Here is a 72,089-nt window from a genome sequence, read left to right on the forward strand (position 1 = left end):
TATTTAGTTTCGTTTTAATTAGATTTGATTTTATTTTATTTTAATATTGTTTCCTTTTTGAGCTATTTTACTTCAATTGCATATATTTATATTTCAGGAATAAATATTTGATGGATTGAGTCTTGGAGCAAAAGAAAGGAGTCTGGAGTTGATTCGGAGCAAAAATACGAAGAGTCGGGAACAAAAATATAATACCCCCAAGTCAGAAGCTTGGCACGGCCTGTGCCAACATGTGGCACGGCCGTGCCACCCCCCAGAACACCCTTTTGCTGCTTTTGCTTAGGACTTAAGCTACTCTGTTTTAGTTTTACCGAAAAGCCCATGTAGTTGCTTAGATTTTAAGTCAAATGTAAACTATAAATAGAGTAGCCTCCCAACACAAACAATCATCTTTTGTTCTTGGAAATAATAAGTGACAATTGTTTCTTTGAATAAAAGTTCACCTTTATTTTATTGTTATTTACTTTATGCTTTCTCTCTTCTTCTCTATGTCAACGATGAACATGAGTGAGTAGACTTCTCTTGCTCTTGTCTTGGGATTGTTGGATAAGTCTAATGACATAATCCTAATCGAACCAAGCTTTAACCCTAATTTCATGTATCCTTAATTTCTAATCTAAATTCACCATTTTAACATGAATTAACCATTATCAAACAGTGGAAACGAAAGTGGAGGGTTTGATAATTGTTAATCCATCATCTCAAATATCAATTAATAATGCGAAAGCGGAGCTTTGATATTGGAACAAGTGAGTTTAGACAAGAATTGCAAAGGCAGCGAAATAGTCTTTGCAATTCTTGAGACATTGGTAGTTTCAATCCTTATAAGCTTCTTCTAGTAATCAAATCAGCGAAATTGGTTTGATTACTAGAGGTAAACTCTCACTGGACTTGGTCGGAAAGGTGAGGGGCTAAAGGGAAACCGGTCTTTAGAAATTAGGTGTAAACATGAAATTATAAGTTAAGGTTTTGGCTAGTGAAAGACTTGTTATTATGATGAACCAATAATCCCAAGGCTCTCCTTTATTTTATTATTTTCTTTTAATCAAAAATCCAAACTTTTTAACCTTTGAAACTTTCATCTAATCATTATTAAAAGTTAATTGAATTCATAACTCCCTGTCGGAACGATACTCTCTTTTATTACTAATTCGATAAACCGTGCACTTGCGGTTTGTCCTATCAGAATCAACGGTTGAGATTAGATTAGCAATGAATTTGAATCGACGGCTGAGATTGGATACATGCTTAGGAGGGAAAAAACCTAGTGATTAGGGCAAACATGCTAGCTAGACAACTCTAGCTTTTATAATAAAGGCTTAAAACGAAAAGATAATTCGAAAACATCAAAATGGATCCATCAAATGAACTTTTAATTTGAATTGTCGCATCTATAAAAAGACAATATTAGTAATCTTACACTTACATCTGTTACACGAAACTCAAGTCGAAGAGTTCTATATTGAACTCGCAATCTGTTAACAAACTTGTCCAAATCAGATGTAGGATTTGGATCTAATGGAGCTGAAAAAGATCAAAGGTTCAAAGAAATTAGTGCAAGTTGAAAAATATATACGAAACAAAAAAGAAAAGATCAAGAAAGAAGATGAAACATGGTTAGATTTTTTTGTGTTATTTGTACCCTTCAAGCAGTGCAATGCTAAGAGTTAATGGATCACTTTCCATCGGTAAGTCTAAACTGTCTTGATCTAAAAATGATGTTAGGAGAGGATAATGGGAATGCAATCGTTAAGAGTTTCTGTACATAAAAATGATGGTAGGAGATGATAATGGTAGGAGGTGGTAATCGTTAAGAGTTATGGTGATTTGATTAACATTAACTATGTTTTCATGACCATTATGACATATCTGTATGAGAGAGGAAATGAGTAGTTTGAAAATAGAGTTTGAATCAACGGCTGAGATTAGATTAACAATGAATTTGAATCAACGGCTGAGATTACATACATGCTTAGGAGGGAAAAAAGCTAGTGATTAGGACAAACATGCAACTCTAGCTTTTATAATAAAGGATGATTGAGATTCTTTAGCTGTTAATTAATGATAATAACTTTGTGATGGCAATCAAGAAACAAATATAAGGATCCCACCGATTTAGTCTCAACCAATGAAAATAGGACACGTCATTTAAATTTAAAAAAACTGTAAAATTAAAAAATAAATTTTTTTTGTTGTCTCTCTAGATCATGTTCAACCATTTTTTCAAGCGGTTTCCATTACCAATACATGCAATTGAAAGTGCACCTCCATTAAATTTAAATGATGTGTCTTATTTTTATTGGTTGAGACTAAATATGAAGTGTTGGGTGAGAGACCATGCAAAAATTTCTCTTTATTAAATAACATTATGTCATTTGTTTGCAGCATTCAACTTTTGAAAATAATTATGGGCTAGTAAGCACGAATTTGACCATTGTAACTAGTACTTCGGTTCTTTCAATTGTTTTTTGTTTGTTATTGAAATTAATTATGCACCGCATCTTAAAAAATTATGATCACATTAAATAATTTTTTTTAAAGATGATTAGATTAAATACTAAAAGCAATAATGCACGGCACATGATAATTTATTTTTTCCCTTAAAAAATGATAATTTATTTTTATGAGAACTAGCGGAAAGACGAATTAATCACACAATTGTTTTTGTGCATGAGTGCTTTAGTAAACTAATTAACATTTACCAATGACTAAATATTGGTAATAAGTCTTGTCAGATAATGAAAGTCTTTTGACATCCTCATTACCCACATGAAAAATTTAAGAATTACCACATATTTAAGATCACAAGTTATAAATTAATCACACAATTGTTTTTGTGCATGAGTGCTTTAGTAAACTAATTAACATTTACCAATGACTAAATATTGGTAATAAGTCTTGTCAGATAATGAAAGCCTTTTGACATCCTCATTACCCACATGAAAAATTTAAGAATTACCACATATTTAACATCACAAGTTATAAATTAAAAGACCCAAGACAAGATACCAAAGCACCATTAAAACACAATCTTTTGACTGCTAAGAATTAACTGCAAACCTCAATGCAATGATCAAATATGGTAAAAAGTCCTATCAGACAATGGGTGCCTTTTGACATACTCATTATCCACATGGATAAAACTTAAGAAGTCCTGTAAGATAACGGGTGCCTTTTGACATCCTCATTATCCACATGGAAAACTTAATAATTACCGCATATTTACCATCGCATGTATGTAATTATCCGGCCAAGCTATGCCTTTCTTTTGGCCGACTAAAACAGCCCGCATGAATAATTCCATACTACATCTTTTTTGTAATTCCAATTGAATCAAATCTACGCAATAGAGGTTACTTTTGCAACTTGTTGTTTCAACCAACTCAACCAAAATTACTAGACAATTTAATAAATAAATTTAAACGGGAGAGGTCTTAAATTCACAAGGCAGATGGGAAATGTCTTAAATTTACAAGGCACTACCGACATAATGTAGACCGAATTAGTTCTTTATGCTGCTAAGTAACCATATTTAAGGTCACTCGACAACCCTTAAGTGTGAAGACAAATTCACAAAATCTTCAAAGAAGATGCAAGTCACAGACCACACCAATGTGTGTATGACAATACATTTACAGATATTGCATAAAAGCGACAACAAACATAGCATGAAAATTATCCAAATTGCATGATTAACAAATATGTTATTGTAGAAACTTAATAACAATAAACTCTAAATCATGCTATAAGAAAAATATTCAATTTCAAATCAAAAGAAAATTAAATATTATATATACCAAAATATTCATGCCACAATTGATTCACATATGCCAAATGATTCTTTAAATAAAAATAACGAATAGTTCTAGACTCAATAATGAATAACTCTAGACTCAATTATTTCCTAAATAAGGAAACAAACTTTATATGTTTATAAATAAACAAACAAAACTATAATTGATGTTTTAATGATTTAAAGAATCAAAACCTTATTTTCTGTACTACCAAATGAGGACAACGATATTTTGAGATTCTTATTAAGAGGCAACATATATATCATAAATATATTTTAACCTTTATTTACCTACTTCTCAAAATAAATTTTATGTACAAAACCTTCGTGAATCATCAAGACTAATTTCAAATTAAGATTAAACTACAAGAGATGATAATGATATTTAAAAATCATGTCAAATCAAATCCATAAATAATATATGATAACCAAATATATATTAACCGTTCGTTTGTCATATTATTTAATTTCAAATAAAAGTCAGACACACAAATGCAAAAGAACCGAGAATCATAAGCATAAGCATGGCAATTTTGATTTGACAAAAAAAAAAATATCTGCATAATTGTCAGCCAATTTATATTGCCAAATTGTTTTGCCCATTATCTATTCTTGCGAGGAAAAAAAAAGCAAGATATTGACTTGTTGATAAAGAAGACAAAGCAATCTAAATACAATGGTTGATCAAACTTCTTTATAAGTTAATCCCTTGCAAATATTCTTAATTATACTTTATAAGTTAATCCCTTGCAAATATTCTTATTTATACGAAGAAAGAAAAAAAACTGTATGTGAATTCAAAATGATCACGATAACATCCACAAGCCAAATCATAATTATCTACTTCATATTTTGAAACTCAAATAAACAAATCCATGATTAAAGGGAATAATGCCAATTACGTAGGGATTTGTTTCAGAATGAAACCAAAAGAGGCAAAACAGGGTTAAATGAAGATATAATTTTATCAGAATCCAAAAAACCAAAAAACGGTGCAATCTGAATCCATGAATAAAGGCATCGATAAATTAAAAAAAGTAACTCATCGACCAAGGATGATTGCAAACAAATAGGCATCCATGGATATAAGGACACTATCCATGTTTCCTTTAAATTTGACACCGACTTACAAATATGCATATCATGCTCGTAAACTAATAGGTCAAAATAGGCTTCGCAAACTAATAGGTGCAGATATGTATCATGCTCGTAACAACAACAAAAATTGAACCGAAACATGATCAATATATTTCAATCGAATATATTTGAAACATAAAATCCTGATAGATTTTATGTTGGAAATTTAGGTCTTGGTAAAAATAGATTTCATAAAACATATTCAACAGTTATGAATCAATAGCAGAAGCAAACAAAACATTGAACATGATTATATCGGATGTACAACATGTTTGATTTATCAGGATATTAATAATTAGGGTATTAGGAATACCTGTATAAAGCAGCTTTCGCCCTCACAACAACAACGATCAACAAAAGAAGATGTGATGATCTGAAACACACAACATAGGGTTAGCGACGACTGATGGGGGAGAAGAGAATGTTTGCCGCGTACGGTATATTGGGGACCATAGCCTCTTTTATATTGGATGGTCATTAGGGTTTCCCATTATTCAGTTAATGGGCCACATCCACTCATTGAGTCCATATCAACTAATTAAATATTTAATTAATTATCCAATTAGAAATCTAATAGTCTTATTACTTAATTGGATCACTAATCAATTACGACTCACAATTGATAAATAGCTAATATAATTATTATTACGATATTTGCCTACATAATGATATCGGAATATAATAAAACAATAAAATATTCCAACATAAACTACTTAGTATACTTCTAGCTTAATTAAGAATGTCTTCACATGTTGATCACACAAAGTAATCCAGAATTAAAATACCATTAGCATCGATATCAAACATATAAATGTATCCATTTCTATTCATTAACATTGTAACACCCACACTAAACGTATCTAGAAAGTTTAGCATGTGCGTTAAGTTTAGTACTGGATACATTAAAGTTTACAACAATAAAACTTCGAATTAATTTCTTATACAACAAATGCGTTCGTACAATGATATACAACTCAACTTTTCTAAAGTATAATAAATGTGTCCTTGAATATCCATATCATCCTACAGCGGGTTACAACAATAAAACTTCGAATTAATTTCTTATACTACAAATGCGTTCGTACAATGATATACAACTCAACTTTTCTAAAGTATAATAAATGCGTCCTTGAATATCCATATCATCCTGCAGCGGGTACGAACGAACTCTTGCTGCAACATCCATTCGACTACTAGCTTGCTAAACCATCCTGATATCTGAAACAAATAAGGATTGGGATGAGACATAATGTCTCAGTGAGTTCTACCTAATCCTAGGCTATAGGTAACCTCAGGGGAAACCTACGGTCACCACGTGTCTACAATACAACCTGCCGGTTGATTATACGTGTGTGTGGACTTGCATACTTAGATGGTCGTGCATACTAGGGCCGTCTTAGTCTCAATCTTAACTTGTTATAGACTGCACTTCTTATATGTGTCATGGCGGTCAAGGGAATTCTAAAACCGCATTGCCAAGAATACGCTCTACGTATCGAGGCCTAAGCATACTAAAATCATGACACGATTCTAAACCGGACGATTAGGGGAAACCTAATATCGTCATCGGCATAACTTTCTTTACTTGCTTCTACTTACATGAATACATTGTGTCTAACAACATATCATATCTTACCACAAATAGTGATTCTTGCTATCTTACTAGTTCTTGACGATCTACGTAAAGGCTCTATGACATAACATAAAAATGTCTAATTAATATGCATAGTCAGATTCATTCATTAGGTTAGCTTTGATCAAACAATCAATATCTGAGTTCATTTTACGGATTAGTCCCGGGTGGAGTAACCCGGAAGTTAATCCTTTACTACCGGTGAAAAACCTAGCTAAGGCACACCGTACTCCTTCAGTGGCATGAGGGTCCCTTACGGCTTATCCCATTCCCCTTGGAGAACCTCTTGCATCCAACCTTGGAAGGAATACAAAAGACACAACACCTACTCTTGCCTACTCAGTGACATGCGGCTCCATTACGGCTTAACCGTTCCCATCATGAGAACCCCTTGTATCCAACCTAACGTGGATAGCAAGAGACATGACACTTACTTCTTTGAAGTCTTAGTCTTATGCATGCATGAAAGTTAAACATAAACATGCTATCTCTTTTACCTCGGATCCTTAAACGATCCAACTAGAGGTAAACTTAATGTTTGCTTATCTTACTTTGTGAATAGATGTATAATCATCCACATCTTAGCATAAATAAATCTATGCTTAACTATCTAGTTCTCGATAACTATACCGAGGCTCTAGTTTCTTCCCTTTCTTAATATATCACTACCCGGACATATTGCATATCATATCACTCTTACGTTTCATTTATGAACAAACATTGTTATTGATTTTCCATGCCTTTCCCTTGTTTAAAACCTTGTTTGGAATTGTGCTTTAGGCACTTGGAATTGAGGTGTTCTTATTTCATTAAAAGAATGCAAGAAACGGGCCTTGAACGGCATTTCTGGACCACCGGAACATTTCGGAACATTTTCAAAAAGTGCTGTCTAAAGCTGGGAACTTTTCAGAATGTTTTCAAAAAAGTGCTGTCAAAATCTGTTCTGAGGCTGTTCGCTTAAGCGAACACTAAGCGAACCTGTTCGCTTAAGCGAACCCTAAGCGAACCTGTAAGCGAACAACTCTGGTGGTTCTGCCATTCCTTCGTTTAAGCGAACGTACGTTCGCTTAAGCGAACATTCATCAGTCCAGACCTGCAAAATTCGTATTTTTGACACAAAATGCTCAATTCAAGTGTTCTAATGCATTCTAATCATCCAAAACATCATAAAAACAACTTATATCATATGCATGGCATCAATTAAAAATATTTGATCGTAAATGGTACAAAGGGGTACTAAAACCCTAATTTTCATAAACTAACATAACTTACCAAAATTCATGTTTTCTCACAAGAATTGCACAACCCAAAGGTAGGATAAGCTATCTAAGAACTCACCTAACATAATCATTAAGATTCCTCAAGCCTCAAGCTTCCCAAAGACCAAACCCTAGCTTATGAATCCAAGCTTTAATCCATTCTCTTGGTTGTTTCTTGCTCTAGAAGTTGCCATGATACATACTTTTTTTTTGAAGAGGCTAAAATGCCATGATCCATACTTGATCACTAGTTCCATGTATTTGGAAGCTTTGATGGAGAAATATTGGGGGAAAGGGGCGATGGTTTAGGGAGAAGGGAGAGCAAACTCTTTTCTCTAACCTAGAGAGAGAAAAAGAAGATGGAAAATGAGCTATTTTGGGGCCAAACCCATATAAATATCCTTTTTGCGTGCAATTACCAATATGCCCTTGCCTTAAGCGTGTTAAATACGACACTGATACTTATCTCGTAATAAGCTGACAACACGTAATAAAATTTCTCCCTTATACTTACTTTCCGTGAACTTTCGTCCTCTGGCACGATTGACTGGTAATATTCTGATACTGACAGGCGGGATATTACATTCTACCCCCCTTAAAGAAATTTCATCCTCGAAATTTAGAGACCATCTATCAATCACTGCGACTAAAATCTGCCTTCTTTGGTTTCAATTACATAAAGTTTGATCATACTCACTCCAAAGAATTCGAAGCATACTTTTCTCAAAATCACAGAACTATCTTAAAACATCGTGATTGAAACTAACCTTTGCTACATGAGGATTGATTGTCTCGGATCCATAACTTATCCAATTAGTATTAACCACTCATAAGTAACCTTGCATTAACTAAAACACTCAGGATTTGCCTTTAAACTGGGGTCCCACTGGAATCCAGGTTTGCCCTGCAGTGCTCACTTGCATCTAAAACATCTTATCATGCATACGTCTACTTTCTTACCGCACCTTGCGACTTTTGCCTCTTACTTATGTTACTTATCTTGATAATTCTACAAATCTCTTATCTCTTCACAATCTTCTTGCACCCGAATCCATGGGTAACTCACATAACTTGACTTGGAGAAGCAAAATCAATTACGCCGATTCACCTGACAATCTATTAACCGGTTTTGTGGTTCACTTGTTCTTAAAACTTTCTACTAAGTCCATTTGCATACTTCAAGTACCACTTCTTGTTAGTTAATAACGATACTCGTTCTGGCATCTTGCTTCAAGAATTTCTAAACATTGGTACATAGGTTCTTAGAATGAACAATTACTTAATTAAAAGAAAATCTCATTTTGAAACCGAGTCTGTAATAGTACCGCAGAACCACGGGACGAGTCTCTATATATATATCGAAAAAAGTTTTACAACTCGTCCCAAACTTGCCTATAACAAGTTGGTCCTGGAATCTGCACGTCTTAAGTGAGCTTACTCGCTTACGACATGCCTCGTCAGTTTCAACAATGTATAATATCATTTTTTTAAAACAACATCGTTCCTAAGTTCCTTAATACCATTCTTAACTTTAAAAGTTACAAATCATGGCTTGACACCATTCTAGCAAGTATTGTTATCATTTAACAAGTATGGTATATGAGGGTATGTACTTCATCGCGAATAACTCATGAACCGTACTCCATTAACATAGCACATACTCTTCCTGATTAATCAACAACTCATCTACGTAATCGACATCACCAATTAGGCAACCCAAATACTTCATCTGTGGTGACTCTAGTCTTTCTCGTCTTACTTAAGTAAAGATACATCCTTTATACTTTTACCTTATACATCACTGAATGTATAAGCATCAATACTTACTTGTCATATCGAGAACTTCTCGCTCGCCTCATAGTACTTCTCACTAAATCTGCATTACTATATCCAACATTCTTCACGAAGATTCTAACTATCGAATTTCATGTTCCATGGTTACTGTTAACAACTTTACCGACTAACTTCCGTTGCGCTACTCTGATTCCCACCGGTTGGCTTCAACCAATACTCTAATCCATTGAGACGAGTGAAACTTCACACTCCTTCTATCATTTCATTAATATCTTCTCTAACTCTTCTCAAGACTTTCTATGTTGCAATCAACTCTGCAACCTTGCTCTACCCTTTGCTTGTGAGATTAAATCTTAAGGTAGACTTACCTCACAATGCCACACGTACTCTTGTTCCCGAGCAAACTTAACTCATATAGCACATCTTTGCTACAACATACTTACTATTTCCATGAATCGTTCTTACGACTTCCCATGGTAAACTCATCTTGCACTCGAGCATATCTTCCTTAACCATCTATCATTGTATCTTCGCATTCCCGCATACTATGTTTTGCCTAATCATTCCTATGCTTGCTCATTTATTTTACTTTTAAAGAAAACTTCATAAATTAGCACACGGGTCATTGACGTTGATGATTTTCCACTATAAATATATAAAAAATATATTGAACCTAGGCCGCAGTCGTTACTCTAAAATCACAGAACAAGTCAGTAACACATATGTGCCATCAAATATTGGTTCTGATGAATTTAGCCCACTCTACGCGAGTCGTAACAGACCGGTACCTACAAAATTTTCATTTTAATTTCAAAAATATCAACTTCAATTACCCATATTGTTACACCCCAATTTTGGACCTAAAAATACTTGTTCAATTCCGCTTTTCTTGCATTATAAGTCATTTGAACTGTCTCTGATCAATTGCATCTCTCTCTGTGTTTTATTTCATTGTTATTTGCAAAATTCACATCAAAGGGCATTTCAATCATTTCCTATGTTAAAATTTCTTTCAGTCTTTTTAAAATTGTTTGAGTCTTTTCAACTGGTTTGAATAAGCCCTTATTTCAATTCTATGTCAAAATCCATTTTAAAAAAAAATTGCATTTGAAGTCATTTTGAGTCAGTTTAGCCCCTAGGAGCGTTTTAGTCTTTTCATGTGTTAAAACCCTGTTCAAATTCTAAATATTGTCTCTGAGTCTTTTAATTTTGCTTGAATAAGCTCTTGCTTTAGTTCCCTGTTAAAAATCCATTTTAAAATTGCGTCTGAGTCATTTTGAGTCGTTTTAGTCCCCAGGGGCATTTTGGTCATTTCACACGAAATTTCGGCAGAGAGAGGTTACTTTAAAGTACCTCATTTAAGTAATTGGTTCGTTTTAGTCCGTTTTGTCATTTTTTTAATCGTTTCACTTTACGTTGTTTTCAAATTACATTTTTTACCAATCTTATTTTAATTACATTTTTAGTCCTTTTTCGTCATTTTTGCATTTTAGTCCGTTTATTTCAGTTAATTGCAAATTGGTCCACAAGAGTTTGTTACAAGTCCAATGCCACGTGTCATTAATCCATTGGTCCAGTCATCATACACATCATCTATAAAAGCCCAGTCATCAGTCAAAGTCAAGACACTACTCATTTTTTTTACACATCATCACAAACACTTTCATCTTTTCTCTCTCCATCAAAACAAATCAAAATCACAAAAATCTCATGAATATTCAAGAACATTCTTGAACATTCATCACCAAACCACCACTCTAACCACCACAACAAACTTTTCCGGCCACCCTAACTAACCACAACAACCACAAAAATCATCAAATCAACAATATTATCACAAAAGAATCATCCTAAGACCCATATATAGCAATTTTCGGTACTGTTCATCACTATTCACGTCACTGTTCATCACTATTCACCGCCGGAAAAATCATTTTCGGACTCATCTCCCTCCACAAGTGCAAGGCCGATTTCGGCCACCACAAGAAGAGGAGGAGGCGCGCGGCAACCACAAGGGGGGGGGGAAAAAACTCGCGGTCGGAGCTTAACCGGAGAGGGAAGAACGCTTGCGAACCGGATTCGACTTGAGGTAAGGATTTAGAAGCTTTTTACCATCTTTTTTGTCACTTTTTCTTTCAAAATTTCTCAAACTTCAAACTTAGATCTACGCTTCACCGTCGATTTTCTTGAAAAACTAAGCCCGGATTCGTGATTAGAACGAAAAAGGATTGTTAAAAAGCTAAAAAAAAATTGGATCGGGCAAAAAAAAAATTCCGAAGCGGTGGTGCCGCCACCTCGCGGTGGTCGGCCACCGCGCCGGACCGGTGGAGGTTGATCGGAGAAGAAGGCTGCATTTGCAGACCTTCTCTCACTAAAAATTTGTAGAGAGAGGAAGAAGAAGGAATTATGAAGGAAATAAACCGGAATTGGCTTTTATAGGTGTAAACGAACCGGTTCGGTTCGCTTGAACCGGACCGGTTCACTTGGTTTTCTTCTTTTTGTTCCTCAACCGTTAGATCTAGCTGGACCAATCCAACGCCCCTAACGCGTTTGGATGATCCAGGATCCATTTACCTTGGGCCTGGACTTTTGTTACTACTTTCTCCTTATTTTCTTGCTGTTTACTACACTATTTCTCGCTAAATACACCTTTGCATGCCTAAAATCTCTTTGAAAAATTCCAAGAAAATTCCTATAATTTTTCTAGTATATTTTGATCAATTTTGATATATTGCATGTCAAGATTGATCAAGAAATACTAGAAAATTATTTTGCCTTGGTTTAATGCTTTTTTTGTACTTTTTATTGAAAAATCTTGATGAAAAGCTTGTAAAATTTGGTGAATTCTTGTTGCAATTTTTGTTGAACGATTTAGGATTGTTTCTTGTTAATTTTGTATGCTGAAAATTGTTAGAGAAAATACATGGAGAAATTGTTTGAATTTTGTGTTGTTTTGTCCAATTTTGTGAAGTTTTTTTTGCATGTTTTAATTCCAATTGTTTGATTCATAATAATTGTGGTTTGTTGAATAATTTTGGAGTATTGTTTGGTGATTGATTTGGTGTTTTGGTGCTGGTTTGTGATATGTGATAATTGACTCCTTATATGGCAAGTTACTTGATTCTTTAACATGTGAATTAGTGCAAAATAGGCTTAATAAAATACCATAGTTTCTTGACTTGTCATTTTCTCATAACTCTCACATTGGGGCTGAACCTAGACCCTTTAAAAAATGCCAAAATGGAGAGTTATGAGTCTCTTGCATTTGCCTTGGAATTTTGGTGTTTTATTAAGTGCATTTTCGCTACTTTTTCTTGCATTTTTACCATGTTTTATGCTTTATTTCCTTGCCAATTTTTCTACTATCCTATGCCTATTATTACTAACCATTTGTTCATTGTTTCATACATCATGAGCATTCCATACTTCATCTCCTCCTTCACTTTAATTTCTTGCACTTTAATCTTTACCAAAAGTTAGAATGTAAAAAAAACTTAGGATTTTTTGTACTTTACCTTTATGCAATTTTAATTCCTTGCAAGGCCATAGAATGTAAACTAGGGCATGATGTAAAGGACAATGGACTCTAACGATGTACACCGACACAAGCACCGACACATGCACACACCTCACTTTAGATATATGGCTAGGATATGCATGTTTAGATGTATGTTTAGGATTGTATGTTTAGATGAATGCTTAGAATTTACGCTTAGAAAAATCATTTTCAAAAAAAATATGAACAATATCACTCAAATGTTTTTCTTAATAAACCTTGGGATCAAAATCCCATTGATTTCCCTTTTATTTTCTTAATCAAACTTTAATGAATTTTAACCATACTTAGACCACATTTTGCAAAGTAACTAATTCCACCTCACCTTTTTTCCAATCTTATGCCCTTGAGGCCTCTCTCCCTCATTCTTCAAAATTCCAATTTTCAAACTTAAAATCAACCAACAAAAACAAAAACATTTTTGGAAGAGAACTACGGTGGATTTGATCCCTTAAACGGGTACGTAGGCAAGGAACAAAATTCCTTCAATTCAAATAAAATAAAAATCCAAAGACATTCTTCTCCCTCCAATTCTTCACTTAGTATACTCTTAGGCTTAATATCATCTTTCAAAATAGCATAAAGCGCGCGCGTAGAAAGTAAAGACGGTTCCTATAGGATACTATAGTCATTATGGGTGCCTAACACCTTCCCGTAGCGATAACAACTCCTGAACCTCGATTCTCAAGGGTTTTGCTTACTTTTTCCCTTCCCAAGAAAAATAAGATATCACCGGTTAAAAAGGTTCAAACGTAATCAATGTTTGACACCCGAAAACCAAGATAAAACACATATGCGTATATCTTTCTAAACTCAGGTAAACTTTATGATTCAACATCCTAACGAGCCTTAGCTATTCAATCAAGCAAAACATAGGTTCGAGGGATACTCATAACTTCGCAAAATCCAAGAACCTTGTGATTTCATATAACTCTTCACCACTTTAACTTCTTACTTCAGGCCTTCACATCTCTGACTTCCATTATAAATACCGGAACCTCTAAACTCTTGGTCCAAGCTCCTTCTTATCTCTTGTCACATTAACTTCCTAAGTTACCTTAAATCGAATCGATTTCGTTAATGGTTGCTCATGCCTTTTTCCTTTGGAAACCTTAGGATGTGATATGCATTTGTCACTTGATGTCATAAAAGGTTTTTGTCGCATAAAAGATTGTGAAGACAACTCTCCAATAGTCACTGCAAATCTTGGAGACGAACTAACAGTTTTCGGAAAAAAAAAAAAAAATTCGCCCCAGGTTCGCAATTGGCGAGTTTCTTCAGCTCAATTTTCCAAAAAAAAATTATTCTTTGCATGAAAATTCTTATTTCTCAAGTAATCCAATGCATATCATTCATTCCCAACATCATAAAATATTCTATAATATATGTATGGCAACCATCAACCTTTTTCGATACAATTCTCATCACGTCAGAAAGTAATGCCTTAGTCCTGATAACATAAAGCTTTAACTTAAATCCTTAACTTCTTCTGCTACAAGTAGTTTACTTCATTACGTTGCCGCTTAACGCAACTTCCCGAACACTAGGACCTTGTCCACTCTGAACATACAAGTCCATAACTTTAATCACATAACGCTATTCTTGAGAGCCTACTGATTCTGTCAACCTACGTCGACCACTTTCTATCTTATAGCCTTGCACCTGTGTTCCAGAACACCATTCCTTTCTATACATTACACCCATTCCAACTACGACTCTTACCGAAGCTTCATATCATACTCAGATATTTCCAAAATCTTTACTTACGGGTATACGAAGTATTACTAACATCTTACCCAACGCTGTCGGAACGTCCCTTCTTAACATTGCCTTACATTCCCGGAGGATTCATACTTCTACTTGCTTAGTTTGCCGGCCACCTACTGGCACGAGCAACTTCTTACTAATACTCATTCTGAGTTCTTACTTCTGAATTCACACCTTTCAGTGCATCTTCATCACATACTTCGTTCCTCCTAGGTCCTATTCAGCTCTCAGGCATCCGTTCTAATCGTCGAATGCTAGATTGAGTTGATCAGACTCAACTAACAACAACAACTAGAACATTTACCAGGAACCCAATGGCCCCACTACCTTAGTTGTAACTTAATGACCCAAGGCACGATCTGAATCGACCTGTTCTGATACCAAATGTAACACCCACACTAAATGTATCTAGAAAGTTTAGCATGTGCGTTAAGTTTAGTACTGGATACATTAAAATTTAAAACAATAAAACTTCGAATTAATTTCTTATACAACAAATGCGTTCGTACAATGATATACAACTCAACTTTTCTAAAGTATAATAAATGCGTCCTTGAATATCCATATCATCCTGCAGCGGGTACGAACGAACTCTTGCTGCAACATCCATTCGGCTACTAGCTTGCTAAACCATCCTGATATCTGAAACAAATAAGGATTGGGATGAGACATAATGTCTCAGTGAGTTCTACCTAAGCCTAGGCTATAGGTAACCTCAGGGGAAACCTATGGTCACCACGTGTCTACAATACAACCAGCCGGTTGATTATACGTGTGTGGGGACTTGCATACTTAGACGGTCGTGCATACTAGGGCCGTCTTAGTCTCAATCTTAACTTGTTATAGGCTTCACTTCTTATACGTGTCATGACGGTCAAGGGAATTCTAAAACCGCATTGCCAAGAATACACTCTACGTATCGAGGCCTAAGCATACTAAAATCATGACACGAATTCTAAACCGGAGGATTAGGGGAAACCTAAGATCGTCATCGGCATAACTTTCTTTACTTGCTTCTACTTACATGAATACGTTGTGTCTAACAACATATCATATCTTACCACAAATAGTGATTCTTTCTATCTAACTAGTTCTTGACGATCTACGTCAAGGCTCTATAACATAACATAAAAATGTCTAATCAATATGCATAGTCAGATTCATTCATTAGGTTAGTGTTGATCAAACAATCAATATCTGAGTTCATTTTACGGATTAGTCCCGGGTGGAGTAACCCCGGAAGTTAATCCCTTACTACCGGTGAAAAACCTAGCTAAGGCACACCGGACTCCCTCAGTGGCGTGTGGGTCCCTTAAGCTTATCCCATTCTCCTTGGAGAACCTCTTGCATCCAACCTTGGAAGGAATACAAAAGACACGACACCTACTCTTGCTTGCTCAGTGACATATGGCTTAACCGTTCCCATCATGAGAACCCCTTGTATCCAACCTAACGTGGATAGCAAGAGACATGTGATGTAGTATTTATTACTGCATCAAGCTATGTAAGTATTTATTAATCGTCTCCTCAGGGACTAGTGTGATATCATGGACAATACAACATCAAATATCATTCTAAGTTTTAAGAGTATTTGTTTGTTTCATTTGTAACTATGTTAACTATTTAAGTAAAATTATAAGATGGAGATTAATAGGACTTGTGATTTGTTAGGATGAGAGTTCCTTGATTAAACATCACAAGTAACCTAATGATCATATATGGGTTCTAGCTTTCCTTTGATATTATCACAAATCCCTCAACAATATCATTCGTGTCCAAACAATATTGTGAAATCTATTGTATCGTTCAATCGTCGATGTCTCGCACTATTAAACGATCCAAAAGTCGTTCTTATCATCCAATAGATGATTTCTCACTCTATTGTATGATAAGAAAACATTAGGTTTAGATACAAAAAGTGAATATCAAAACATTTGTTCTATGTCTAGAATCTATGTTTTGATAGATGAATATTCTAGATCTAGGTTTAGAAGTATTTTTCAATCACTAATAAATCAAGCATAAAGATTTAAATACAAGAATAACATCAATATCAAATTAAATACTAGAACCATATATTTATAGATCCAAAAGATTATATAGTGCTTAGATCAAGTACCTCTACTCCCAACAAAGGAGAGTTAGCTACTCATTTTCATGGAAGCCTTGCAAGAATGAATGGAAAGGAAGGATTCAATACAACTTGTGATTTCTCAACAAAGCAAGAAGAATCAACCCTCTATCGCTCTCACTCTATAAGATCTAGTCCTATTTCTCCTTCAAAAGTAGAAAAAGTATAAACTATGAACACTTAGAATGAAACCCTAGAACCAAAGAACATCTCTAAAAAGAAGGGAAAGTAGCTATTTATATACAACCAAAAATTTGGCTACTCGCATCGCGAGTTAATGTGCTCGCCACTGCGAGCAACATTTTCTTCACCACTAAGTCTGTGCCACGTCAACAGCAGAGGATGAAACCGCCCTAATTCACAGCTGCGAGTTGATGTGCTCGCTGCTGCGAGTAAAACATAGCTCCTGCCCCTGGCAGCTTCTTTGCTACTCGCCACTACGAGTTAGTGTGCTCGCCACTGCGAGCATGCACTTGCTTCTGCCATTATTGCCTTTTTTATTGATTTTCTTCTTTGCTTGGTGTCTTGAGTTCAAATCCTGCATAATTGGATAGAGTAAGATATATAAATCTTAATAGGGTAATTAGCAATTATCTCCTGGCTTTTCCCTCAATATCTTGCAAAACAAGTAACAAAAGTGCCTAAAATAAGACATGAAATAAACACTTCCTAGCACTTATCAAACTCTCCCCAACTTACTTTTTGTTTGTCCTCAAACAAAAGATTGAAAACCAAACAAGTTAATAGAACAAGACACAAATACAACAAGGCTTTTGAAAACTGCTTCAGATGAATGATTCAAAGTGAATGTGCAGGCAAGTCTAAGTTTCCAACTAGTCTAGAATTCTACTACTACTATGAGATGAGTCCTATGTACAAAGTTCATATCAAATCTTTCAAATCAATAATATATTTATTCACGAACCACACCTAACATACATCTTTGAAAGTAAATAAACAATTGAAATCAAATAAATGAGGGTTATGAACACACATCCAGCAATCAAGTTAACATACCAATCAAGTTATATGTCCATCCAAATATCATTCCAAAAGGCACAAAAAAAAAACATGGATCATAAGGTCTTTGAGGGTTGTAACTTGGCTTGGCTTCAAAAGAAAGGAAATTTGTGGGTCAATTGAATTCAAAAGGCCAAGCATAAGGGAACATTCCTTCTATTTACAAACAAAAACAAAATTACGTGAATCCCCTTAATTATACACTAACCCTTGGTGTTTACACATGATAAGCCTTGATCTTGACAACTTATTCTATTTTTTTGAATATTTCTTTCTTTTTCTCTTTTTCTTTTTCTTTTGAATTTATAACACCATGTTGTCTTGATCAAAAATATAATATTACACCACTTTACTTGACAAATAAATTACATCTGCCTTTTCTCCCCAACTTGAATACAAACATACCCTATTTGAATGTTCCCCTATCTTATGGCAAAAGGGACAATACAACAATGAAAGTTTAGGGTTCAACAATTAAAACATATCAGATTCCTAAAGTGCGTCAAGAATGAACTGGATTTTGACAAAAATTAAGGACAAGTTCATCAAGCAGTGTGCTTATGAATTGACAGTTCATAATTGAGGACTCTGATTCATTTGGCTCAAGTGGGTTAGCAAGTACTCGCTCTTCTCACAAGGTAGGCTCTTTGTGGTCAAGTATATTTCACTCTTTAACAAAAATTGTGCCTTGATCACTTCCATGCCTTCATACCGTTCAAATCAATTATTGGATTTAACATAAAGCGACTGAGTTAAACAATGACTGCCGGTCTCCTTGCATATAGTACAAACAATTGGAGGTTTCCTCACCTTTAGGCTAGAACTAAGTGGTTCACAAACAAATATATTATTGCGAAGAACTAGATGACATGAAATTTATACAAAGTACTCGTGTCATATTCGAGTAAAAGCCTAGAAAAACTGGAAACTTATACCTTGGTTGTGCACCTTATCACAATTAAATATCATTATCAATCATCTGAGACTCATGCTCAATCTTTGGCTACCTTTCAAGCACTTTGACATTGACGCTTTGAGCATTTTTCTTCATCATACACGCAAAAGTTATAAACAAAATAACATTCACAATTTATACAAAAGTTTCAAAACGAAATGCTTAATAAACCAACAACATAAAACAATATGAAAGTTAAAATACAACTAAATTATCCCACCATAATTAAAAACAAAGTACTAATTAACAAAGTATTAGTAAACAAAGTACAAGTCATCAAACTAAATACTAAAATAAAGTAACCAACAGAAGCAAAAGATTGTTCAAAAGTAATATAAAAGAAAGCAAAAAATTGAGAAGGTAAGAATTCACTGAAGCTTTGATAACATAAACTCAATGAATGATGAGATGTCAAGTCTTTTCTTCTTCTCCTCAGTCTAGGCTCTCCATATCCTCATCTTCGGATCCGGGTGTTGCACTTGGAACTCTGTCCGGATCATCTCGATCTAAATCTTCTTCATTTCCACAACCATCACTAACATCTTCAGCTACATCACCTGCATAAAATCCACCCCCTCCATAAGGTCCTGGCATGTCCCCAGGCCAGTTCACATAGGTCTGAAAGGCCTGTGGTGTCATAAACTGATCCATAACCTCCTGTGGGTAGCCTGATTGCTGCTGCATGACATACTGAGATTGTTGAAAATATGTGTTTGCCCGATTAGTTGCTGCTAGCATCTCCCAAGTGTGCATGTTGCTCTGATGCTGCCACTGAGCATAGCTTACAAAATCAAAAGGAGCATTGGTTGGGAATGGAATAGGTCCTGCTGAGGGAGGTGTTCGGGAAGATGAAGCCTGCTTTCCCTTACCCTTGGCTTTCTTAGTTTCACCCATGATGTGACGGGCGATGAAAGCATCATTGATGGGGTTGCGAATCTTCTCATGGACAGCTGTGGGAAGGCGCATTCCAGAACCTTTAATGAGGCCCAAGATTAGGCCTGGGAAGAATAAACGGCTCTCTCTTAGTCTTTCCTTGAAGCACCACCTTCATCTCCCATGCTATGGTTCGAGCAATATCTACCTTGATGTCCTTAAGGATATAATAATTGAGAGGGCAGACTTCGGTAACACAATTAGACATGTGGCTGTTGGGCATGACATTATAGAGGATGAATTTTTGGATTAACTTGGCCGGGTTAGTCATAAACTTATATTGGGCTCGGTGCTCTCTTCCGGCATCACTTTTATCATAATCAAAACCCTCTAACATAACAAACCTTTTAATTTCCTCATGGATGTTCTCTAAGAGGAAATAACCACTTCTCCTCTTAAGGTGAAAATCATCGAATTCATCCGGAGGTGGGAGGTTTTGGTAAGGATTGCCCAAATAGTCATTGATAGCATCGCGGTCAAAACGGATCGTTCAACCACGCACAAATGTTTCATACTTGAAGAAATCAGTGTGAGGTTGTTCGGGGAGAGCATTGGCGTAAAATTCACGCACTAACTCAGCATTAATGTCTGTGATTGGGTTGCACAAGATGTCCCACCCCTGGTCCCTAAAGAGTGTGGCAAATTCTTAGAACGGTCCATTGGGGTTAATGCTAAATACCCTCTCACTCCACATGGTCTGGTCGAGTAACTCGACATACCTATCTTGGTGGTAACGGGATTTGAATCTACCCGCATCAAAATTTTGGTTTGTGAGGGGTTGAGGTGGAGCAGAGGTTTCACCCTTCCTTTTCTTGCCGGTGTTAGCGGTTTTCTTAGGAGCCATACCTGCAAAACAACCAGGAATTCCATACACAATAGAATAAAAAAAAAATTTAAATACAATATGGAAACAATTAAGAACAAGTGGCATCACTTTAAAAACCAGAACAGAAACAAATTTTCAATTTTTAAGTAGCTCGCCTCGCGAGCAAATCTACTCGCAGCTGTGAGCGATGCGAGGCTTCTGCCCAACGTTGACAGATTCAACCCATTTTCAAAGTTCTTCAAATTTTCATGCTTTCTAACCCTAAACAACATAAATTCGACCCTGGTAATGATGTAGAGATGAATGGAATCATGCATTTGAGTTTAATTTCCAATTTGTTCACAAAAACCCTTATTTCATCGGAATATTTACAAAAGGTTATACCAAAAAATGTGATTAGAAAGAACAACAAATTGAATTTGTATGATTCTAATTCATCTCTGTCATTTGGGTACCAAATTGAAGCAACAACTCACAAGATTCAATCTTCTAACCTAAGGTTTCATGACATTCAACATTGAAAATAAACTGAAACAAGAAGAGAAGATTTAACCTGTTAAAATTAGACTGATGCAAGTGCAGAAATGAGTGGGAGGAGTGTATGCTTGACTTGAATGCAATTGGATGGGATTTGGTATTTTAGGTTTTGTGTTGTTGTTTGAGTGAAGAAAATGAAAAATTTTGAAGAGAGATAAACATAGAACCGAAAATGATAAGGGAGAGGGATTTATGGGTGGTTAAGAGGATTAAAATGGAGTTAGTGGCCTTGAAATTCGTAACTGTCAGAAAATCAGTTACTCGCCTCGCGAGCAGATCTACTCGCAGCTGCGACTAATGTGGTAGTCAACATTGGTCAGCAGACTTGCTCGCAGTTGCGAGCTATTTCACTCGCCTCGCGAGTTGTGACAGCTTGAAAAATCTGCTTTCTTTTGGCTTCTGTTTTGTTTGAATAGAGATATGCAAATGACTTTAATACCTTTTATGCATTAAAACAGGAAATATACTTACAAAATTGGGGTGCCTCCCAACAAGCGCTATTTTATCGTAATTAGCTTGACGCTTTGTTCTTTGATTTTCATGGATTGTCAAGTAAGATTGTCGACATAAGCCGATCAACCTCACCGCCAAAGTAGGGCTTGAGTCTCTGCCCATTGACTGTCCAACTAGCTTTTGTAACTGGATCTTCTAGCTCCACAACACCATAAGGTTTAACTTCTCTGACCATGAAAGGTCCAGACCATTTGGACTTCAATTTGCCCGGAAAAAGCCTTAGCCTTGAATTGAATAACAACACCATTTGCCCAGGCTTAAATTGTCTCTGAATAATCTTCTTGTCATGGTATCTCTTGACCCTTTCTTTATAGAGCTTTGAAGATTCATAAGCTTGATTTCTCATCTCTTCAAGCTCATGCATTTGAACTTTTCGATTTTCACCGGCCTTCTCTTAATCAAAATTAAGAAACTTGAGAGCCCAAAACGCTTTGTGTTCAAGCTCGGCCGGTAAGTGACATGATTTGCCATAGACCATTTGGAAAGGAGTGAGACCTATAGGAGACTTGTATGCCGTCCTATATGCCCACAAAGCATCATCAAGCTTAGTTGACCAATCCTTCCTTGATGTTGAAACAGTTTTCTCAAGGATTCTTTTCACCTCTCTGTTTGAAACTTCAGCTTGGCCATTTGTTTGAGGATGATAAGGTGATGCCACCTTATGCTTGACTCCATATTGATCTAAATCTTTGGCAAGTTGGGTGTTGCAAAAGTGTGATCCTCCATCACTAATTAAGACTCTTGGTGTACCGAATCGGGTGAATATATTTTTCTTTAAAAACTTCACAACCGTTTTGCTATCGGCTTTAGGCGATGCTACGGCTTCCACCCACTTTGAGACATAATCCACACATACCAAGATGTATTCATTAGAAAATGATGAAGGAAAGGGGCTAACAAAATCGATACCCCAACAATCAAACACTTCTACTTCATGGATGTTTTGTAGAGGTATTTCATTTTTCTTTGACATTGATCCGGTTCTTTGACATTCATCACAATGCTTACAATGTGTATTGGCATCTTTGAAGAGTGTTGGCCAATAGAAACCGGATTGAAGCACCTTTGCAGCGGTTCTTTCCCCATTGAAATGACATTCATAAGGCGAATTATGGCATTGTCATAGAATATTCTTTGCCTCTTCATCATCAACACACTTACGCAAGAGATTGTCTACTCCAATCTTGAACAAGTATGGCTCATCCCATACATAATGATTAGCTTCATGGAGAAACTTCTTGCGTTGTTGCCAAGTATAGTCTTCCGGAATGAACTCAGTTGCTTTGTAATTTGCCATGTCAGCAAACCATGGTCTTTCTTTGATTGCAAGCAACTTTTCATCAGGAAATTCTTCAAGTACTTCCGGTTCTTTCATTGTCACTTCATGGTTTGTCAACCTTGATAGGTGGTCAGCCACAAGATTCTCTGTGCCTTTCTTATCTTTGATCTCCAAGTCAAACTCTTGTAGGAGCAACATCCATCGGATGAGCCTTGGTTTTGAATCGGACTTAGTGAGAAGATACTTGAGAGCTGCATGGTCAGTAAAGACAACAATCTTGGAACCTACAAGGTATGAACGAAATTTCTCCAATGCATACACTATTGCAAGTAATTCTTTTTCAGTGGTGGCATAATTGATTTGTGCCTCATTTAAAACTTTACTTGCATAATGAATAGCATGAAAATTTTAGTTCTTTCGTTGACCTAGCACGGCACCAACAGCATAGTCACTAGCATCACACATTAATTCAAAGTTTAAATCCCAATCGGGAGCTGTGATTATTGGTGCGGTGGTCAACCTATCTTTTAAAGTTTCAAATGCAATTAGACAATCATTATCAAAAACAAAAGACTTATCTTTATTGAGCAAGTTGCTCAATGGCTTTGCTATCTTTGAAAAGTCTTTAATGAATCTCCGGTAGAACCCGGCATGGCCTAGAAAACTACGAACACCTTTGACATTTACCGGTGGTGGAAGCTTTTCTATCACAACAACCTTTGCCTTGTCAACTTCAATGCCTCTAGATGAAATCTTGTGACCAAGTACTATGCCTTCAGTCACCATGAAATGGTATTTTTCCCAATTAAGCACAAGATTGGTTTCTTTACACCGTTTCAGCACGATATCTAAGTTGCTCAAACACACATCATAGGATGATCCAAAAACAGAAAAATCATCCATGAATACCTCAATGCTTTTCTCAATCAAGTCGGAGAATATTGCTTGCACACACCTTTGAAATGTAGCTGGTGCATTACATAAACCGAACGGCATCCTTCTATATGCAAAGATTCCAAAAGGACAAGTAAATGCCGTCTTGTCATGATCCTCCGGATTGACTGTGATTTGGTTGTAGCCCGAATATCCATCAAGAAAACAATAGTATGCTTGCCCAGATAATCGTTCAAGCATTTGGTCCATAAATGGCAATGGAAAATGGTCTTTTCTTGTGGCTTGGTTAAGTTTCCGGTAATCAATACACATCCGCCACCCGGTGACGGATCTTGTAGGTAAAAGCTCATTCTTTTCATTCTTGACCACCGTCATACCACCCTTCTTTGGCACCACTTGCACCGGACTCACCCAAGGACTATCCGAGATAGGATAGATCATTCCGGCCTCAAGCAACTTAACCACTTCTTTGCGGACTACTTCCTTCATGTTTGGATTTAACCGGCGTTGAGGTTGAGCAACCGGTTTGAAGTTCTCCTCCATATTGATTTTGTGCATACAATACGAAGGGCTTATGCCTTTGAGGTCAGACAACTTCCAACCTATTGCTTCTTTGTTGTGCTTTAGAACTTCAATCAATCTCTTTTCTTCCTCCTTTGACAAAGAATTACTAATTATCACTGGTTTTGTGCCATCCTCTTCAAGGAACACATACTTAAGATGTGATGGCAAGACTTTCATTTCCATCTTTGGTTCTTCCATCTTGTCTTTGTCTTTCAACTCTTCTATCTTTGCTTTCTCTGGAGGAATTTCTTTCAAAGTCTCAAGCTCTTTCAAACATTCTTCAATCTCCTTTTCTTCCTCTTCACTAAGAACATTGAGTGCATCGGTGAGCACTCTTTCAAGCGTTGTAGGCTTATGCAATTGTTTCCTTGTTTCCATGATCACTTCATCCATTGTATCCACCTTGAAACAAGCTCCTTTGTCTTTAGGGTGCTTAATTGCATCATGGAGATTGAAGTTGATCTCTTCATCATCAAGCCGCACCTTCATTAAACCATCATCATAATCAATCATCATCCTTGCGGCTAACATGAATGCTCTTCCAAGAATTAAAGGTACATCATCATCTTCCTCAATGTCCATAACCACGAAGTCCACGGGGAATACAAATTTGTCCACTTTAACCAAGACATCCTCAGCTATACCCATTGGTCGGGCTATGGACTTGTCGGCAAGTTGTAAAGTCATCTTAGTTAACTTAAGATCTAAGCCACCAACTCTCTTGACAACCGAGTATGGTATAAGATTGATACTTGAGCCTAGATCAATTAAAGCTTTACCGACATTGACGGTACCAATTGCTACTGGTAATGTAACTCTTCCTGGATCTCTTTCTTTCCTTGGTAACCGTCTTTGGATGATTGCACTACAATTTACGTCAAGTTGAATAGTTTCTTCGTCATTGTAACGACGCTTCTTGGACAAGATCTCCTTCATGAACTTGGCATATGTTGGCATTTGATCAAGAGCTTCGGCAAATGGAATGTTGATTTCCAACTTCTTGAAAATATCTAGGAATCTCTTGAAATGCTTCTCCAAGTCCTTCTTTGATTGAGCTTTAGGATATGGGAGCTTGTGAATCGGAACATCTTTCCCGACTTCTTTCTTCTTGTTCTTCCCCATATCCTTTTCAACTACGTTTTCCTTTTGCTCATCTTCTTGTTCATTTTCAACTAAACTTCGATTATCTACATCCACATCACTATGTACAACCACCTCTTCCTTCTCACTCTCTTCTCTATCCACCTTCACATCATTCTCAACAACTTGCCTCTCCACCTCCAAGTTATCTCCAACCTCTTGCCCAATTACCTTATCACTTCTTGTTGAAATGGCTTTGCATTGCTCATTTGTTACATTAGTTCCACTGCTAGTGCCAATGTTGGGATTGTTTTGAGTATTAGCGGTAAAAGCTCCTCCTTGTTGATTGGCCAACATTTGGGAAATTTGGCTCATGTGTTGAGCTTGTTGCCCCATTTGTGTCTCAAGATTTTTGATCGACGCGGTGTTGTTTTGTTGGTTGGCCATTGTGAGTTGCATGAATTGATTGAGGGTGTCTTCAATCTTCTATGTGCGATCTTGTTGTGGTGGATATTGTTGGAAGTTGTTGTTGAATGGTTGTTGATTTGAAGGTCCAGCATTTGACCTCCAAGGTTGACCGAAGTTGTTTCCTCTTTGAAAGTTGTTCGGATACCGTGGTTGGTTTGCATTGCCTTGAAATTGACCTTGGAATTGTCGCGGCCTTTGTTGAGTGCCCACATAATTGATTTCTTCTTCAATAGGTGGCGGACAATAACCTGTTGGATGATCACCGGAACACATCTCACAAAAATGAACCTGTTGATGCTTTTGTTCTTTTTGCATTTGTTCTTTGATGAGTTTAGGCATATCCATCATTTGTTTCTTCATGTCTTCAAGTTGTTGAGTTAGAATCTTGGTTTGTGCTATATTTGCATCATTTGCTCCCAACTCAAGAATTTCATGCTTTCTCACGGCATCACTTCTATTGTGCTTGGCTGCTCGATCATTTAATGACATTTTGTTAATAATATCAACCGCATCTTTAGGACTTAATCCCATCAAAGAACCATGTGCAGCTGCATCTAAAATAAGTTTTGGCTAATCCTTTAATCCTCCACGGAACATATGGATTTGAGTTTGGTCGTCAAACCCATGCTTTGGACACTTTCTTACTAATGACTTGTATCGCTCCCATGCATCACATAAGGACTCATCTAAACCTTGAGCGAACATTGCAATTGCTGTTTTAGTATCCATGCGTTTATGATCCGGAAAGAATCTTTCTTGAAATGCTTTCTCCAATGCGTTCCAATCATTCTTTACTGATGGTGGTTGATCAATATACCACTCCCAAGCTTTGCCAATGAGTGAGTGTTGGAATAACCTAACAAAACCAGTTTCTTCATCAGCTTCAGATTGACCAAGACTGTTGGCTATAGCATAAAACACTGAGAGATGTTGATAAGGATCTTCATGATCTAGCCCGACAAATGGATTATTTGAAACCAACTGAATAGTTCCGGACTTCAACTCTATTTGCTTCTCTTTGTCCTTTCCAAGATGAGCCAACTGCCTTGGACTAGTCCAACTAGGCATCACACTTTGATTATTTTCTTCAGTCATTTCTATTTCTTCTTCTTCAAACAATGTGGCTAAAGAAGGAAAGAAAGTTGAGGTTTCCTCTTGTTGCCTTTTTCTGGCTAGCTCTCTTTCTATCTTCTTCCTCAAGCTATTGTTCTTGCGAGCAGTTTTCTCAATCTCTGGATCGAATTGAAGATCTTCTGGTGCAACTGTACCTCGCATAAACAAGTTTCAAGAGTCTAACCACAAGATTAGCAACACCAAGGATAATGAATGAATGAATGATATCTATACAAAAATAATTTTGTGCAAAAATGTCTTAAAACGATATAATAGTTGTACTATCTACAATATCTAAATGCCAGTCCCCGGCAACGGCGCCATTTTGATGTAATATTTTTACTGCATCAAGCTATGTAAGTATTTATTAATCGTCTCCTCAGGGACTAGTGTGATATCATGGACAATACAACATCAAATATCATTCTAAGTTTTAAGAGTATTTGTTTGTTTCATTTGTAACTATGTTAACTATTTAAGTAAAATTATAAGATGGAGATTAATAGGACTTGTGATTTGTTAGGATGAGAGTTCCTTGATTAAACATCACAAGTAACCTAATGATCATATATGGGTTCTAGCTTTCCTTTGATATTATCACAAATCCCTCAACAATATCATTCGTGTCCAAACAATATTGTGAAATCTATTGTATCGTTCAATCGTCGATGTCTCGCACTATTAAACGATCCAAAAGTCGTTCTTATCATCCAATAGATGATTTCTCACTCTATTGTATGATAAGAAAGCATTAGGTTTAGATACAAAAAGTGAATATCAAAACATTTGTTCTATGTCTAGAATCTATGTTTTGATAGATGAATATTCTAGATCTAGGTTTAGAAGTATTTTTCAATCACTAATAAATCAAGCATAAAGATTTAAATACAAGAATAACATCAATATCAAATTGAATACTAGAACCATATATTTATAGATCCAAAAGATTACATAGTGCTTAGATCAAGTACCTCTACTCCCAACAAAGGAGAGTTAGCTACTCATTTTCATGGAAGCCTTGCAAGAATGAATGGAAAGGAAGGATTCAATACAACTTGTGATTTCTCAACAAAGCAAGAAGAATCAACCCTCTATCACTCTCACTCTATAAGATCTAGTCCTATTTCTCCTTCAAAAGTAGAAAAAGTATAAACTATGAACACTTAGAATGAAACCCTAGAACCAAAGAACATCTCTAAAAAGAAGGGAAAGTAGCTATTTATATACAACCAAAATTTGGCTACTCGCATCGCGAGTTAATGTGCTCGCCACTGTGAGCAACATTTTCTTCACCACTAAGTTTGTGCCACGTCACCAGCTGAGGATGAAACCGCCTTAACTAGCAGCTGCGAGTTGATGTGCTCGCTGCTGCGAGCAAAACATAGCTCCTGCCCCCTGGCAGCTTCTTTGCTACTCGCCACTGCGAGTTAGTGTGCTCGCCACTGCGAGCAAACACTTGCTTCTGCCATTATTGCCTTTTTTTCTTGATTTTCTTCTTTGCTTGGTGTCTTGAGTTCAAATCCTGCATAATTGGATAGAGTAAGATATATAAAGCTTAATAGGGTAATTAGCAATTATCTCCTGGCTTTTCCCTCAATATCTTGCAAAACAAGTAACAAAAGTGCCTAAAATAAGACATGAAATAAACACTTCCTAGCACTTATCAACATGACACTTACTTCTTTGAAGTCTTAGTCTTATGCATGCATGCAAGTTAAACTTAAACATGCTATCTCTTTTACCTCGGATCCTTAAACGATCCAACTAGAGGTAAACTTAATGCTTGCTTATCTTACTTTGTGAATAGATGTATAATCATCCACATCTTAGCATAAATAAATCTATGCTTAACTATCTAGTTCTCGATAACTATACCGAGGCTCTAGTTTCTTCCCTTTCTTAATATATCACTACCCGGACATATTGCATATCATATCACTCTTACGTTTCATTTATGAACAAACATTGTTATTGATTTGCCATGCCTTTCCCTTGATTAAAACCTTGTTTGGAATTATGCTTTAGGCACTTGGAATTGAGGGGTTCTTATTTCATTAAAAGATTGCAAGAAACGGTTCTTGAACGACATTTCTGGACCACCGGAACATTTCGGAACATTTTCAAAAAGTGCTGTCTAAAGTTGGGAACTTTTCAGAACATTTTCAAAAAAGTGCTGTCTAAAGCTGTTCTGAGGTTGTTCGCTTAAGCGAACGCTAAGCGAACCCTAAGCGAACCTGTAAGCGAACAGCTCTGGCGGTTCTGCCATTCCTTCGCTTAAGCGAACGTACGTTCGCTTAAGCGAACATTCATTAGTCCAGACCTGCAGAATTCGTATTTTTGACACAAAATCCTCAATTCAAGTGTTCTAATGCATTCTAATCATCCAAAACATGATAAAAACAGCTTATATCATGTGCATGGCATCAATTAACAATATTTGAGCGTAAATGGTACAAAGGGGTACTAAAACCCTAATTTTCATAAACTAACATAACTTAGCAAAATTCATGTTTTCTCACAAGAATTGCACAACCCAAAGGTAGGATAAACTATCTAAGAACTCACCTAACATAATCCTTAAGATTCCTCAAGCCTCAAGCTTCCCAAAGACCAAACCCTAGCTTATGAATCCAAGCTTTAATCCATTCTCTTGGTTGTTTCTTGCTCTAGAAGTTGCCATGATCCATACTTGATCACTAGTTCCATGTATTTGGAAGCTTTGATGGAGAAAGATTGGGGGAAAGGGGCGATGGTTTAGGGAGAAGGGAGAGCAAAACTCTTTTCTCTAACTTAGAGAGAGAAAGAAGATGGAAAATGAGCTATTTTGGGGCCAAACCCATATAAATATCCTTTTTGCGTGCAATTACCAATATGCTCTTGCCTTAAGCGTGTTAAATACGACACTGATACTTATCTCGTAATAAGCTGACAACACGTAATAAAATTTCTCCCTTATACTTACTTTCCATGAACTTTCGTCCTCTGGCACGATTGACTGGTAATATTCCGATACTGACAGGCGGGATATTACAAACATTGCTACCAACCCTAATCATGACATCAATTTCTATATGCAAATTAGAACCTCAATTCTTTCGAAGTACAATTATCAAGCGTTCATCTTATCAACTTTCTAATAATAACAACATCGATTCCTGAATCTTTTATCACAGTGTTCACCACTAGCAAAGCACAAATACAATATGAAAATAGCACTTTAAATAACTAAAAAGATTACAAACTGCAACAGAATTTGTTGCTGATGTATGTCCATTGTGGAAATTTTATTTAAATACCAAACGATGTCGGAATTACACCAACAAACACTTTTTGGAAAGTTTAGGATCTCCCCTTTATAAGTATAATTTTTGTTTTGGGGTTTAATTATCTAATTTGTACAGTTTAACTAAAGAACTAGTCTTGTCAAAAAAAAAAAAACTACAGAACTAGTGTAGGTGCAGAAACATGACAGTAATTTTTATCCAACTTGCAACCCCGATTACTTGTACTCTACTTGGTGTAATTCAACATTTCTTGAGTCTATTATTTAGGTAATTTTGTCTTCTTTATAATGGTTTAAGTTTCACTTGCAAATGATCTTTGTAACAAAAGTAATGAGCAAAATACTAACAGGGTGTCCAATTACGGATTTGCTTGTACCCTCTTTTCATTCTTTCTTTCACTTGCGCTCACATGATTATACTCCTAAATTTCTTAGTCCAACACATAAATTAGAATTAATTCAAACTATAATTTTACACTATCTGAAAACTGAAGTAAAAGTAGAGTCTAGTTAAGCAATTACATGAATCCCAACACCATTAATAAATAGCCTGGATTTGGTCTCAATAAAAGTGCAAGATAAAATAAGCAATGACACAACAAAAACAAAATTACTTGTCATTGAGCACAAAAGTCATCAATTTCCCCATACTTAGTATATCCATTTATTGTTTTTGTTTGAGTAAACTAAATCAAGGACCTAAATATACATAGTGGGCGATGGTTATAAAATTGGCAACTAGTCTACTTAAATGAAAATTGTATAGTACAAGAAGGTAAGACAAAATTGTTACTATAAATTCTAGATTAATAAATGTAAAGCATTCAAAATGCAACAATACACAAGGGTAACAACACTGACAAATTGAAAACCATTGAGTCATTAACAACCTATATTAATAAAAATCAATTCTAACAATTTAAAACATTGTGGAATCATTTTAACTTTCAATACTTCTATCTTCGAACTCGACACTTGATGAGTCAATAATTACTGATTTTAATTTTATTTCCTTTTTAGAGCTATTTTACTTCAATTGCAAGATATTTTATTTCAGGAACAAATATTTGAAAGATTGAGTCTTGGAGCAAAAGAAAGGAGATTTGGAGTTGATTTATGCCAAAAATATTAAGATCTTATACAAAAATATCATGTGCACAAATTTTGAAGATCCTTCACCAAAATATGAGCATAAGCGCGCCCCTTATTGTCCTTTTGCTGCTTTTGCTTCTTCGACAAGCTGCCTATTTTAGTATTTCTGACCTAGAGCCCATTTTTTCTTGTGCAACACTTTAATGATTTCTTTCTTAGGGCTCTAGTCAATGTTAAACTATAAATAGAGCAGCCATCTAGCTTGTATAATCATCTTTTGTTCTTGGAAATAATAAGTGACAATTGTTTCTTTGAATAAAAGTTTACCTTTATTTTATTGTTATTTTATGTTCTTCTTCTTCTTCTCTATGTCTGCAATGAACATGAGTGAGTAGACTCTTTTTTGTCTTGGGATTGTTGGATGAGTCTAATGACCTAATCCTAATCAAACCAAGCCTCAAACCCTAATTTTATGTAAATCTATTTTCTAATCTATTTCACCGTTCTTATAATCAATAACAAATATTAATCGATAGATCGAAAGATGAAGTTTAATAATTGTTATTGATTCATCACAAATATTAAGCGATTGATCGAAAGATGAAGTTTTAATATTGGAACAAGTGAATTTAGACAAGGATTTCGAAACATGAAAATAGTCTAGCAAACCTTGAGACAATAAAGTTTCGAGCTTCAATTCAATGGCAATCAACCATAAAAATAGGTGTGGTTGCTAGAGAAACACACTCACTGAAACCGAAAGGAGATGTGATAGGCTAAAGAGAAACTTGTCTTTAGAAAATAGGTCCAACATAAAGTTCTAGGTTTAGGGTTTGGTTTGTGAAAGATTTGTCACCATGACGAACCAATAATCACAAGGCGCTTTTTATTACTCCCTCCGTTTCAAAATGAGTGTCGTTTTAGCCAATTGCACGCATATTAAGTAATGGAATAAAGTAGTCAAATGTCATAGCAATTTTACTAAAATAACCTTACTTTATAAAAATAAGACAAACTTAAAGTTGTATTGAAAATTGTGTGAGAGAGAAATGTTGGAGTATTTATTGAGGTTAAAGTTGGAAGAAAAAAATTAAAGTTGTATTGGAAATGTAAAGTGACATTCATTTTGAAACAAATTTTTTTGTCTAAAGCGACACTCATTTTAAAACGGAGGGAGTATTATTTTCTAAACCGTTAAAAATCTCAACTTTTCTATTGAACATTCTTCTAATCATTCATAGAAGTTAATTGAATTCAACAACTCCCTATCGGAACGATACTCTTTATTACTACACCGGTAAACCATGCACTTGCGGATTTACTACATCAACACTACAAAATAGCAAGTTGAAGAAAGGATAAAAAAAAAACCACATAAAGAAAATTTGTAAGCAACTGCGTTTGAAAGTTTCACTAATTTGCTTCAATTTGACTCCAACTTTAATTTATACTTGTTTTAGACCTTACTTAATCATATCATCTCATAATTATTTCTAAGCAATACAAATTACAAAGTACAAAATAATTAGGCTAAAAAAATAAGTGCTTACAAATTTTAGAACTGCTATTAAAGTATATGTTGTTTAGCCAAAACCTGTTTCTAACAAAACTAATTGCTGACTCATGTATCTAAAGTCGGGTTGATCCAAATAATCAAGATAGGAAAATTACTTGATTAACGGTGGCAGACAACTTTCATGACTACATGCTGACATCTGTGGACTTGGAGAAACAAAGCTATTTTTGAAGAAGGATTTCAAAGACCAGATAACCCAACTTATGTCATCTAAAATTTCATTAAGGCCATTGAAGAAGTTGCTCAAGATCATTTGTAGAAAAATCCTCATCATAAGGAAATTGCGTATATTGGCTGGAAAAGACCATTGGATGGTTGGGTGAAACTTAATTGTGATGGAGCATGCAAAGGTAATGGTGAGCTTGCAGGTTGTGGCAGGCTCCTTCGACAATCTGATGGCACGTGGATCAAGGGTTTTAGCCGCAAAATTGGAGCTTGTGATGCTTTGCATGCTGAGATGTGGGGTCTTTATCTGTGGCTGGATATGGCTTGGAGAGAGGGTATATCTCACTTGATTGTTGAGAGTGACTCAAAGATTCTTATTGATATGGTTACTAACAATTGTAAGATCAATGGAACCATTCCTTCTTTGGTTCAGCGTATTCAAGAGATCCTTCGGAGGGAATGGCACACAAGTTATTCACACTTGGCGTGAAGGCAACAGATGTGCTGATTGGCTAGCCAATTTTAGCTTATCTTTGAATTCTTGGAATCTGGTAGCTTTGGAGTCTCCTCCTAATGAGCTTCAAAACCTCATGTTTGATGATATTTCTGGAGTGTGCATGCCTAGAAATATGCGAATAGCTCCTTAGTTTTTTGTTTCCTTCTTTTGGGCCTTTGGCCCTCTTTTGTACCAAAAAAAAAAGGAAAATTACTTGATTAACGGTGATACAGAAAAACCATATGAATGGCATAATAAATTTCATGTTTTCGAAAGTTTCACACACAGATCACACAATAAATATATGAATATGTATCAACTTCATTTCACAGACACATAGAAAATAGTCCGCAAATTAATTATCTATAACATTTTTGTACATATGCATACATATACATGTATACTTGATAGTAAATACAATACTTTTACACATTGAAAATACATAACGTAGTACAGTAAAGGTACACAAAATTTTAGAACATTCACAATGGTATAACAACAATTTGATCCTCTCTACTTCCGAAACAAAGATAAAATTTCATTTGACTAAGACTTTCACGAGTGTCTTTTCCAAATTATTGATTTATTTTTAATTTTAAGAAGCAAACGTTCTAAGGTATAGGTTTAACTAACAAGCTGTTGCATTTTAAAAATAGGACATCAAATGTCTTCTAACCTGTGATAAGTTTTTTTTCTCTATCAAAAAATTCAGTGAAAACAGATAATTAGTGTTCAATTTGTAGAAAATTGTGTCTAGTTTCCAACAAATTAATTTTACAATTCAAGCTGGGTTATAAAGAATTAGTTATAGAAAAATACTGCACATATGTTATACAAATTGTGTGTGGACAACTACTTACCTATTTTCTGATTTTTATTTATTCTCTTACAAGTGCAAAACTTCACTAATTCACTAACAAACATGTTCAATACAAAGTAATCGAAAATACCATTAACTTTCAATAGTCTCAAAAAAAAAAACTTCAAGTCGGTTGCATCATCAATCTATTGGGAAATAACAGGGCTGAAGAAGAAAAAATTAATAAACAACAACACAATCACAACACAATAATATAACGTGGAAAACCTTCTAATACCGAAGGAAAAACCACGGGACAAACTCCGAAAATATTCCACTATATTAAAGAATATTACAATATTCTTTCCACTCTCTTACACACTCAAGAGATACAATATAGTGTTTCCTGTGAGACCCACTCCTATTCTAATGCTATTATTTTATAGCACCAAGGAGTTATAGAGATGATACCTACCCGGTGTATTTTTCCCACACTCTCTGGATTTACTCAACACTCTATTTTTCCTCTCACACACTTCTACACACAACACACAGCATAAGCTTTTATTTTTCTTTAGCTTCTGCTTTCCCTTTGTGTTGTTGTACTTTCCTTCAATTCATTCCTCTATTTATAGAGAAAGAGGTACCTAACAAAACAAAGCTGCAAGCAAGTTGCAAAACTCACATGCACAGAAAATTGCTTTGCACCGAAAGCCTATATACATAGACTCACTATTTCATGCACAGCAAAACAAAACTTTTTTGTTTTCTTTTGGCTGGAAATCACCCACCACTTGGTGTGGGGCCAACAATTCTCCCCCTCCAGCCAAAATGAGATATCATCGCAATTCATTTACTTGCGATCCATGCCGATCAACTCGGCACAAAGTTGAAGCTCTTTCATCCACACACACATATACTTGTATCGCTGTTGCTGCACTCAACGGAACCCACCGCCTGAACACCCTTGGTCAGGAGGACTTTCGACACAAATCAGTGTGAATCTTTTCCAACATAAATTGTTGTTCTTCCGCTTTCCTGCTCCCCCTTCTATTGTCTATACTGACAATCATACTCCACCATAAAGAATATACTTCACTTGAAACTGAACCATTCCAAGAATTTCTACACGTCGAAACCTTGCTGAAAGATTATGGTGCAACTCCCATGTTGGCTTCCAAGAAGTTCTTCAGCCATCGACATATCTCACCACACACCCTGCATCAATGTCAACCAATGCCCGTGTGTTGTTCTGAATCCGCTAGCAATAACCTGTCCTTTTTCATGGTATAGCGGAAATACCATAAGGACACATTTTATCTTCTAGATAAGATCACCATCATCTCCCGAAACAAGGGAGATATTACTAGCACTTGCCTCAGAGTCTTTTTCAGAAACTGCTCCACCTGGACAATTTCTCTTTAAATGCCCAGACTTTCCACACTTGTGTAATCCTGATTGTATCCGCACATTCTTGACTTGTACTTTACACAATCCAAAGTTGATTCTTCCATCAAACTTCTCTATGTCAAACTTCATTGCATTTGAATAAGACATAGCAGTTGCACAGTACCACCCTTCTTCAGCACCTTCACAATATCACACTTCTTTTCTGATGTGGAAGATCAGACAATGCTGCAACCACATAGCATACTAAGAATTGTGATATCTCACGGTACCGAAGCTCTGATACCACTGTTGGGAAATAACAGGGCTGAAGAAAAAATAATAATAAACAACAACACAATCACACCACAAGAATATAACGTGGAAAACCTTCTAATACCGAAGGAAAAACCACGGGACAAACTCCGAAAATATTCCACTATATTAAAGAATATTACAATATTCTTTCCACTCTCTTACACACTCAAGAGATACAATATAGTGTTTCCTATGAGACTCACTCCTATTCTAATGCTATTATTTTATAGCACCAAGGAGTTATAGAGATGATACCCACCCGGTGTATTTTTCCCAACCTCTCTGGATTTACTCAACACTCTATTTTTCCTCTCACACACTTCTACACACAACACACAGCATAAGCTTTTATTTTTCTTTAGCTTCTGCTTTCCCTTTGTGTTGATGTACTTTCCTTCAATTCATTCCTCTATTTATAGGGAAAGAGGTACCTAACAAAACAAAGTTGCAAGCAAGTTGCAAAACTCACATGCACAGAAAATTGCTTTGCACCGAAAGCCTATATACATAGACTCACTATTTCATGCATAGTGTCATACCCCAATTTTTGACCTAAGACATCACTAACACGTGTCCTTTAACCCCGATCAGTCTCAGCCTTTTCACTAAAAATTCGGCAGAGAGTTATTTTAAAATATCTCATATTTGGTTCCGAGTCGAGCCCTCTTCTCTCAATTGTCATTTTTTTATTTATTTAATTTTTAGTTTCCATCAATTAACTTTAAATTTGTTTTTTTTTAATCTTTATCTTTACCTCATTTTGTTTTTTATTTTGAATCTATTATTATTATTATTATTATTATTATTATTATTATTATTATTATTATTATTATTATTATTATTATTATTATTATTATTATTATTATTATATCTATATCCAAAATTTTGTCCAAAAAATATCCAATCCAGCCTGTCACGTTAAACCCAAGCCAAGGCAATTTTGGTGATGCTTCCCTCTATAAATATAACACCTGAAACCAGCAAAAGGACACACACAAAAATCCAAGGAAGAATTTTCCAGGAACGAAAATATCCAAAGAACAATTTTTCCAGCAACACACAAATTTCTAGCAAGAACCAAAAACACAGATTCATACAAAACTCACGCACACCACACCTTACAAACTGCATCAACATCAATCACTAGTGTAACAGCCCGGTGGGCCCCTCTCAATTGGTAGTGGGAATGCATTGAAGTAGTACTTATCCCCAGGTACTAGGTTCGATTCCCACGGGAGGCAAAAACACTACTAGAGGAGGGGGGTAGTGATTAAGCTTGTGAGTGACAGTGCCGGGGTAGTGGGACGGCCCCACTAATAGGTGCGGGACCCACCTGGGCTGTTACAACCAGTACCAAAACCGATTCAAACAAAGTTTCATACAAACAAATCCAACACAATCTAGCCGATCCAAACAAATCCAACCAACACAACCAAATCGACCACTACAACAACCGCTGAGATCGAATCGAACCAGATCCAAAAAAAATAAACACAAGAAAAGGTAGTTATTTCTAACCTAGATCTAGGTTAAACCATTTTGTAAATACAATTTTTAAGTTAAAAATCGGAAAGATGGAGAGAAAAGAAGTAGAAATGACAAAAAAAATAAAAAAAAATAGGTGTTTGGAGCGGCGGCGCCGCCGTCAACGACGGCTAACCGCCGCGTCGGAATACCAGCCGGCCGCTCTCCCATTCGCTGGAGGAGATGAGAAAGGGAAGTAGAGAGAAGAGAGCTTCTCTCTCTAAAAGAAGGTAGAGAGAGGATTTTGTGTTAAAATGAAGAGAAAAAACCGACCTCCCCCTATATATATTCATTGAACCAGTTCGTTTCCCTTGAACCGAACCGGTCTAAGCCCAACGCCTTTCTGTCTCAAGGCCCAATCTTCATTCATTTTAATTTATGCACCCCCCCTTTAACTGCTTACACCCCCTGCTTTCTATTTTCATTTTTTTTCATGCATTTTTAGTTTTTTCTAGCATTTTATTTTTATTACTCATGCATTTTTATTTTATTTTTGCATTACATTCTGTTGTCCACTATTATCGTACGCATATTTAAATTTTGTCATTAAATACACACCTCAATCCAGAGTACTCTGGTCCTAAATTAACTGTTAATATTATATTATTCTCCAGAACAATCTGGTCATTGTTTAATTAAATTAATCCAGAGCGCGCTGGTCTTAAATCAACTGTTAATATTATATTTCTGTTTATATAATCATTCTCCAGAATATTCTGGTCCGTGTTAAAATAACCTCATATTTCAGCTTAACATTATTTTTTCTCATTATGCGTATATAATTTTCATATCATTATTCAAAACAACAAAAACATGCAAATATATCAAAATCACAAAAATGTTTTCATAAACAAACCTTGATCTTAAATCAAGTAACCGTTCATTTTATTTCCTTTCTTAATCAAATCATCAATCAATTTAATTCTACTTTGAGTCATCTTTCTTTCAATATAAAGTTACCAACAAATTCCAATTTGCCATTTGGCTTTTCATTTTAAAACATTTTTTCAAAAACTATTAAAAAACACAAAAACAAATCAAACGTCAATTTCTACCCCGAACTACGAGGTTTTGATCCCTCACGGGTACGTAGGCAAAGGACACACGTCCTTCCAAATCAATAAAAATGTAGATAAATTAGGTCTCTATTTTCTTTTATCATTTCAAATTCCATTTTTTAAAGCAAGCAAGTTTATAGCACAAAAGTTAAATAAAATCAAGAGGTTCTCGTAGAGTACTACGAATATTTAGGGTGCTTAACACCTTCCCTAAATATAACCAACCCCCGAACCCTTAATCCCTAAAAATGTGGTATTTGAACATTTTTCCACTTTCTTTTGAAAAAAATTAAATGTTCAGTCGTGAAATCCAAAGTGGGTCAAACGTCAATCAAATGGCATTCGACCGTCCGAAAAATGACGCGACACACAGCAAAACAAAACTTTTTTGTTTTCTTTTGGCTGGAAATCATCCACCACTTGGTGTGGGGCCAGCACAATCATACATAAATAAGAATGAAATTAAAGCAAATTGAAAACTTATACTTATGCATGAATTTTCAATTTATTTTAAGCAAACTAACATTGAATCTAATCTTACAACAAAGAACATGGAGAGATTAGTGAAAATATGTCAATATCTCCCAAGTGAATCAATGGGCAATGGAATAGCAATAGCACATTGCAACATTCGAAATGATAACGCATGCGATATGGTTCTATTCTTCGCAACAAAACATTCATGATTGAAGGTTAATAAAAAATGTATTTATTATACATTTACGGCCTATTTGTACTACTTATCATAGTTCACTTTATTGCATTCTAGTCACTCATAAGGGTCAAAATACACGAGAATAAGGTCACTCTAACTCAACTAGTTTTCTACACATGGTCTCGAGTAGGAATCTCACATGCCCTTTCAAAATCTTGAATTTTTTTTTTTTTATAATTATATACTTTCCCTTGGCAGTTCATTTCTTTTGACAAAGTTCTAAAATACCAAGTAATCATCTTGAGTCAATTATCTTCCTCACTCTTATTCATTTAATACTCTACTCAACCACGTAACATAGCATAAAACAAAGGTAACACAATATAAGCACATAAACCTATGCCACCTCTTTTTTTTCTATTTCGAACCCAACCAAACTATTTTGAATTGAACCGAACTGTTCCAGTTCAGTTCCAGAACTGTTAGTAATGGTTCAAATTTTTTTTAGTTTAATTCGATTCAGTTTAATAGTTCGGTTCAGTTTTTTGGTTTTTTGCACATCCCTATCTTCTCATGATCAATAAATATTTGCTTATGAAACAAATCTAAATTAATTATTACAAAACATAACATGATTAAGAATGTACGCATTTGTAACACATATAGATAATTGTTAATTAAGAAAACAAATTCCAGATTTTTATTAAAAAACAACAAATCCAAGACTTTTTTTTGACAAAAATAAATTATATTCATTCACTTAAATTGATAGAGTACATTGATACAATGCAAATTCGTTAAAAACAAAAATGATGAATTTGCAAACAAACTCACATCATCCATGTTAATAGCATAAAATGACAAAGTACAAAAGCCTACACATATGACTATATTAAAGTCTCCGAAATACCCATGTCTCCGGATCTGCAACGTGGAGGACGTCAAAATCATTGATTGAATCTGCATTGGATCGAAACTGATATGACAATCTAAACTAAACCAAGACCTGAGCGAAACAAGAAAGGCAAACAGCGCCACACAAAGACGACAAACACACTCACGTCGCACTAAGACGACTAAATCACAAAATAAAAGAACGAAATAAATGTGAAAATCACTTATTTTATTAAAAAAGGAAAGAGAAAAACGAGATACATAGGGTGATTTTGGATCAAAAAATGACCTTAAATCACCCCTCTTTATTGGTGAAGAAGAAGAAGAAAGTAGAGTTTTGCTGACGGCTTACAAGAAAGAAATGAAAAAGAGAGACTAGAGTACACTTGTGTTGAAAACACAAAAAACAACAACAACAAATTCAAGATTAAAGTTTCTCGTAGTTAATGACAAAGCTCACGCAGTATTATTGGTGGTCATGATGACATGCATCAACCAATAATTCTATTATGTTCAAGAAACTTCCTAAACCACCGGGCAGAGAGCTTAGGGTGTCTTCTAAGATCATTGTCATAATCAACAAAGTTAATTCCAAAACGCACAGTGTATCCGTCATTCCATTCAAAGTTGTCCAAAAGGGACCATGCAAAGTATCCTTTTACATTCACACCTTGCCTTCACACAAAAAACCAAAAAACAACAATATAGTCAAAATTAAATGCATAAAACTAAAAAATTAGAGTGCGAAAATAATATAATTGATTCTGATTTAAGTAAATAGAGGGTGCTACCTCATTGCAGATAAAAGATAATATAGATGACGATAAAAGTAATCAATTCTGTTAGTATCCATGAGCGCCTCTTCGAGTGATAGTGTTGGATCATTGACTTCATTCATACCTATGATTTAAATTTATTAGAATTTTCAAATTTTAGTTTATTAGACACTGAAAAAAGGAGAATGAAATACACTGTGAGAGAATATTAGAAGTATTTGCTTTTTTTAATGACAATTAGTAGATTTAATATATAAAATGATTGATATATACATAATATATTTTCTTAAATTTTATGTTAGAAATAAATAAAAAAAATAAAAGAATGTATTATAAATATTACCATTTTCTGTTATGATAATCGTAGGATTGTTATACTTTTCCTTTGTGTACAACAGTAGGTCCCGAATCCCCTTTGGACAAACATATAGCCAAGTTGCAGCCTGCACATATTGTTTAGTTGTTATTCATCAATCAAATAAGATGTAACAATAATCTTAAGAGTCTTACTCACCCATGCTCCAATGTATGTCCCATCTTTATTCTTATCTGTCATGAATCATACCAGAAAACAATTTATGTCAAACAAGGAATCATAGCACACATTGATTTTTCTATTAATGATGTATGCCATCTTCATTAGGAGTGGTAAGAAAGGTGTTCTTACCTGTTAAAGTCACATTAACAGTATTGAAAACACTATTGACACCGTCAGCGCCGCCTGATCCAGACTGTATAGGAATTGGTTTCGTTGCATTGGCAGCATACATGCTGGTGTAGTAATTGATTCCAATAAAATCATATGACCCAATAAGACTCTTAGATTGCTCTGCAGTGAACGTTGGTAAATCTGGCACATAAGACACCAAGCTTGCTGGATACTTTCCTGTTGTTAGCGGCTGTATAAACCTGTAAACAGATAAAAAAGATTTCAAATTATACGGTCCCAATTTTGTCGTGATCCATGGTTGTTGTAGAAACGGTCAAAAAGTATAGTGGTTACCATCCAAACATGAAATCAAGGGCGTCTTCGGCAGCTTTTAGATCTAATGGGTCAGTTGAGTATGGTTTAAACCAGTGAGAATTTAATCCAATGCCTATTATACCATTTTGAGCCTGATATGTGGTTTTATACAATTCGAAAACAGCTGCATGAGCAAGAAGTTGGTTGTGTGTGGCCTGGTACCAATCTGATGTATTCAAAGTGTAAGAGAATGGCTCATTAAAAGTAACCCAATGCTTTACTCTGTCTCCAAATTCCTTGAAGCATATATCCACGAAGTCCTTAAAATCATCTCTGCATATTGAAATTAAACAATCAACTATATGAATAAAAAAAAATGTCATAATGCTCTATCCTCAATTTATTATTTCTTGAATGAAAATTTTGTTGCTGTATAATTCATATTCTAATGTTAGTTAGTTGTGGATAAATCAACTATGTTGTTGGTTGGTTGGTTAGTTAGTAACTAACTAGTTAGTTAGTTGGTTAGTGGCTTGTAGAGCAAGTAACTCAATTTAGCATATAAGTACTTGTTTTGTATTCAGTTGATATATCACATACATATATATCACTCATATTTCTCATATCTATCACATTTAATAATAAAGAGATTCATCGTCCTTTGAAGTTTTCTCTCTAAAGTGTGAGTGTATGGAGATCATTCTAATCGCAGTATAAAACGTTCTGAAGTATCCAAAACATTCTAATCTTTCTCTCAATTTTGTATGTGCATTTTCTATCAAATTTGTGTCATGATACTTACAAAATATTCGTGCTGACAAAGCCTCCATACTCATCTTGTAAGGCCTGGGGAAGATCCCAATGAAAAAGGGTCACATATGGTATTTGACCTGGATCAATAATTCCATCAATTTGTATTATTATGAATATGAACATCATGAATATGATATACTAATAAAGTATGGAATATAATGCATTACCATTAGCAAGTAGCTCATTGATCAGGTTGTTGTAAAATATGATTCCTGCTTGGTTTACACCGCCACTTAGTTTTCCTTCTGCATATTTGTTAGAGTTGTTAATGCATATGGAAGATACAACCAGTTGAAACTCATTAATGATGTAACCAAATTAAACATTTTCTATTACTTGGCAATATCCTTGGCCAAGATATGGAGAATCTGTATGCATCTGTATTCATATTCTTCATGATTTGAACATCTTCCTATTAAGATGTAAAAATGGTTAACACATATACTAGAAGAAAAAAAAATAGAGATTCATAAAGTAAAATCTATACATCTTTTTTTACATTGTCAATCTATTATTACCTTTTGATCACTAAAATTATTTGATTTATTTAAGGACTAAAATGATTTGATCTACAATTACAATTTGTATCAATTAATCTGAAATTATATATCACATTAGAGGTACCTTATAACGATGATAGTGATCAATAGCTACATCTGCATTCTTTCCATCCTTTACCATCCCTGTATGCAGTTGCACCAATTACCACATTAGAAGAAAAATATGATTCCACCCATTAGCCACATGGAGTGGCATTAGAGTTATCAAATTAATTATATATATTTGTCGTTGTTTCTGTTTCTTTTCTTCAATATCTAACAGGAAATAACTACAACAAAAAAAAAAATCTATTAGAATTCTAGTACAAAAACTTGTGTTGTCATTAATATTTTTTTTTTACACTATCGGTAGAAATTGTGTGTGTTAAGCACGTCTTACATCTTACGTGTACAAACATGAAGTCCTGTGAAATTGTGTGTGTTAAGCACGTCTTACATCTTACGTGTACAAACATGAAGCCCTATGACTTGTCTATAAACTCTATATATCTTGAGACTTATTTACATTCATCAAAACATATAAATCATCTGAAAGTTTGGTAATAAATTAAAGTCTCATTTCTTGTTCATGTAGACTGATTATAATTGAGGGTATGAGTAGCTGAATAGGGTTGACCAAATAGATAAAAAAAAATTGAAGGTCTTGGGTTTAACTCTGAACGAGTCCAGAGTTTCCACCACGACACCGTCCAAATCACACCACTACAACCATGATAAACCACCATGCAAACCAACACCACCATTGAACCACCTGGGAACCACCACTACCTACCAATTAGGTGTGGTCATGATTTGTAAGGCACTTGTGGCCTATCCACTAACTAGGTTTTTGCCTAGATAGTATCAATAAAACTATAATTATCGAAGAAATATATATATATATATATATATATATATATATATATATATATATATATATATATGCATGTATGTACCTGGTGTATGGGCAAATATATCCCATGTACCAACTCCTCTTCCGTCTTCACTTACAGCACCTTCATACTACATTATCAACACAAAAATTATACCGTTGACAGATTAACCTCCAATTCTTAAGATTCAATAATATAACTCATACATAATCAATACTCCATAATATAAATCAGATACATCTTTTATTCAATAAATCAGTGAAATGAATATTTTCTTATATTTTAGACCGGAAGAAGTATTACTTTCTATAAATTTCTGGACTTTCAAGCATTTATTTTAAAGAAATTTTTGTGTGAACTCTCACCCAACACATCATTCTTACATTTGTCCAATTAAAACATGACACATATTATTAAACTAAAAGAATATATAATTTTTATTTAAGAAATGGAAACTGGGTGCATTTACTGACTCTCTCTTTGGCCATGGTTCATTCTGTCTCTAACAATGGTGAAATTTAAATTGAACTATGTTTTACAATTTTTGTCCAAATCCTTCTTTTATGCCCTTTCTGCTATTCCAAGTGTTGTGCCTCCTCTTACGAGGAAATCAAAATTGAACAATTTCACATTTTGAGTCTATTTATCAATTTAAGTAAACAATTGAGAAAAAAATAAACCCAAAGCAAAAACTGAAAAGTTTTCTTGTAGTGATTCACAAGACATACCCTTCCGGAAAGAATGATGTGTTGGGTGAGAGTTCTAAAAATTTCTCTTTATTTAATACATGTTTTTTCTTTGGCCAATCTTATAGCATTAGGAATTAAACATAATTTTTTTGGTGCAAGACCGTTACAAAAAGCAAAAGCATACGCAATGATTATGCATATTTCCACATGCATAGAAACACACAATGTTACAAAACGTACCTGGTAATTGGAGGAGCCAGTACCAAAAACAAAACCTTCCGGAAAACTGCTCCGATTTAGCTCAAAACTGTCAGCATAAATAGAGGCAATAACAGGTTCCGCCCCTAAAATAGACATTAAAGAAATTATTAAGAGAAAAAAAAAATTATAATGTTAATAAAAATATTTTATTGTTCTTGGTTTTGTCAATGTTGATAACTTTTTAAGATTCACGTGAGTTCTTTTCTTAAAATAAAAAACGATGAATCATTTGAAACTTTTAAAAACATTTGCAAAAGAGTTCAGAATGAAAAAGATGCAAAAATCATCTTAGTAATAAGTGATCATGCGAAGAATTTGAAAATGAACCTTCAAGGTATTTTTTTTATGAGAATGACATCTCTCATAATTTTTTCCATCCAAGAACTCCTCGATAGAATGGGGTTGTCGAAAGAAAAAATAGAACATTGGAAGAAATGGATAGAAAACATTTAAATGAAAAAAAATTGGGCTAAGCAGCAGCGAAGCTAGCAAAAAAATTGCACAGGAGCCAAATATAAATAAAAAAATAAAATATTTTAAAACCAACATAGTAAACTTAAGGATAAAATACTTTTTTAGGTTTAGCCTCTAAACAAAATTTATTCAATTTTTGTCTCAATTTTTTAAAATTTACATAAAAAAGTGTTTTTAGTCTTGGATTTAATCTCTATAACAAAAATTAAACAAAATCTTAGTAAATTAACTTAAAAATCGCAAGTGTTGTAGAGATTAAAAACAAAATAATATGAAAATTAGCTAATACATAAAAATTAACTTTGAGCATCAACAAATGATAAATATTGACAATAACTATTTAAAAAAGTTGGACAAAATATGTTTCAAGAAGCCAATTTTATTTATAATTGATTGTTTACAAAATAAAATGATAATGTCCTCTCCAATGTAAACAATTAGATTATTTGCAAGAGACTTATTGCCCATTTAATATGTTTATGACTATTGTCTTGATAATTTTAATTGTTAAAAAAGTTTTCTCTATAGTTGTTATTGCGATTGGAAATACCAGACAATTACAAATAAATCTATCAATCATGTAGTAAATTTTTACTTTATTATTTATGCTAATTTTCGACAACTGAACTTGATTGGGGTAGCTCAATGTTTATTAATTATTTGAGGTAGCTAGATATAAATACATACCAACTAATTCAAAACTAATATATTTTTTGGGGTAGCCAAGGCTACCCCTTGTATATGAAGGGCTACGCCCCTAGGGCTAAGGACATCATCACTTCAGTGTGAGAAGAACATCAGGGTGAAACTGGACATCCCGACTAGGTTGGCACCCCCAAGAAACTCCCTTCGTCTGCCATTCACTCATAAGAGGAGGGGTGGGGGTGGACGTGTCAAACCAAAACCCTCTTAAAAAGGTCAAAATAAAGAAAACAAATAATGGGAGAAAAAAGTTACAGAAAACGAACAAGTTGATAATCCAAATCGGTCCCTAAAGAAATCCTCTTGTTTGCTTTTTGTAACTTTTTTTTCTCCCCCTTTCTTTGTTTTCTTTATTTTTGCCTTTTTAAGAGGGTTCTAATAAAAAGAGGCAATGAATCCTACAAAACGGTATCGTGAACAGTGTTACCATGATTAGTTACTTTGTCCACACAACCATGACCTTTCCTCGAAAACAAGAATGAAACAATAGATTCATCCATAAACATCAAATGTGGTCGATGAGTATCACATTGATTCTTGAACGCAATTCTAGATTATGAATTGCTCATTCACCTAATGTTATACAATATAGAAACTTCATTGAGAAGAATTTGAAGGTGGACCCTTAGAAAACTCCATTGAGGAGAATTTTGGTCTAACTATTTAATCTCTAACATTGCTAAAATAAAAACTTTTAGTCATATATTCCAAAAAGCAAAAATATATTTAAGGCAAATCCAAATTACTCAACATGAAATACAAATACAAATAATTATATATCACCTGATTGCACCGTACTTGACGATATTTCCGAATGTGGTCTCTTTCTCTTTGAAGGGGGTGGTCTGTTGAAAGCTCCAAATTAGGCATTTTAAATAGTTATGGAAGACATTTTTAATAAAATAACGTTATAAAGTTGAGGATTATACTTGCTTGATCACAACATCACATGATTTTATTTAGGCACATATATAGATGGGAAAATGTAAAATTGAAACACTTAAATAATATGTTATTGTAAATAAATAAATAAAGGTTTAATTATTTTTTAGGTTCCTAAATTATTTGGAAATTATAAATAGATTTTTAAATTAGAAAAGTTTGTAATCAAATCCTTAAACTAATTTTTTTCTTGCAATTAGATCAATTAGTTAGACTCTTGTTAGTCAACATGTAATAAAAGAGCATAATTGCAAAAAATGCATTCTTAAATTCAATTTTGACTGAAATTGAAGTTTAACTCGCTATTTTAAAATTCGGAATTTTAGCCTCACTGTTTTATAATTTTTAGGATTTGTTGACCCCTAAAATCCTGAAAATATATAATACAGTGGGGTTAAAATTTGGATTTCAAAATAGGGTGTTAAAATCTAATTTCAATCAAAATAAGAGCGTCAAAACTAAATTTAAGCCAAAAAATATAATAGTTCAAGGACATGATTGTATTTTTTTTAGTATATGGACCTATTTAAAAATCCTCAAGTAGTTTAAGGACCTACAATGCGATATATATAAATATATTAATGTTTATAAATGTAATTATCTAATTATCTGCAAAAGGAGAGAGCTGAGAGAGGGGAGCGAGATATGAAAAAGAGAATGCGAGATAAAAGAGATGATATATAGATAGAAGAGAGAATATATGAAAGGGGGAGAAGAGAGAGAATCAACTTTAGAGAGGATGGGAGAGGGAGAGAGAAGAGATGAAATGAGAGGGAGAGTTTAGAAAAGAATATTTATTTTGCATCTCTCTCTTGTTTATCTCTCACTCAAAGGGAGAAGAAATATGGTAGAGAGAGGAAAGTTGAAAAAAGAGAATGTATAGAAGATAGGAGAGAGACATACTCAACGAATTTTCCCCTCATTTATCTCTTTCACCGTATTCTTTCATCTATATCCACTATCTTATCTCATTCTCTCTTTCTTATCTCTCTTTAATCTCTAGTACATCTCTTTTCAATATCTTTTTTCTCTATTTCCCCTTATTATATCTCTATCATATTTTGTCTTACTCTGATATGGTGATAGACGATAGAACTATGCATAATAAATAATATGTCTAACTAACAAAAGTGTAATTGATGAACCTAATTACAAAAAATATTGTAGTTTAGGGACTTGATTACAAACTTTTTTTTTGTTTAGGGATAAAATATTTCAAGGACCTATAAAATAATTAAACGCCATAATCAAATGATAAGTATTTTTATGTATGTGTGCTTAAATATATTTTATTTGTGGTTGTGCCCATACAATTAATTCTCCATAATGTTTACTGGCACATCTAAGACCATCAGCAACAGAGCACTCCATTTTGGGCGCTAGGTCATGCATGTACACGTCATCTATTTTTTTAATTTTCAACAATATTACTTAATAAGCACCCAATCTCTCCAACCCAGCGCCTCAGGAAAAAAGTTAATAAATAGATCGTATTAATAACTCAATGTCGTTGTATTTCAAAAAAGTTTATTGGTTTGTTTACAATTTATTACATATGCCCCATGAAAATTAAAGAGAGAGAGGGTGCTTATATAGCCCCCATTCTTTACAAGCACCAAACATTTTCTCTCCACAATAAAGGTGCTTATTAATTACGGTGCTAAATAGGTGAAGCACCCAGCATTGTGGATGCTCTAATATCATTTGGGAGGTCTATTTAAAACAAACGCTAATTTAAGGGGTTGTCTAATATATACCCAAACCAACGGTGGATCATCATATTTTTAATAAATTTTAATAAAATAATATAAAAATGGAAAACTTCCATCTTTGGATCATTTTTAAAAGGTCCATGTTAAACACATCTTTAATGTTACTATTAACTTTAAAAGTAAAAGATAAAATAAAACAAAATATTTTATCATATCCTGTCTCCTTATCATGTGCACTAAACGGACCCTAAAAATAATGAAAAATAATAAATTATAGAAAATATGTTAATCCAGTATATTCTCAATTTGGTTCTTAAATTATAGAAATATATACTAATGATTAGTATGTTTATTTCTACAGTTTTAGATTAAATCGACGAGAGAATGATAGTTTAAAAACCAAATTAATGGTTAATTAATGAAAAATGTGCTTGTTGTCAAGATCAACATGAATTAAGGATTCTACTTGAGTGTCGTTAATTTTAGTGGCATAGGTAGGTAGCTGACCAACCCACGTCCTAAAACAATCGATTGTACAAAAACCCAAACCGAGAAAGACCATAAAATAGAGAAATATTCCAAGCAAAATTACTGTAACCGTGGTCGCTAAAGAACTGAAAACAACATCATATTAAAAAACATCAAAAATATATGAATATAAGATGCAAGACGAAACCAGCGATGAAAATCACCAACTCTATACATAATAACATTCAAGATCGAACTTCACAAAAAAAAGAGTTGAATTTTAAAGTCTCCAATATTAAAAAGAGTTGATATCGACTAATATTTTTACAAAGGTGCAAAACTATACCTGATCACATTCCTCATTGTTTGGGACTGCCGTGGGATATCTATGAAATATAACTAAGGATTCGAAATCAATTGTTGCTTGTTTAAGTGCATGTATTCGGGTATATATAGGAGAGGAAATAATATGGATGGAGGCTAAATTGATTCTTAGAAACACAACCACCTACCACTGGAGAGAGAGAAACTAAGAATGGAAAGAGACAGATAAGATAGAAAATAGAGATTAAAAATAAATGTGTATTACTATTAAACGAGCGCTGAAATATTAAAATTGCACTTAATAAACGAGTAAGAGTTTATAAATGAGTAAATAGGCTATTACCCTATGAAATTGTAAGTTTTGTCAATTATCCTCCTGAAATTAACAAAACTTCAATTACCCCCTGAAAGTTAGGGGGCTGAAATATTTGTAGTTTTTTTTCTTATGGCCAAAATCGCAACTTCGTGAAAGTTAAGGGGCGAAAACTACTATTAAGCCTAAGAAAAACTATTAGGAAAGATTTATAGATTAATGAGTTGGATCTAAATATGGTTTATGATAGCACAATATGACATATTTCGTTTCATGTAGTCGATCCGATTTAGTGGTATAATATTTGGTGGTTGTTGTTGTCTTTTGGAAGCATTAACTCATGCTCAACAACAACTATTATTTTATTTCATGATCAACTACCTCATTTATTAGCCAATGAGATAATCAACTTCCCGTGCGTCCAAGTACTAATTAATTTTTTTTTTACCAAAACAAAGTTAACTATTATAATTAATTAACCAATGTTCAATACATGAAGGATAAGAATTAAAAATACGCTAACTAGCCCAAAAACAGTTCGCTCTAGCTAAAGTATGAGCAACCATGTTCGCTTGTCTCCTAACAAACTTAACCTCAAAGTTAGAATGTAAAAATAACTAATAAATAATACTATAAATAATAGCACAAAATTCTGAATCAAGTACTAGGTAATTAAAAAATATGATTAATATAAGCTATGTGAATAGTGTACATCGTAAAATATGAACAATGTTAAGCTTCACGGATGGAGTAGTTAAAAACTGTACATATTGCATATGGCACATGCATGAAATGACATTTTGGGCAAGAACATGTAAAGCATGTTAGTTGGCAATACGTTGTATTATTAAATTTTTCAGAAAGTCTTACATCCATTACTCGTTACATATTTTTTAATAGTTTATACATTACTCGTTACATGTTTTTTAATAGTTCATGCAGTTGGCAATACGTTGTGTGTTCCGCTCGTGTTGCATATTCGTGATCTGCTCGTGTTCGGCGAGGAAGTGTTGGTTATGTATTTGCAAGCATCTTTTCTTATAGAAGTTGTGCATATTTTAATGTTAATATGGATCGAGTTTTTATTTTTTTTTTTAGTTTACAAAGGTTAAAAACTGTGCACAATCAATTATATTATGGACAAAAAAAAAAATCTTGCATCGATTACTCTCACGTTACATTTTTTTTTAGTCGTTCATACGGTTGGCAATATGTTGTTTGTTATGATTTCAATTATTCAACTAGGATCTTATACGCGATCTGCACATATTCGGCGTCTTTTACATGTGTTTTTGGTAAACCAGTGCTAGTTTTAATTTTATTACATTAAACTAGAAATCATAGAACATATATGCAAAGTTTTCTCAAAAAATGTTTGAGTGTTCATGGTGTTCTTGAGTTACATGAAAAGGATTAAGATACTGCCTTGTTTGACAAGATCAAAAATGTTTTCAGAATCAAAAGGAAGCAAACACTTTAAAGATGATAGTAATGAAATTAAAAGAAAATGATTTGCATTGCATGTTGAAAATTGACTCAAAATTTGGAAGCTGGAGTTTTGGCAAGATCGTAGTACGATGGATGTCATCGTAGTACGATGGTAAGTGTTCAGTTTTTGGTTCGTGACTGGAAAAATCGTAGTGCGATGGTATTATATCGTACTACGATGATGAATGGATAAGGCATAGTACTGTACTATTACCTACTCCATCGTAGCACGATGGGAGGCATCGTAGTACGATGCTACGAGTTTCTGAACACTATTTAAAGCTTTCTTCTTCATTCTTTTGGGTGTGGCTTTGAGAGAGAAACCTTGTATAACAAAGGAGGTAACTTTAGGGTTGAGTGTCTTTGTAGAGAGGTTCTCTTGTGAGTTGGGAAACATTGTAAACATCTTGGGTAGTGAGATTTCACCTTTGGAAGGATCAAAAGCTTCCTTTTGTGTTCTCTCTTAGGATTCATTGAGAGTGTGAGTGACATGAAAGTGAGTAGAAATTAAGCCTTGTTCTTTGTGAGCTGTTAAAGCTAATCTCTTGTAACTCATTTGTATCACTTTCATCTTAGTGGATTGGAGGGCTGCTCTCTCCCCCAGAGTAGGTCATATTGGACCGAACTGGGTTACCATCTTGGTGTGTTTGTTCCTATCTTTCATTTCTTATCTTTATTGCTTTGATTATGCTTGTGGTGTTGCTTTACACTTAGATTTAGGTCTGTTTTGTTGTTGTTGCTTGAAGACACTTTGATTGTTGATTACCACTTCCTTTTGCTCCACACACTCTTGTTCTTTATTGGTGTGTTTTACAAATGAATTCACAACAATTGGCGCCCACCGTGGGGCACTAGGTGTAAATTGGTGAAGTTGGTATCATGGGTTCAAAGTGGGACATCGAGAAGTTCACCGGAAGTAATGACTTCGGGTTATGGAAGGTTAAGATGCAAGCGGTTTTGACACAACAAAAGTGTGTAGAAGCATTGAAGGGTGAAGCGGCGATGCCGGCACATTTGACACAAGCGGAGAAGCGTGAGATGATAGCCAAGGCAAGGAGTGCCATTGTTTTATGTCTCGGAGATAAGGTTTTATGGGATGTCACGAGGGAAGCTACCGCGGCATCAATGTGGGCTAAGTTGGAGTCATTGTACATGACAAAGTCATTGGCTCATAGGCAACTTTTGAAACAACAACTCTATTCATTCAAGATGGTGGAGTCTAAAGCAATCTCGGAGCAATTGGCGGAATTTAACAAAATTCTTGATGATTTGGCCAATATTGATGTTAATATTGAAGATGAGGATAAGGCTTTGTTGTTACTTTGTTCATTACCAAAGTCTTTCGAGCACTTCAAGGATACCATCCTTTACGGTAAGGAGGGCACCACTACTTTGGATGAGGTCCAATCGGCTTTAAGAACCAAGGAATTGACGAAATTCAAGGACTTAAAGGTTGAAGAAGGTGGTGAAGGCTTGAACGTTGCAAGAGGGAGAAGTGAGCAAAGAGGAAAAGGCAAGGGGAAGTCGAGGTCCAAGTCTAAGTCCAAGGGTTTTGACAAATCAAAGTATAAATGCTTTCTTTGTCACCAACAAGGTCACTTCAAGAAGGATTGCCCGGATAAAGGGGGCAATGGTAGATCTTCCGTTCAAGTTGCGATGGCGTCCGATGAAGATGGTTATGAGAGTGCGGGTGCACTAACGGTCACAAGTTGGGAACCGGAGAAGAGTTGGGTCTTGGACTCGGGATGCTCTTATCACATGTGTCCTAGAAAGGAATATTTTGAGACTTTGGCTCTAAAAGAAGGAGGAGTTGTTCGACTCGGAAATAACAAAGCGTGCAAAGTCCAGGGCATGGGCACCGTTCGTCTAAAGATGTCTGATGGTCGTGAATTCCTTTTAAAGGATGTGAGGTTTGTTCCCGAACTTAAACGAAATTTAATTTCCCTTAGTATGTTTGATAGTCTAGGTTATTGCACTAGAATTGAGCATGGGGTTTGTAAAATTTCGCATGGTGCATTGATTACGGTTAAAGGGTCTAAAATGAATGGTTTATACATTTTAGATGGTTCCATAGTAATTGGTAATGCATCGGTAGCTAGTGTTGCACCTCATAATAATTCCGAATTGTGGCATTTGAGATTGGGGCATGTTAGTGAAAGAGGTCTAGTTGAACTAGCTAAACAAGGTTTGCTAGGAAAAGATAAATTCGACAAGCTAGAATTTTGTGAACATTGCATACTAGGCAAGCAACATAGGGTGAAGTTTGGTAGTGGTATGCATCATTCTAGTAGACCTTTTGAGTATGTGCATTCGGACCTTTGGGGTCCTTCTAAAACTATTACTCATGGGGGAGGTTCCTATTTTCTTTCTATCATTGATGATTATTCTAGGAGAGTGTGGGTCTTTGTTTTGAAAAACAAGAGTGACACATTTGAGAAGTTTAAGGAATGGCACACTCTCATAGAAAATCAAATGGGAACTAAACTAAAAGGTTTGAGAACTGACAATGGCCTGGAGTTTGTTTCAGAGCAATTTAATGAGTTTTGCAGGTTGAAAGGAATCAAGAGGCATAGGACCGTACCGAGAACACCGCAACAAAATGGTCTTGCTGAACGCATGAATAGGACCCTTTTGGAGCGGGTGAGATGTATGCTTCTAGGAGCTGGGTTACCTAAGAGTTTCTGGGGTGAAGCCGTGACAACGGCTGCTTATTTGATCAATAGATGTCCATCAACGGGAATAGACTTCAAGACACCTATGGAGGTATGGAGTGGGAAACCGGCAGATTACTCCTCTTTGAAGGTTTTCGGAGCTTTGGCATATGCGCATATCAAGCAAGACAAGCTTGAGCCTAGAGCTTTGAAATGTGTCTTCATTGGTTATCCGGAAGGTGTGAAGGGTTACAAGTTGTGGAAATTGGACTCTAGTGGAGGATCAAAAGTCTTGATTAGTAGGGATGTTACCTTTGATGAGACCCGTATGGGGATGAAGTGTAAAGACCTAGAGACTTTGAAACCGGAAACAATAGTGGAGGAAACTCAGTTTGAGGTGGAGCTTCCAAATGAAGAGAAAGATGATGTGGAAGATGAAGCTTCAACATCGGAGACGAGTGGAACTCAACCGGTAGTGGATCCCGATTATCTTTTGGCTAGAGATAGAGAAAGGAGGATCATTACGGCACCTAGAAGATATGGTTATGCGGACTTGGTGTGTTTTGCTCTAAATGCGGCTGAAGATGTGCAAGACTCGGAGCCTAGAAACTTCAAGGAGGCATTTGAGAGCAAGGAAAGCAAGTATTGGTTGAAGGCGGTGAATGAAGAGATGGATTCATTGGAAAAGAACCAAACTTGGAGACTTGTGAAGCTACCTAAACACCAAAGGGTAGTTGGATGCAAGTGGGTCTTCAAGAAAAAGGAAGGTATTCCGGGAGTTGAGGGTCCGAGGTACAAAGCAAGACTTGTGGCCAAGGGTTTCACTCAAGTGGAGGGGATCGACTACAATGAGATCTTCTCACCGGTAGTGAAACATTGTTCCATAAGGATACTTATGGCTATTGTGAATCAATTCAATCTTGAGTTGGAACAAATGGATGTAAAGACCGCATTCTTACATGGTGACCTTGAAGAGACAATCTACATGGAGCAACCGGAAGGTTTTGTGGAGGATAAGTCTAAGGTATGTCTTTTGAAGAAATCTTTGTATGGGTTGAAGCAAAGCCCTACGCAATGGTATCGTCGGTTTGATGAGTTTCTTTTGAAGACCGGTTTTGTGAGAAGCGGGTATGATTCTTGTGTGTACATGTTGAAGAGGGATGAGAAAGTCATTCTCTATCTTCTTTTATATGTGGATGATATCTTGATGGCAAGCTCTAGCAAGGATGAGATTGTGAAGCTCAAAGAAAAGTTAAATGGTGAATTTGAGATGAAAGATCTTGGTCCGGCGAAGAGAGTCCTTGGTATTGATATCTTGAGGGATCGTGACAAAGGTGAACTTTTCTTATCTCAACTTGGTTATTTGAAGAAGGTGGTGGAGCGTTTTAGAATGTCAAACTCTAAAAACGTGAGCACTCCCTTGGGTCACCACACAAAGTTGTCCATAAAACAATGTCCTCAATCCGAGGATGAGAAGCAAGTTATGGAGAGTACTCCCTATGCAAGTGGGGTTGGAAGCATCATGTATGGAATGGTTTGTAGTAGGCCGGACTTAGCTTATGCGGTTAGCATTGTGAGTCGGTTTATGGCAAATCCGGGTATTGTGCATTGGCAAGCTTTGAAGTGGGTGTTGAGGTACTTGAATGGATCTTTGAAGGGCGGTTTGAAATACACAAAAGCAGCTCAAGATGAAGACGCTTTAGAGGGGTATGTTGATGCGGACTATGCGGGCAATGTGGACACAAGAAAATCTCTATCGGGTTTTGTGTTTACTCTTTATGGCACGGCTATTAGTTGGAAGGCAAATCAACAATCCGTGGTGGCATTATCTACCACTCAAGCGGAGTACATTGCCCTTGTTGAAGGGGTGAAAGAGGCCATATGGTTGAAAGGGATGATTGGTGAGTTAGGAATTACTCAAGAATGTGTGAAGATACATTGTGATAGTCAAAGCGCCATTCACTTGGCAAATCATCAAGTGTATCATGAGAGGACAAAGCACATTGACATTCGTTTGCACTTTGTTAGAGACATGATTGAATCAAAAGAGATTGTGGTGGAGAAAGTGGCATCGGAAGAGAATCCGGCGGATGTGTTTACCAAGTCATTGCCTAGATCAAGGTTCAAGCATTGCTTGGACTTGATCAAGTTTGTTGAAGAGTAATTCCCTTTTGGAGAGAGCAGCATGGTGTTTGATGGTTAAAGTAGCATCATCACCAATTTAGAGTCAAGGTGGAGAAATGTTGAAAATTGACTCAAAATTTGGAAGCTGGAGTTTTGGCAAGATCGTAGTACGATGGATGTCATCGTAGTACGATGGTAAGTGTTCAGTTTTTGGTTCGTGACTGGAAAAATCGTAGTGCGATGGTATTATATCGTACTACGATGATGAATGGATAAGGCATAGTACTGTACTATTACCTACTCCATCGTAGCACGATGGGAGGCATCGTAGTACGATGCTACGAGTTTCTGAACACTATTTAAAGCTTTCTTCTTCATTCTTTTGGGTGTGGCTTTGAGAGAGAAACCTTGTATAACAAAGGAGGTAACTTTAGGGTTGAGTGTCTTTGTAGAGAGGTTCTCTTGTGAGTTGGGAAACATTGTAAACATCTTGGGTAGTGAGATTTCACCTTTGGAAGGATCAAAAGCTTCCTTTTGTGTTCTCTCTTAGGATTCATTGAGAGTGTGAGTGACATGAAAGTGAGTAGAAATTAAGCCTTGTTCTTTGTGAGCTGTTAAAGCTAATCTCTTGTAACTCATTTGTATCACTTTCATCTTAGTGGATTGGAGGGCTGCTCTCTCCCCCAGAGTAGGTCATATTGGACCGAACTGGGTTACCATCTTGGTGTGTTTGTTCCTATCTTTCATTTCTTATCTTTATTGCTTTGATTATGCTTGTGGTGTTGCTTTACACTTAGATTTAGGTATGTTTTGTTGTTGTTGCTTGAAGACACTTTGATTGTTGATTACCACTTCCTTTATTTTTTTTTTTAGTTTACAAAGGTTAAAAACTGTGCACAATCAATTATATTATGGACAAAAAAAAATCTTGCATCGATTACTCTCACGTTACATTTTTTTTTAGTCGTTCATACGGTTGGCAATATGTTGTTTGTTATGATTTCAATTATTCAACTAGGATCTTATACGCGATCTGCACATATTCGGCGTCTTTTACATGTGTTTTTGGTAAACCAGTGCTAGTTTTAATTTTATTACATTAAACTAGAAATCATAGAACATATATGCAAAGTTTTCTCAAAAAATGTTTGAGTGTTCATGGTGTTCTTGAGTTACATGAAAAGGATTAAGATACTGCCTTGTTTGACAAGATCAAAAATGTTTTCAGAATCAAAAGGAAGCAAACACTTTAAAGATGATAGTAATGAAATTAAAAGAAAATGATTTGCATTGCATAAATGAAATTGGTACATCAAATTACACATATATTGTCTTGTTACTCTTTTCTCGCGATAACTTGGATAGTTCGAGCATAAAGAATTTTGTATTTGATCTGTGACCCTTATTTTCCTATGAAAAATTTCTATATACACATAATAAGAAATAACTGAAAAATAACGGTCCTAAACTGCAAATCTTCGACGAATCCAACATGACTCCACATGTCTTCAACCTTTAACCTTGCCTCTTCATAAACAATTTGAATTTTTGATGTCGAAAACCAGATGATTTCAAATATGCCAAGACTCTTTACAATCTGTCGAATGGTGTCATTTCTGGACAAACCAAAAAATGAAGTTTTAGTTTCGACTACAAAATTTCCGGTCGAAAAACCAACATAAAAAACACAGGCTAACAGTGTAGAAGTCCTGGTTGTGCGTTAAAGCGCATTTGCAAGCATGTTAATTGTATTGAGAAATATGAACATTGAACTATTACGAGTTTGGATCCTCGGCAGCCAAATATTCTGCAGCTATCTCTACGCCAAGTATTTCATCCACCTGATTGATCCAACAACAATAAAATAAGAAGAAAAATAAATGAAAAAAAATTCAAGTCAGAATGTTGTTGCACGTTCAGGGGAGATTCTCACCCTAGTGGTGGCCGCTCGACGGCAAAATGGCCAAGCTGTGACATAAGGAAAATAAGGACGTACCTACGGTGGTCAATATCATTCTTGTTGGAGAAGCAGCAACAGACAATCAATGAGTTAAACGATGCAGAGACATATCCCACATTTCTTCAATTAAAACTCACGAGTTTGCAGGTTATATAATCAAAGAAAGAGAACTAAGACTATAGGTTCTTGCTGCAATGAATTTAATTTGGTATTTTTAACAAATTTTGAATCCATACCGTACTATGTTCATAGCTTTTATAAATTAAATTTTGGATATTCTAATCTAATATATAAGTTGATATCAATTCCATTGTTGATTTGATTTTGGAATGGCAAAAGTTGAAGAATTTTTAGTGCTGAGATTACTGTGTAAACCACTGAAGTAGGCATGGCAATGGGGCGGGGTGGGGACGGGTTTTGCCTTCCCCATCCCCATCCCCTACTCCCATATACTTACCCGTTACTCTATCCATACCCAACGAGGATGAGAAATTGAATCTCATCCCCGTCCCCAATGGATTTGGGTATTCCCGCCTCATCCCCGTCCCCGCAGTGAATCAATTTTTTTTTAATGAAAAGAGTTTTTTTAAGCTTCATTGGTAATATTGTAATGCATTATCCAAGAATTTGCGCTCATTTTAACATTTCCTTATTGAATAATTTGGTTGCTCCTTTAACCATCAATGAATGTTCTTATATTATGATAGTTATCAAACCAAATAACATGACATATCATTATCAACCCCCTAAACAAAAACAAAAACATGACCTTTCTACATTCGGGTATGGTTTGGGTATGGGTTCGAGGTGGGTAAATATATCCCCGTTACCCGTCCCGTATCCGTATTATGAATTCGGGGAAAACGCAAACTCATACCCAAACCCAGTCAAAGCGGGGAAAACCCGTCAAATCGGGGTTGGTTTGGGCGGTACCCATGAACACAGGTTTTGTTGCCATGCCTACCGTGAAGTGCACAAGGAACGGAGAAGTATAAAATTGTTTGTCGGTGCACAAGGAACACGTGGTTTTACTTAAATATTATGTTCTTGTTTAGTGTGGAAGAAGGAAACATGTTAATGGGTGGAGTTTAATTTGAAAAGGAAAGTTGTTTTCTATGATGGAAATTTGTATACATAATTGTAGATATGATAGTTTTTTATTTCCACTAGACACTTGACCCGTGCTACCGCACGGGTCATACCACATAAAAGTTAATCAAATCAATCGCAATAATGTAAAACAGATTTAGTTAATAGAAGTTTTATAGCAATTTGAAAATATGTTCCCTCCTAAGACAACAATAGCAACAAAATGAAATGGTAGCATACATAACAAAAAGTTTTGAACAATAACCATCAAGATACATTACGAAAGACTTCGTGATAAACAACATTTGAGGTCGTATCAGTACTCTCTCCATCTCCATCAACGATTAGTATTTTCAAACCCTGTCTTGAAGTGACCCTAGAAATTGCAACGTACAACTGACCATGCGAGAACACAGGACTAAGTGGTATTTAAATAGGTGTATTCTCACAACTAAGTGGTATTTAAATAGGTAATTGGCAAGTTGAATTTGAAAGTTTTAAATGTCGATGACCATAGTCTTCTATTGGAACTAATTATTATTCATTGCAGCCATAGAATAAATTATTGCAAATTGATTTGTAATGCTCTGCGACCTCAAATTTCGATTAGCAATAATGAGCAATGAATTTCGATTAGTATAATGCTAGAATAATGCATAATGATTGACACAGGTATGTCTTTATGAGGTAACTGTGAAGAAAACATGCTAGCTAATAAAAACAGACTTTCAATTCCTTCTATGTCATTTAAGTTTGTGCGCATGGCATGCCTTAAAATGGACTGCCAATAATGATCGAGTGAACATATAAAAGGCAAGTCAACCTGTATGCATTTAAGGAAAACTAACCAATAATGCACTTTAATTATCCTTTTGTCTGCAAATTGATAGAATTTAATCATATGGTCGATTATTAGTTAGGATTCAACTGATATGCGAATAGTACGGATATGATAATTGCCATTAAATGTAATTATTAGTGCTTTTAATAGTAAAGGAATTATAGCTAGGTATATTCACTCGCGTGTTTTTAATGTGAATGATCATGGTATTCTATTGGTAGTAATTCCTATTTATTGCAGCCATAAAATCAATTAGTGCAAATTAAATGTATTTTTCTAAGAAAGTTTTTTGTTAATATCATCATTGCAGTCATGAATGATTTCAATAGGTAGTAATTGGCAGAGCAATTAGTGCATACTGCATAAAAGCAATTCTTATTCGAAGAAAATTTTTCTATTAAAAGTAATTCTTATTAAAAGCAATTACTACCTATTTATTGCAGCCATAAAAGCAATTAGTGCAAATTAAATGTATTTTTCCTAAGAAAGTTTCTTGTTAATATAATCACTGCAGTCATGAATGCTTTCAATAGGTAGTAATTGGCAGAGCAATTAGTGCAAACTGCATAAAAGAAATTAAAAAGCAATTCTTATTCAAATATATGACCCAAAAGTATGGTAGAAAATTGGTGCATACAGAAAATTAAATGTATTTTTCCAAGAATGGCCTCTACTGAAGTATGGTAGATATGGACATGTCACAAGTGATGATGAGTCATGCGAATCAATAAATAACTTGCATGAGGAAGATGAAGTTTTTTAGTTAATTATTAACATGTATAGAATTTTCTTTACAACATATCTCCTTAATTTGTTCGGATCATGTCAACATAATTGATTGCATTTTTACAACCATAAGCTGAATGTCATCTAATATAACTAAAGTTGATAATGACAGTAGTCCTATATTGCACAATGAACGTGTCTCCTTAAAAAGACATCTTTGCACGTAAATGTGAGTATTAAAATAACAATCACTATTTGATGGAGTCTTTATAACTCATATTATTGTAGCCTATCAGCCATAAATTAGATTGTAATTCAAAAGGAGAGCACATTAAATTGGGAAGACAATAACATAAATTTCATTAAAACGAAAAGATAATTCGAAAACATCAAAATGGATCCATCAAATGAACTTTTAATTTGAATTGTCGCATCTATAAAAAGACAACATTAGTAATCTTGCACTTACATCTGTTACACGAAACTCAAGTTTTTTTTTTTTTTTGACAAATACACGAAACTCAAGTTGAAGAGTTCTATATTGAACTCGCAATCTGTTAACAAACTTGTCCACATCAGTTATAGGATTTGGATCTAATGGAGCTGAAAAAGATCAAAGATTCAAAGAAATTAGTGCAAGTTGGAAAATATATACGAAACAAAAAAGAAGAGATCAAGAAAGAAGATGAAACATGGCTAGATTTTTGTGTGTTATTTGTACCCTTCAAGCAGTGCAATGCTAAGAGAGTTAATGGATCACTTTCCATCGGTAAGTCTAAACTGTCTTGATCTAAAAATGATGTTAGGAGAGGATAATGAGAATGCAATCGTTAAGAGTTTATGTACATAAAAATGATGGTAGGAGATGATAATGGTATGAGGTGGTAATCGTTAAGAGTTATGGTGATTTGATTAGCATTAACTACGTTTTCAATGGCCATTATGACATATCTGTATGAGAGAGGAAATGAGTAGTTTGAAAATAGAGTTTGAATCTGATGAGTCAATAATTAGCTAGTTTTAGTATAATATTTAGTTTCGTTTTAATTAGATTTGATTTTATTTTATTTTAATATTGTTTCCTTTTTGAGCTATTTTACTTCAATTGCATATATTTATATTTCAGGAATAAATATTTGATGGATTGAGTCTTGGAGCAAAAGAAAGGAGTCTGGAGTTGATTCGGAGCAAAAATATGAAGAGTCGGGAACAAAAATATAATACCCCCAAGTCAGAAGCTTGGCACGGCCTGTGCCAACATGTGGCACGGCCGTGCCACCCCCCAGAACACCCTTTTGCTGCTTTTGCTTAGGACTTAAGCTACTCTGTTTTAGTTTTACCGAAAAGCCCATGTAGTTGCTTAGATTTTAAGTCAAATGTAAACTATAAATAGAGTAGCCTCCCAACACAAACAATCATCTTTTGTTCTTGGAAATAATAAGTGACAATTGTTTCTTTGAATAAAAGTTCACCTTTATTTTATTGTTATTTCTCTCTTCTTCTCTATGTCTACGATGAACATGAGTGAGTAGACTTCTCTTGCTCTTGTCTTGGGATTGTTGGATAAGTCTAATGACATAATCCTAATCGAACCAAGCTTTAACCCTAATTTCATGTATCCTTAATTTCTAATCTAAATTCACCATTTTAACATGAATTAACCATTATCAAACAGTGGAAACGAAAGTGGAGGGTTTGATAATTGTTAATCCATCATCTCAAATATCAATTAATAATGCGAAAGCGGAGCTTTGATATTGGAACAAGTGAGTTTAGACAAGAATTGCAAAGGCAGCGAAATAATCTTTGCAATTCTTGAGACATTGGTAGTTTCAATCCTTATAAGCTTCTTCTAGTAATCAAATCAGCGAAATTGGTTTGATTACTAGAGGTAAACTCTCACTGGACTTGGTCGGAAAGGTGAGGGGCTAAAGGGAAACCGGTCTTTAGAAATTAGGTGTAAACATGAAATTATAAGTTAAGGTTTTGGCTAGTGAAAGACTTGTTATTATGATGAACCAATAATCCCAAGGCTCTCCTTTATTTTATTATTTTCTTTTAATCAAAAATCCAAACTTTTTAACCTTTGAAACTTTCATCTAATCATTATTAAAAGTTAATTGAATTCATAACTCCCTGTCGGAACGATACTCTCTTTTATTACTAATTCGATAAACCGTGCACTTGTGGTTTGTCCTATCAGAATCAACGGCTGAGATTAGATTAGCAATGAATTTGAATCGACGGCTGAGATTAGATACATGCTTAGGAGGGAAAAAACCTAGTGATTACGGCAAACATGCTAGCTAGACAACTCTAGCTTTTATAATAAAGGCTTAAAACGAAAAGATAATTCGAAAACATCAAAATGGATCCATCAAATGAACTTTTAATTTGAATTGTCGCATCTATAAAAAGACAATATTAGTAATCTTACACTTACATCTGTTACACGAAACTCAAGTCGAAGAGTTCTATATTGAACTCGCAATCTGTTAACAAACTTGTCCAAATCAGATGTAGGATTTGGATCTAATGGAGCTGAAAAAGATCAAAGGTTCAAAGAAATTAGTGCAAGTTGAAAAATATATACGAAACAAAAAAGAAAAGATCAAGAAAGAAGATGAAACATGGTTAGATTTTTTTGTGTTATTTGTACCCTTCAAGCAGTGCAATGCTAAGAGTTAATGGATCACTTTCCATCGGTAAGTCTAAACTGTCTTGATCTAAAAATGATGTTAGGAGAGGATAATGGGAATGCAATCGTTAAGAGTTTCTGTACATAAAAATGATGGTAGGAGATGATAATGGTAGGAGGTGGTAATCGTTAAGAGTTATGGTGATTTGATTAACATTAACTATGTTTTCATGACCATTATGACATATCTGTATGAGAGAGGAAATGAGTAGTTTGAAAATAGAGTTTGAATCAACGGCTGAGATTAGATTAACAATGAATTTGAATCAACGGCTGAGATTACATACATGCTTAGGAGGGAAAAAAGCTAGTGATTAGGACAAACATGCAACTCTAGCTTTTATAATAAAGGATGATTGAGATTCTTTAGCTGTTAATTAATGATAATAACTTTGTGATGGCAATCAAGAAACAAATATAAGGATCCCACCGATTTAGTCTCAACCAATGAAAATAGGACACATCATTTAAATTTAAAAAAACTGTAAAATTAAAAAATAATTTTTTTTTGTTGTCTCTCTAGATCATGTTCAACCATTTTTTCAAGCGGTTTCCATTACCAATACATGCAATTGAAAGTGCACCTCCATTAAATTTAAATGATGTGTCTTATTTTTATTGGTTGAGACTAAATATGAAGTGTTGGGTGAGAGACCATGCAAAAATTTCTCTTTATTAAATAACATTATGTCATTTGTTTGCAGCATTCAACTTTTGAAAATAATTATGGGCTAGTAAGCACGAATTTGACCATTGTAAGTAGTACTTCGGTTCTTTCAATTGTTTTTTGTTTGTTATTGAAATTAATTATGCACCGCATCTTAAAAAATTATGATCACATTAAATAATTTTTTTTTAAAGATGATTAGATTAAATACTAAAAGCAATAATGCACGGCACATGATAATTTATTTTTTCCCTTAAAAAATGATAATTTATTTTTATGAGAACTAGCGGAAAGACGAATTAATCACACAATTGTTTTTGTGCATGAGTGCTTTAGTAAACTAATTAACATTTACCAATGACTAAATATTGGTAATAAGTCTTGTCAGATAATGAAAGTCTTTTGACATTCTCATTACCCACATGAAAAATTTAAGAATTACCACATATTTAACATCACAAGTTATAAATTAATCACACAATTGTTTTTGTGCATGAGTGCTTTAGTAAACTAATTAACATTTACCAATGGCTAAATATTGGTAATAAGTCTTGTCAGATAATGAAAGCCTTTTGACATCCTCATTACCCACATGAAAAATTTAAGAATTACCACATATTTAACATCACAAGTTATAAATTAAAAGACCCAAGACAAGATACCAAAGCACCATTAAAACACAATCTTTTGACTGCTAAGAATTAACTGCAAACCTCAATGCAATGATCAAATATGGTAAAAAGTCCTATCAGACAATGGGTGCCTTTTGACATACTCATTATCCACATGGATAAAACTTAAGAAGTCCTGTAAGATAACGGGTGCCTTTTGACATCCTCATTATCCACATGGAAAACTTAATAATTACCGCATATTTACCATCGCATGTATGTAATTATCCGGCCAAGCTATGCCTTTCTTTTGGCCGACTAAAACAGCCCGCATGAATAATTCCATACTACATCTTTTTTATAATTCCAATTGAATCAAATCTACGCAATAGAGGTTACTTTTGCAACTTGTTGTTTCAACCAACTCAACCAAAATTACTAGACAATTTAATAAATAAATTTAAACGGGAGAGGTCTTAAATTCACAAGGCAGATGGGAAATGTCTTAAATTTACAAGGCACTACCGACATAATGTAGACCGAATTAGTTCTTTATGCTGCTAAGTAACCATATTTAAGGTCACTCGACAACCCTTAAGTGTGAAGACAAATTCACAAAATCTTCAAAGAAGATGCAAGTCACAGACCACACCAATGTGTGTATGACAATACATTTACAGATATTGCATAAAAGCGACAACAAACATAGCATGAAAATTATCCAAATTGCATGATTAACAAATATGTTATTGTAGAAACTTAATAACAATAAACTCTAAATCATGCTATAAGAAAAATATTCAATTTCAAATCAAAAGAAAATTAAATATTATATATACCAAAATATTCATGCCACAATTGATTCACATATGCCAAATGATTCTTTAAATAAAATAACGAATAGTTCTAGACTCAATAATGAATAACTCTAGACTCAATTATTTCCTAAATAAGGAAACAAACTTTATATGTTTATAAATAAACAAACAAAACTATAATTGATGTTTTAATGATTTAAAGAATCAAAACCTTATTTTCTGTACTACCAAATGAGGACAACAATATTTTGAGATTCTTATTAAGAGGCAACATATATATCATAAATATATTTTAACCTTTATTTACCTACTTCTCAAAATAAATTTTATGTACAAAACCTTCGTGAATCATCAAGACTAATTTCAAATTAAGATTAAACTACAAGAGATGATAATGATATTTAAAAATCATGTCAAATCAAATCCATAAATAATATATGATAACCAAATATATATTAACCGTTCGTTTGTCATATTATTTAATTTCAAATAAAAGTCAGACACACAAATGCAAAAGAACCGAGAATCATAAGCATAAGCATGGCAATTTTGATTTGACAAAAAAAAAAAAATATCTGCATAATTGTCAGCCAATTTATATTGCCAAATTGTTTTGCCCATTATCTATTCTTGCGAGGAAAAAAAAAGCAAGATATTGACTTGTTGATAAAGAAGACAAAGCAATCTAAATACAATGGTTGATCAAACTTCTTTATAAGTTAATCCCTTGCAAATATTCTTATTTATACGAAGAAAGAAAAAAAACTGTATGTGAATTCAAAATGATCACGATAACATCCACAAGCCAAATCATAATTATCTACTTCATATTTTGAAACTCAAATAAACAAATCCATGATTAAAGGGAATAATGCCAATTACGTAGGGATTTGTTTCAGAATGAAACCAAAAGAGGCAAAACAGGGTTAAATGAAGATATAATTTTATCAGAATCCAAAAAACCAAAAAACGGTGCAATCTGAATCCATGAATAAAGGCATCGATAAATTAAAAAAAGTAACTCATCGACCAAGGATGATTGCAAACAAATAGGCATCCATGGATATAAGGACACTATCCATGTTTCCTTTAAATTTGACACCGACTTACAAATATGCATATCATGCTCGTAAACTAATAGGTCAAAATAGGCTTCGCAAACTAATAGGTGCAGATATGTATCATGCTCGTAACAACAACAAAAATGGAACCGAAACATGATCAATATATTTCAATCGAATATATTTGAAACATAAAATCCTAATAGATTTTATGTTGGAAATTTAGGTCTTGGTAAAAATAGATTTCATAAAACATATTCAACAGTTATGAATCAACAGCAGAAGCAAACAAAACATTGAACATGATTATATCGGATGTAAAACATGTTTGATTTATCAGGATATTAATAATTAGGGTATTAGGAATACCTGTATAAAGCAGCTTTCGCCCTCACAACAACAACGATCAACAAAAGAAGATGTGATGATCTGAAACACACAACATAGGGTTAGCGACGACTGATGGGGGAGAAGAGAATGTTTGCCGCGTACGGTATATTGGGGACCATAGCCTCTTTTATATTGGATGGTCATTAGAGTTTCCCATTATTCAGTTAATGGGCCACATCCACTCATTGAGTCCATATCAACTAATTAAATATTTAATTAATTATCCAATTAGAAATCTAATAGTCTTATTACTTAATTGGATCACTAATCAATTAAGACTCACAATTGATAAATAGCTAATATAATTATTATTACGATATTTGCCTACATAATGATATCGGAATATAATAAAACAATAAAATATTCCAACATAAACCACTTAGTATACTTCTAGCTTAATTAAGAATGTCTTCACATGTTGATCACACAAAGTAATCCAGAATTAAAATACCATTAGCATCGATATCAAACATATAAATGTATCCATTTCTATTCATTAACATTGTAACACCCACACTAAACGTATCTAGAAAGTTTAGCATGTGCGTTAAGTTTAGTACTGGATACATTAAAGTTTACAACAATAAAACTTCGAATTAATTTCTTATACAACAAATGCGTTCGTACAATGATATACAACTCAACTTTTCTAAAGTATAATAAATGTGTCCTTGAATATCCATATCATCCTACAGCGGGTTACAACAATAAAACTTCGAATTAATTTCTTATACTACAAATGCGTTCGTACAATGATATACAACTCAACTTTTCTAAAGTATAATAAATGCGTCCTTGAATATCCATATCATCCTGCAGCGGGTACGAACGAACTCTTGCTGCAACATCCATTCGACTACTAGCTTGCTAAACCATCCTGATATCTGAAACAAATAAGGATTGGGATGAGACATAATGTCTCAGTGAGTTCTACCTAATCCTAGGCTATAGGTAACCTCAGGGGAAACCTACGGTCACCACGTGTCTACAATACAACTTGCCGGTTGATTATACGTGTGTGGGGACTTGCATACTTAGATGGTCGTGCATACTAGGGCCGTCTTAGTCTCAATCTTAACTTGTTATAGACTGCACTTCTTATATGTGTCATGGCGGTCAAGGGAATTCTAAAACCGCACTGCCAAGAATACGCTCTACGTATCGAGGCCTAAGCATACTAAAATCATGACACGATTCTAAACCGGACGATTAGGGGAAACCTAATATCGTCATCGACATAACTTTCTTTACTTGCTTCTACTTACATGAATACATTGTGTCTAACAACATATCATATCTTACCACAAATAGTGATTCTTGCTATCTTACTAGTTCTTGACGATCTACGTCAAGGCTCTATGACATAACATAAAAATGTCTAATTAATATGCATAGTCAGATTCATTCATTAGGTTAGCTTTGATCAAACAATCAATATCTGAGTTCATTTTACGGATTAGTCCCGGGTGGAGTAACCCCGGAAGTTAATCCTTTACTACCGGTGAAAAACCTAGCTAAGGCACACCGTACTCCTTCAGTGGCATGAGGGTCCCTTACGGCTTATCCCATTCCCCTTGGAGAACCTCTTGCATCCAACCTTGGAAGGAATACAAAAGACACAACACCTACTCTTGCTTACTCAGTGACATGCGGCTCCCTTACGGCTTAACCGTTCCCATCATGAGAACCCCTTGTATCCAACCTAACGTGGATAGCAAGAGACATGACACTTACTTCTTTGAAGTCTTAGTCTTATGCATGCATGAAAGTTAAACATAAACATGCTATCTCTTTTACCTCGGATCCTTAAACGATCCAACTAGAGGTAAACTTAATGCTTGCTTATCTTACTTTGTGAATAGATGTATAATCATCCACATCTTAGCATAAATAAATCTATGCTTAACTATCTAGTTCTCGATAACTATACAGAGGCTCTAGTTTCTTCCCTTTCTTAATATATCACTACCCGGACATATTGCATATCATATCACTCTTACGTTTCATTTATGAACAAACATTGTTATTGATTTTCCATGCCTTTCCCTTGTTTAAAACCTTGTTTGGAATTGTGCTTTAGGCACTTGGAATTGAGGGGTTCTTATTTCATTAAAAGAATGCAAGAAACAGGCCTTGAACGGCATTTCTGGACCACCGGAACATTTCGGAACATTTTCAAAAAGTGCTGTCTAAAGCAGGGAACTTTTCAGAATGTTTTCAAAAAAGTGCTATCAAAATCTGTTCTGAGGCTGTTCGCTTAAGCGAACACTAAGCGAACCTGTTCGCTTAAGCGAACCCTAAGCGAACCTGTAAGCGAACAACTCTGGTGGTTCTGCCATTCCTTCGTTTAAGCGAACGTACGTTCGCTTAAGCGAACATTCATCAGTCCAGACCTGCAAAATTTGTATTTTTGACACAAAATGCTCAATTCAAGTGTTCTAATGCATTCTAATCATCCAAAACATCATAAAAACAACTTATATCATATGCATGGCATCAATTAAAAATATTTGATCGTAAATGGTACAAAGGGGTACTAAAACCCTAATTTTCATAAACTAACATAACTTACCAAAATTCATGTTTTCTCACAAGAATTGCACAACCCAAAGGTAGGATAAGCTATCTAAGAACTCACCTAACATAATCCTTAAGATTCCTCAAGCCTCAAGCTTCCCAAAGACCAAACCCTAGCTTATGAATCCAAGCTTTAATCCATTCTCTTGGTTGTTTCTTGCTCTAGAAGTTGCCATGATACATACTTTTTTTTGAAGAGGCTAAAATGCCATGATCCATACTTGATCACTAGTTCCATGTATTTGGAAGCTTTGATGGAGAAATATTGGGGGAAAGGGGCGATGGTTTAGGGAGAAGGGAGAGCAAAACTCTTTTCTCTAACCTAGAGAGAGAAAAAGAAGATGGAAAATGAGCTATTTTGGGGCCAAACCCATATAAATATCCTTTTTGCGTGCAATTACCAATATGCCCTTGCCTTAAGCGTGTTAAATACGACATTGATACTTATCTCGTAATAGGCTGACAACACGTAATAAAATTTCTCCCTTATACTTACTTTCCGTGAACTTTCGTCCTCTGGCACGATTGACTGGTAATATTCTGATACTGACAGGCGGGATATTACATTCTACCCCCCTTAAAGAAATTTCATCCTCGAAATTTAGAGACCATCTATCAATCACTGCGACTAAAATCTGCCTTCTTTGGTTTCAATTACATAAAGTTTGATCATACTCACTCCAAAGAATTCGAAGCATACTTTTCTCAAAATCACAGAACTATCTTAAAACATCGTGATTGAAACTAACCTTTGCTACATGAGGATTGATTGTCTCGGATCCATAACTTATCCAATTAGTATTTACCACTCATAAGTAACCTTGCATTAACTAAAACACTCAGGATTTGCCTTTAAACTGGGGTCCCACTGGAATCCAGGTTTGCCCTGCAGTGCTCACTTGCATCTAAAACATCTTATCATGCATACGTCTTCTTTCTTACCGCACCTTGCGACTTTTGCCTCTTACTTATGTTACTTATCTTGATAATTCTACAAATCTCTTATCTCTTCACAATCTTCTTGCACCCGAATCCATGGGTAACTCACATAACTTGACTTGGAGAAGCAAAATCAATTACGCCGATTCACCTGACAATCTATTAACCGGTTTTGTGGTTCACTTGTTCTTAAAACTTTCTACTAAGTCCATTTGCATACTTCAAGTACCACTTCTTGTTAGTTAATAACGATACTCGTTCTACCATCTTGCTTCAAGAATTTCTAAACATTGGTACATAGGTTCTTAGAACGAACAATTACTTAATTAAAAGAAAATCTCATTTTGAAACCGAGTCTGTAATAGTACCGCAGAACCACGGGACGAGTCTCTATATATATATCGAAAAAAGTTTTACAACTCGTCCCAAACTTGCCTATAACAAGTTGGTCCTGGAATCTGCACGTCTTAAGTGAGCTTACTCGCTTACGACATGCCTCGTCAGTTTCAACAATGTATAATATCATGTTTTTAAAACAACATCGTTCCTAAGTTCCTTAATACCATTCTTAACTTTAAAAGTTACAAATCATGGCTTGACACCATTCTAGCAAGTATTGTTATCATTTAACAAGTATGGTATATGAGGGTATGTACTTCATCGCGAATAACTCATGAACCGTACTCCATTAACATAGCACATACTCTTCCTGATTAATCAACAACTCATCTACGTAATCGACATCACCAATTAGGCAACCCAAATACTTCATCTGTGGTGACTCTAGTCTTTCTCGTCTTACTTAAGTAAAGATACATCCTTTATACTTTTACCTTATACATCACTGAATGTATAAGCATCAATACTTACTTGTCATATCGAGAACTTCTCGCTCGCCTCATAGTACTTCTCACTAAATCTGCATTACTATATCGAACATTCTTCACGAAGATTCTAACTATCGAATTTCATGTTCCATGGTTACTGTTAACAACTTTACCGACTAACTTACGTTGCGCTACTCTGATTCCCACCGGTTGGCTTCAACCAATACTCTAATCCATTGAGACGAGTGAAACTT

General features: G+C 34.8%; 1 protein-coding gene, 2 long non-coding RNA genes and 1 pseudogene across 3 annotated transcripts; all 4 read right to left on the minus strand.

The window, feature by feature from the left end:
* Nucleotides 1–22,974: 22,974 nt before the first annotated feature.
* On the minus strand, nt 22,975–26,118 carry LOC146926345 (uncharacterized; annotated as a pseudogene).
* A 6,976-nt stretch (nt 26,119–33,094) lies between these two features.
* On the minus strand, nt 33,095–36,869 carry LOC146926346 (uncharacterized). The gene is made up of 2 exons (XR_015034097.1): nt 35,139–36,869; nt 33,095–34,048 (listed from the first exon to the last, which is right to left on the minus strand). It is a non-coding gene; the product is annotated as an uncharacterized LOC146926346 (long non-coding RNA).
* A 3,840-nt stretch (nt 36,870–40,709) lies between these two features.
* LOC146926347 (beta-glucosidase 13-like) lies at nt 40,710–50,153 on the minus strand. Its single transcript, XM_085758717.1, has 14 exons — nt 50,078–50,153; nt 47,393–47,454; nt 45,413–45,516; nt 44,547–44,613; nt 43,676–43,734; nt 43,388–43,463; nt 43,219–43,296; nt 43,041–43,128; nt 42,278–42,571; nt 41,942–42,183; nt 41,789–41,823; nt 41,618–41,717; nt 41,290–41,398; nt 40,710–41,173 (listed from the first exon to the last, which is right to left on the minus strand). The coding sequence occupies exons 1-14, from the start codon at nt 50,092–50,094 to the stop codon at nt 40,990–40,992; spliced, it is 1,515 nt and encodes a 504-aa protein (XP_085614843.1). The 5' UTR covers nt 50,095–50,153; the 3' UTR covers nt 40,710–40,989.
* Nucleotides 50,154–57,901: 7,748 nt separating this feature from the next.
* Nucleotides 57,902–58,894, minus strand: LOC146926348 (uncharacterized). Its single transcript, XR_015008118.1, has 2 exons — nt 58,628–58,894; nt 57,902–58,472 (listed from the first exon to the last, which is right to left on the minus strand). It is a non-coding gene; the product is annotated as an uncharacterized LOC146926348 (long non-coding RNA).
* Nucleotides 58,895–72,089: the final 13,195 nt, after the last annotated feature.

The sequence above is a fragment of the Medicago sativa genome, chromosome 4, assembly GCF_051527215.1.
Source record: "Medicago sativa cultivar Bolivia chromosome 4, Bolivia_mono, whole genome shotgun sequence".
NCBI lineage: Eukaryota > Viridiplantae > Streptophyta > Magnoliopsida > Fabales > Fabaceae > Medicago > Medicago sativa.

What these genes read in the sequence shown, in the direction of transcription:
- LOC146926347 (XM_085758717.1), bottom strand. An exon ending in GTCAAGTACGGTGCAATCAG is followed by an intron (nt 45,517 to 47,392) that starts GTGATATATAAT and finishes TGTCTATTTTAG; the next exon opens with GGGCGGAACCTGTTATTGCC. An exon ending in ATCACTATCATCGTTATAAG is followed by an intron (nt 43,464 to 43,675) that starts GTACCTCTAATG and finishes ACATCTTAATAG; the next exon opens with GAAGATGTTCAAATCATGAA.